The 56,877-nt window shown below is 38.5% G+C and overlaps 2 protein-coding genes and 1 non-coding gene across 3 annotated transcripts; 2 read left to right on the top strand and 1 right to left on the bottom strand.

The window, feature by feature from the left end:
• Positions 1-4,004: 4,004 nt before the first annotated feature.
• On the top strand, positions 4,005-4,078 carry TRNAN-GUU. Its single transcript has one exon. It is a non-coding gene; the product is annotated as a tRNA-Asn (tRNA).
• Positions 4,079-6,581: 2,503 nt separating this feature from the next.
• On the bottom strand, positions 6,582-10,907 carry LOC121791765 (protein cornichon homolog 4-like). Its single transcript, XM_042189610.1, has 4 exons — positions 10,606-10,907; positions 9,637-9,818; positions 7,072-7,194; positions 6,582-6,984 (listed from the first exon to the last, which is right to left on the bottom strand). The coding sequence occupies exons 1-4, from the start codon at positions 10,675-10,677 to the stop codon at positions 6,942-6,944; spliced, it is 420 nt and encodes a 139-aa protein (XP_042045544.1). The 5' UTR covers positions 10,678-10,907; the 3' UTR covers positions 6,582-6,941.
• Positions 10,908-17,822: 6,915 nt separating this feature from the next.
• On the top strand, positions 17,823-21,833 carry LOC121791764 (methylsterol monooxygenase 1-1-like). The gene is made up of 5 exons (XM_042189609.1): positions 17,823-18,212; positions 18,454-18,776; positions 21,003-21,150; positions 21,237-21,269; positions 21,501-21,833. The coding sequence occupies exons 1-5, from the start codon at positions 17,883-17,885 to the stop codon at positions 21,579-21,581; spliced, it is 915 nt and encodes a 304-aa protein (XP_042045543.1). The 5' UTR covers positions 17,823-17,882; the 3' UTR covers positions 21,582-21,833.
• Positions 21,834-56,877: the final 35,044 nt, after the last annotated feature.

Here is a 56,877-nt window from a genome sequence, read left to right as displayed (position 1 = left end):
AAACTAATATATATAAGTGAGACTCATATTCACTAATTATTCAACTCACTTTTATTTACATTTCTTTAAAACCGTGTCATAACTAAATAGGACTCATGTTCTAGAACGGGGAGAGTATCTAGAATGACTCAAACAAGAATATGATTCGTCACATGGGACGAGAGAGTAGTAGATTATAAGTAAATCAACACATTCTTGAAGTATTAAATTTATGGTTTAAGATTCCAATATAAAACACAAATAATGAGGGACTCATTAAATATGTAATAATTAGTTCGAAAAAAAAAACAAGTTGCAATATTGGGAGGGGGGATGTTCAAAGATAGAAAGCTAATAATAATTCACTTCCCTTTAGGATTTTGCATTCCACTTGTAAATGTCCCCATTTAAAAAGCAACTGTATTCTTTCTAGATATCCCCACGGTTCGTAAATCAGCGGGTTCCGGTTTCGAGAAATGTGGAACCGGAATCGAACCGTGAGGCCATTTCACGGTTCCGGGTTCGAACCAGCGGTTTTTTACGGTTTTTCACTGTTCCGAACCATCGATTTTCGCGGTTTCCGGCTAGATTTCACGGTTTTCCGACGGTTTTTCACGGTTCCGTTCGCGGCACGGTTTCGGTTCGTAAAATTGGAACCGGAAACCGAAAACCTTGGGCATGCTCTAATTCTTTCTCTCTTTTTTTTGCTTGTATTTCCAATTTTTAGGAGTAGTATTTTTCAAAAAGTATCCCCCAACTATTATTTTTTTTTGGAAAAAAAAATTATTATCTTCTGCTCAAAGAAAAAAGGAGTTATTTATGAAGATTAGAATGTGATTATGTCGAAAGTTTTATTAAAATATTTAATTCTATGAAATCACATTGTTTATTGGATGATGTGGTTTTTTTGGACTTGTAGTAACTACAGTTAAACCTATAAATGACACCTCATTTACCATCGCACTATATATGTTGCTATGGGACAAAATCATACTTGTCCAAAAATTGAGAATCTTTGGACACAAAAGATGATTAACTCTTATGTATTTTATACCTTATCTACTACACATGACTTGTTTCCACCATATCTAATTTGATATTTTAGACTTCTTATGGTATTCCTTTTTTTTTTGCGAAAAGTTTTCAACTTTCAAAAAACATCAATACATGCCAGTGATTGTTGATTATTTGCACTATAAACTTATATATCTACATTATTTTTCTTTTTCTTTCTCTTTCACTTTATCAGTTGTTACTGAGAACAAGTGATCGAGTATAAAATATGCTAAAAGGTACCAACTAGATATCTTCTGCTTATTTAATTGTTCATTATTGATAGGATAAGGAATAGATGTTGAGGGGTCGGATCTAGATAATGGAATGTAAATCAAGTTTAACAAAGATAAAAAAAAACAATTTGGAGAAGATATGATCGATAAACATTCTCGGGAATTTATCAAGAATAATATTAGGTTGAAGAAGAATATATATATACCACCTTCTGCGGAATCTTTGAGGTTCTTTAAACTAAATATCATATGGAAAACAAGGAATATACAGAGGAACCACGTGGAGATTATATATAGTTCTTTCATGAAAAAGTTATCCCTTGAACTGTGTTTAGATGAATTTATGCGAAATATTTAAAAATACTATATCATAGTGCTATAAATATACCTAGTATGTTAATTAAACAAGGACGTAAATATAATAGTACTTTTTAAGTGTTTTACTTTATTCTGAGATTCAAGGCGTGAGTTTTGAAAATGAAGTAAGAGGTGAATTTAATTTAAGAAAGCATCATGTGCTACCACCAGCCAAAATTAGCTAATTAATAAAGGACATTTATAACTCGCACCCCAATTCATACCACACATCTACCAGTCTACCACGTTATTTTCCCTAGATTATTGTATCAGACTATAACTCCTTCAACTCCACACATCTTCTATTACCTTAACACCAATAATATCAATGTTAATTGTTTTAATGTCATCCACTTACAAATTAAATACAATAAAAAATAAAATTACTCTATTAAAAAATCATAAAATATAATGTGATTCATAGAGTTTGAAAATTACCAATACCAAAAGTACATGATTAAAGTTCCTAAAATTAGTACACTAATTGCTACACCCAAAAAAAAGTACATAACCCTGAACCCACACTTGAGGGTGGGAAAACTATTGAAATACCGCTCTTATCTATGCTAAAAATTACTGCAATTTTCGATACGATATGATATCTTATGGCTTGATTTCGGTACAGTAAGCGTATATATTTTCACATATTGCGGTATATCAAACATATGGTATATACTGAAATTATGGTAGATACAGAATATGATGTATCATCATACTGATATGAATAAATACCTGAAGTCCAATATATACAACATATTCGATATATACCAGATCATATATATTTATATTATAATTATAGGGTGGTAAGGGTTAAATAAATCCAATTTTATATCAAAAGATAACTAGCTAAAACACAACAGTCATTATTAGACACCACAGAGGTCATTATTATCTAGTTTTTAGGTTATTTTAGAAATGATATATGGGCTAAAATGATCTAAAATAACCTATGCATTTTTCAAATCCGGATAATTTAAAATGGCCTAAAAACTAGTAACTAACAATGACTTTCTGTTACCTACCGATTATAGCTATGCGGCTTGGATATAAGAATGATTTTGATATGCTCAATTCCTTATAATTGTATTATTAATATATTTGTTAAAGAATTCATAATTTTAGTATAATTATATATTATCATTATGGGTAATGATCAATTGCTAATTAATTATTAATTTCAAATTAAGACCAAATCTTAGTCATTCGATTATGAGATCTAGTAGTTGAAATCACGTGAATTATATTTTAAATTAAAAAAATATTAAATAAATTTAAAGGGTATTAATATCAATTGTTATATATGTTAGTTAAAATTAATCTTTTTCTCTCTCCTCAAAATCATCTTAAAATTTGAATTTATGTAACTTCTTGATTTAAATTATTTTTTCATAAGAAATATATCAAATTAAAGGTAATTCATAAGGATTCTAACGAGATCTCAATTGCATATGTTCCGACGATGATCGGATGATGAAATTTATAATTTTTATTTCAATTTTAGTATATGTTGATAACAGATTTTATATCAATAAATACATCAAACAATCTCAATATAATGCATGTACAATATCAATAAAATTGTGTTGATATTTTCTGGCACTTGTGTTGAAATTCTCATGTCACTGTGTTGATATTTTTACTATACTATGTTGATATTAAAAAACTGTTAAATTTATTATATTATAACAGATTGACTATTTTACCATTTTATTGATATTTTATCTACTATTTATTGAAATTCGTGATCTTTAATCTTATCCACTCATTTAAAGATTTAATGGTGTAGAATTGGTCTTAGTTGTGAATTAGATACTATATGCAGTTAACATGACCCCGTTATGAACATAAGTATAATAGTATTATGCTATGTCGTATCATGTGACGAATATATTACCAAAATATGATAAAATATACCACAGTAACGATATGGCAATGGTAGACATACTTAGAGAACTCCCAAACAATGAGTCCCGTAGAAAATTACCCACATCTAACTAATTGTGTTCCAAAAATTATTTATAATATAAAATTATTTGGATAGGAAATAAAGATGGAATTTATTTATTCAAAGAGTATTACTCTAACTTGTAAATGTTTGTCACATATATAACTAATAAGTTCACAAAATAAAATCGAATCCGAATCGACCTTAAACTGGCATTTAAAAATTTGGAATAGATCCACAGGCCCTATCTAGAAATAGATTATGCTACTCATGTCTAAGAGAGTGATAATCTAATCAAAAGCATGGCAATCAATAGTTTGCTAATATACATGCTATACTATTTCTTTTAAAAAGAAGAAATGACATGCTGAATATATACAAATCGATTAAGATTGGACTAAGATATTATAATTAAAAACAAAAAATATCAATAAGCTGGAATAGCTCAGTTGGTTAGAGCGTGTGGCTGTTAACCACAAGGTCGGAGGTTCAAGCCCTCCTTCTAGCGACATGTAATCATATTTTAATAAAATAGTTAAAAACTTTGTACCCCTACACTTTTGAGTTGTGTTCAAAATATTTCTAAAACTCACTTAGTTAACTATTATTTAGAGCAATAACATCCATGCTCTTGGCCTGGACACACATTTATTTATTTTTTACTCACTGCTCTTACGCAAGAGCACAACACTCACATCCATATTCTTCCGCAAGAGTATGCTCAAGAATCCCACCATTCTATTATTCAATTTAAATAAAAACATTTCCACAATATTAAAATGCATTTAAAATACCCGATATACTATTACAAATTACAAAAAATTAGATAATTAAAATCCTAAATATTAAAAATCACATAATTAAAATCCTAAAAAAATTACATAATTAAATCCTACAAATTAAAAATTACATAATTAAATCCTAAAAAGAAGACTAGCCCGATGGCGGTATCCCCAATTCAGCTCGGAGAGCTCATATCATTGCGTGATGTGAGTCAAGTTGCTCAGGAGTCATCCGAGACATATCGGCCATAGTGATTTGACCCAAAAGGACCCACAATGAGTTGGTGGGGCGGAGGCGGCACAAAGTGAGCGAGAGGTCGCGGTCCGGCTTGGGTCGCGGCGCGACGGCGGTTGATCGTCGCCTGTTTCCTTCCTTGCGGCCGGCGTTGGGAACTGCTAGGGCCTGCGTCGGGGCTACCCAAGTGAGCTCCGGAAAGCTGGCTAGCCACCTCATCCTCGCCGGCCTCGGATAGGGATACCGACCTCGACCGTTTGCTGGAGGAGGATGTGACGTCTCCCTTATACTTCGGATGAGTACGCACCTCCTGCCAAGCGTCGAGATACTTGAATGGTTTGTAACAAATTGAATGGTAGGTCGACATGGCGGCAGTGATGATGGCATTGCGCTGTTCCTGGAGGTAATATCCCTGGAACTTTTGGATTTATTCGTTGGCTCTTTCGATGGCATTGCGCACCATACTCTCATTGTGCTCGATGGTGTCACCCGGTCGGTTGGCATTGTACCGCCGAGAGACGCGCCACCAAAACCTTTCCTCGGTTTGGTTCGTGTCGGTTTCCGTATCTTCGGAAATTTCCAAGTAGGCTTTGATTAACTTCTGTATCTCCCTCGGAGTGTACGAGGTGCAGACGTTGGTGTCACCTCCGGTACTGCCACGAGTACGAACACGGAAACTGCGAGGACGAGGAGGAGCGCCGGAACCGACTCCGGTGGCGTCGGGGCGCTCCCTCCCGTGCCAGTTTCGGGAGCCCACCCATACCCCTCGGCATCTGGCTCGTCCATCGGGTAAGGCCGGTAGCCGCCCGGAATATGCGAACCTTGGGTTTGAGGAGGGGGTGAGAAATCCGTATCCGGATTAGGGAATGGCGATGAGCCGAACCATTCGTGGTTCCATCCGCGGGAGTCGGAGGGGTGATCGTCGGAGCCGGACATTTTTTGCGAGAATGAAAGATTGGGAATTTAGATGAGAATTGATGAGAGAATTTAGAGAGAATTGATGAGAGAAGTATTTTGTGTGGTGTAGTGTAAAAAAATTGTGTGGAAATGGAGGTATTTATAGATAAAAATGTGAATTTTTGGATAAAAATAATTAAAAATAAATTAAAAGTGAAGAAAAAACGGATATATTTTATTTGGAAATGGGAAAATATTTTTTTTTAAATCGATTTTTAAAATATATTTCTAATTTTTTTTTAGCCGTTGACCAATCACTCTCGGCCACGTTAGCCTGCTCAGCGGCACGGCGGTGCTCGATGCATCGAGCAGGGCCGAGCCGCTGGCAAGAGCACAGAGGCACGGCGGCCCGCCGTGCCATCGAGCACCGATGTGGTTGCTCTTTTAATCACTTTTTTTGTCATACGAAAATCTACTACTTATATTTTTACTTCAGGTAATGTAGTTAATTAGAGCTAAAATTTACAAAATGCGTAAATATGTATCTCACATTTTCTTCCTACAAAAATGTACTGTTTATATTTTTCTTTCTAGTAATGTATAGTCTACTAGAGCTATAATTTACACAATTATTAAATACTTATTATATCTCATTTTCCTCCTACAAAAATCTACTGCTTTTGTTTTCGTGATAGTTCTTCATTTTTCATCCGATTATTTTTAACTACTAATATATTACACAATGATATTATAATTACCTTTTTATAAATAGTGTGATTTTCTTTCATAGCTTGCAATAATGTGTAACATTGAGATTTAAATTATTTAATTGTTTACCTTTTCATAATGTAGTTTTAGAAATATACTCCTAAATAATAAGAAATGAAAATTTAATAGAATGGCATATGACTTAGGCTCTACTGTGGATGACCTAAGTGACTCAAATCCCAAATAAAAGCAGGGGCGGACGAAATAATCTTCGACAGGGGCTGAGATTTGTAAATTTTATTTTAATATACATTTTTGAGTAATTTAGATAATTTGTAGGGACTTTTACACTATAACTTACACTAAACTTGACTAAATTCCAAAAAAAATTAATGAAAAAAGTTTTAAAAAATATTTCATTGAGGGTTTAAGCCCCTCCCCTTACACTTTGGGTCCGCCCATGAATAAAGGTGCCCAATTCTGAAATAAAGGGACGCACAAGTTGGGCACAGCACATGAGAAATAAGTATACATTTGAACTATAATACATCTTCAAAATTAAATCAAATTAGAGAAGCCAATGATCGAAACTGAAAAGAGTTATAAATATTGCTCGAATTATAAAATACAAGCAAATAAGTATAACAACTCGAAGGCGCTTTCATTCAATCCATCCAAACAGAATGTTGCAGGAGCAGCCGAGTGCCGGTGCCGGTGCCAGTGCTGTTTAATAAGTACAAACAGAAACACTAAAACGAATGCTCGTCGTCTTCCAGTGCATTGTAAATCATCCTGCATCATATACAAATTTGGTTTAAGAAGTTAATCTTTTAATATCGGACAATACTGGGGGAGGAGACAGTTGCAGAGTTCAGTTACCAGAACAAACACATGAAGAGAAGAAGTATGATATAACCAAGCTTGAAAAGTCTCTCCTTCTTTTCCCAGCTTAACAAGTTGAAGATTTCAGTTACATCTACAAGATGCTGTCTTCGATGGTACCTGATTAAACATTTTCATAAACAAACAAACTCTCATGGACCAATATGAAATGATGCACCAGAGGAAAAAAGGTGCAAGAATTATTTTTGATAATAAAAACTCCATATAATCAATAAATATGGGCAAAGTACTATGAAAACTAAAATGAAGACAATACTCACTAGGAGAACATTAATCTCCCAAATCAACCACCAATGTTGTACTCACGCCTAGGGATGTCAATGTAACCCGGAACCCGCGGGCCGGCCCGAATAACCCGATAAAAATACAGGGTTAGGGTTGTAATTTCGCAGCCCGAATTTAAAATCGGGTCATTCGGGCTGACCCGTTCGGGTTATCGGGTTAGGCGGGCTGACCCGTTCGGGTTACGGGTCGGCCCGTCGAGTTGAAGGCTTCTGCACGTCGAGCAGTTTTTGTAACGGTCATAACTTTCTCTACAAAGCTCCGATTGAGGCGTGCAATATCCACGCGAAGCTCTTTCGAAGACGAAGAGAATGATATGCATTAGAGGCTTATCAGACTTCAAATCGCGAGAAACATTGACTCAAACAAGGTTGCTGCACATCCACATATTTTGTGTACATTTTCTAATTCATTTTCTATCATTTCTCAACAAACATGTAAACATACCAAAATATAGAAATATAATCAAAATCATCCAAGACAACCCTCTAAAACCATACAAAATCCAAAGACGTCAACCGACTATATAAAATCACGAAAAAAATCACTATGTGGTTCATGGATTTATAAATATTCGTATATCAAAGCTTTCTTTTAGTATATTTCCAATATAATAGTGCAAAGTGTTTTGACGCTCTTCGTCATTGAATTATGCGTACTTTGATGATTCTTAAAACAAAGATAAATTATTATTTGACTTATTTACAGCGGGAATAAATTAAATTTGACCAATCATAATTCAAGAAAACTTAGAGTTACTCCAATTAGCTAGCATCTTGATAATTCACTCTTTAACAATTCAAAATATTTTTGTTACATCTGCGATGCACCTCTCACGTTATGAAAATTTTATTCAATTTTCTACGAATTGATTTATGTTTGAATTTTGAAACAAAGTGTTGATTTATGTTTTAAATACATAAACATACTATTGATAGATATTTTGTAAATAATTATGTAATGAATAAGTTATTTAAATTTAAATAATTTAATCTTTTTTAAAAATATTAAAGAAAATTAAAAATACGTATTTCATTGTTGAATGATTAATTAAAAATATGTATATAATTAAAGAAAATTTAAAATACGTATTATTTTTTTGAAAATATTAAAAGAATTAAAAATACGCATTGGCCCGAATAACCCGGTGGGTTAGCCCGAAACCCGAAGGGTTAGGGTCGAACTTTTATAACCCGAAAAAATCATAACCCGAATAGCCTGTACCCGAATGGCCCGACAGCCCGAACGGGTTGGCCCTGGCCCGAACGGGTTGGCCCGATTGACATCCCTACTCACGTTGACATCCCTACTCACGCCATACCCTCCTCCAGCTTCCTTCCCGAAAACGAGAAAACATAAAATAATTAATTCTATGGACCTCGATAGATGAACATGTTCAGTTTCAGTTTAGGGTCTTGGTCACATAAAAAGCAACTCTACGAGTTCAAGTTACGTTGTTAATGACGAACAACAAGGACACAGTTAGTTGGTAGATATTATCACGACTCACGGCTATGCTCTACTGTTTTCTCCAATCAACCAAGACAAAAAGTTTTCTCCAATCAACCAAGACAAAATCCTTCACTATCACTCTAATTTAATTTAACCTCTGAAAAATATACAAACATGTTAGAGAAAATAAGAGCATGTAAACCTTATAAGTTCTTCAAACCTACTAAGATGGGACCATATGGCACCCCAGTGTGTCAACTGCATTTTCATTTCTGCAGCTGCCCCCCCTGCATCAACTAGGTACACCTTCACAACCACAAGGTAATGCCAGATTTCAAGCTTAAGGTATATGTGACATGCATTTTTATCATATGTATCTTATGAGCTAATAATAGCGTTGAGGATCCTTTAGGAGATATGCTTGGATAGTCGTGAGGGGTTAGGATAGGATAGTTGTTCTTGTGAGATCAGATGCGTAAAACAAAGCTTCTAAAGTGAGTTGCTCCAAATTATGCTTTTCAATTCCATTTGAGGAATAATATTAATATATTATCACCTTTTTTCTGTTTTTCTAATCTCTTGTTCACAACTTTCCAAATGATTGGAGCCTTAAAAACAACCAGGAAGGAGATAGAAATTGCAGCCATTGCCAATAAAATATTACAGATTTTCCTTTTATGAGTTTATAGAGGTAGAGTAAATATTAAAGGAAGTTGAAAGAATTCATGTCTCATAGAAAATCAAAATATTGATGCTGATCACTTAATTTTGCAATTTCAGAATGAAGCAGAAGCATAAGAACCTTACAGTCTCACGTTGTAGTACAGGTATGGGACACAGAGAAGTGACATAAACCAATGTCCGGTGACAAGGAAGAGGAAGCAGAGAACTCCTTGTGTGATGAACTCCGGTAAAACTACTTGGTTTATTCGAGATGCAGAATCATACGGATTGATATAATCAAATTCTAAATCCGCCAAACACATAAGCTGCATTAAATGTGGAATAGGGTTAAAGAATACCATGCAGTTTACAAATTAAGACAGTGCACAAACTTCAGAAAGAAGCCCTAGAACAACACACTCTATAATATTAAAAGATAAACAATAGATGATAAATTATCCCCAGTGAAGCTACAGTACAAGATCAAAGCTGTGCTCATTCTCTTCAGTTTCTCAAACTGTATGTAGTGGTACCTATTGGTTGCAATTAATATTTGTCGTTGTTGTGATGTTTCTGGATTCAGAATTGGGCATCAAGCCTTGGTCATTCAAACATACAAATATGAGCAATACCACCAGCTACAATCAAAAGAGAAAGACTCATCTGCAAGATCATAAATTAACCAGCTTGTACCAAATCTGACGAATAAGTAAGCTATACTATGCATTCTTCAGAATCAAGACCTTCATAAGTACCTTAGTCGTAACTAGTTAACTAACACAGACGAAATTAAGACCTTTTTTACAAAATACTACTACTACTAATTAAGGATAACTAAGCAGGTTGTGTAAAACTCAATTTTTGTAGGGTTAAATAGTCCAAATAGGCTTAACATGAAGTCCCCCAGTCCTAATTCCTCAGCACAGAAAGCTCTCAAATTTGAACAGAAATTGTCAAATTTCAAATAAAATTAACACTCCAATCCTAGATTGCTGAACAAAATGACCAAGCAAATATCCCCAAAATCAAAGAAAGCACGATCTCGTTAACAGCACATTGGAGAAAAATCCAAAAATATGTAAATAGATAAATAAGGTATTGATGGATGATAACCTGGAATACGATCATAACGAGGAGAGCAATAAGTATGAAGAAGAAGAGCAACCATGCCAACACCTCTTTCATATCCTCTTCTTTTTATCTCTTCCTTAACTGCTCTGTTCTGTTTCCCTAAAATTAAACGCAAGGGTTTGGAAATAGAAAGGAGTCGAGCGCCAGGTGCGCAGTGCACCGTGGAGCTTTCACAAGAGACGAATCTCCGCCGGCGAAATAAATGACCGAATTCGAAACCCTATCGGCGGAGGAAAAACGACAAAGTCAACCAAGTAGAATTTTACTTTTGCCTTTTAAGTACTACCTCTGATAATATTTCATTTTATTATAGATTTATAATTAGGGACGGATATATACTTCATCGAAATTACCATACCTTAGAGCATTCACAATAGTACCTAGCGCACCGCCTAGCCGAGCCCCGGCGCTAGGCGGTGCGCTCGGCGAACCGCTGTAACCGCCGAGCCGGTTCCTGGAAAAAAAATCGCCTAGCGCTAGGCGATCCGCTCGGCGCCATTGCAGGCTCCGGATCGCCGAGCGCATCGCCCAACGGATTTTTTATTTTTTAATTTTCGAAACACTATTTGTACCCGTTTTGCACTTCATTTTCATTTGCACCACTTGTTTTAACGAGTTTTCTATCTACCTTAATTTCTGTACAAGAGCAACAACGCCAAATGAGTAACGCGGGTGGTAGTGGGGGATGCTGAGGAGTACGAAAGTCGAATGGCCGAAGCGTTGGAGGCCTATACGACCCGCGAGATAAACCAATGGATGCAAAGAGCCTTGCAGCCGGCGGTACCTCGACCTCGCCCAGTTGTCCACCGCCGATAAGTGATTGATCGTGATCACGTAGCTGCACATCAATGCCTATACGAAGATTACTTCGCAGAGGAGCCGTGGTTCAACGCCAACCTTTTCAGTCGACGTTTTAGGATGAGCAGGGCCCTGTTTATGCGTATTGTTAACGCTTTGGAGCATCGATATCTGTATTTTCGCTTCAGGCACGATGCGGCTGGTAGACCCGGCCACACACCTATTCAAAAGTGCACTGCGGCAATCCGGCAGTTGGCCTACGGAGGCGCGGCAGACATGTGGGACGAGTACATCCACATCGGTGAGACGACTGCCCTGGAATGTATGAAGTTTTTCTGTCAGGGCGTGATTGAAATATTCAGTGATCAGTACCTTTGAAGCCCTACCCCTGAAGACTGACAGGATCTGATGCAGATGCACGGGGAGAAGCATGGGTTCCCGGGAATGTTAGGCAGCATAGATTGTATGCATTGGGAGTGGAAGAACTATCCCGCTTCCTGGAAGGGGTTCTACACGACCGGCTACAAGGGAAAGAATCCCACGATGATCCTCGAGGCCGTAGCTGATTACCGGCTGTGGATTTGGCATGCATATTTTGGGGTAGCCGGTTCGAACAACGACCTCAACGTCCTCAACTCGTCGCCCCTTTTCAACGAGCAGTGCCAGGGCGTCGGTCCGGCCATCAGTTTTGTCGCTAACGGCAACCGGCATGATATGGGCTACTACTTGGCGGATGGGATATACCCTAGGTGGCCCGTCTTTGTGAATACGATCAATGCGCATCAGATGAGATGAAGGCCTACTTTGCGGCACGACGGGAGTCAGCGCGCAAGGACGTGGAGCGGGCATTTGGTGTGCTTCAGTCTCGATGGGCGACAGTTAGGGGTCCAACGCGTTTGTGGCATATTGACTGCATTGCTGATATATGTACACATGTATTATCATGCACAACATGATTGTCGGAGACGAAGGTGTACAACTGACTAGTTGGGCCAACGACGATAATGAAGTCGGTCCAAGCCACGGCGTGGCCCCCCCAACGTACGGAGTGGGGTACCTCACGATGAAGCCGGCCTCCTCCAAGCACGTGCCGATATACGCCAAACGGATGCTCATATTCGACTCCAAAAGGATTTAATTGAAGAGTTATGGGTGCGGAGAACTGCACGGAGTTAGTTTTTTTTTTAATTATGTAATTTTTTAAATGTACTTTTTTAAAATTTAAATAAAATTATTGCAGTTTCCCGTATCTGTGGCGTAAATTTAATTCCGTATTTTGTGTGATTGTTAATTATTTGTTTTATATAATTTTGAGTGATGTGGCTAGGCTATTGCTGGGCTATTTGCTTGTCTTGATGATGTGGCAGGAGGATTTTTAGTGCTGATGATGTGACAAGAGGAGTTTGTGGCTAGGCTATGGCTGGGCGAAAACTATTGTGGATGCTCTTAGTATCTTACTGAAAATTTGATATGAGAAAAAAAAATATACCTTTACCTTGCCAATCTTTATAGGTACACCGACTTTTCGGTATGGCGAATTTCAATACTTATATCGTACCTCATTTCCGATGTGTTGTACCGAAATTCGGTATATCAAATATTCAAGATCAATAAGAAAATAATATTAGAATATTATATATAGATTTTATAATTTGAAAAATATACTGCCTCCGTCCCAAAGAAGATGATCCCTTCCTTGGGCGGTATGAGATTTTATGGAGCTTTATTTGTTGTATTAAGAGGAGAGAGTAAAGTAAGAAAGAAGGAATAAAGTAGAGATAAATGGTTTCCAATTTTAGTAATGGTCATTTTGGATGAGAAAAACCAAAAAAGAAAGTAAGTCATCTTCAATGCAACAAATGTAGTATAAAATATATTTTATATATAATTATATTTATATTTCATATTAGATTATATAATATTAAATATATTTTACATATTTTTATAATTATAAAGCATATATTTACCTTACCAAACTATGTGTTATATCGCATACCGAATTTTCGGAATTGCGAATATCAATGCTGATATCGTACCTCATTTCCGATATGTTGTACCGAAATTCGGTATACCAGATTTTTAAGATCAATGACAAAATAATATTTAAGTTTTAGAATATTATTTATAGATTCTATATTTTAAAAATATATTAAACATATTTTATCTATAATTATATTCATATTTCATGTTATATTATATAATTAAAAATATATTAGATATATTTCGCCTATAATTATGTTTATATTTTACGATATATACTGAATTTCGTTATGCCGCGGTATACCGTTGTATTTGAAAATTCATACTATTACATTAACGAAGCATCATATGGTATTAAAAATAACAGTATACCAAAAATTTGGTATTTTCAATACGATAAGGTCGACATTTCGATATTTCGGTATTTTCCCCCACCTCTATTTATAATTCAGAGACATGCAGTACAATTTTTATCTTTATGTACTAGTTATTCACTTTTACACTTTTTACCACTAAAACTCAATAAATACGTCAAAATAGCAAGTATAGATTATAGACTATAACACTGAATAGTTATACAATTCATACTCATAACGCGTTAAATCTAGTTATTAAAATATAACTTTCACATTTATCCCCCAAACTTTATTCTTTGATTGTTCTCAATTAACGCAAAACAAAAAACTAAAAGAAACACGTACACAAAGGTCATGCATTATCATTGCCTCAAGAAATAAGAATGGATTAAAGTACTTCATGACAAATTTTATCAAGTAAAATCAAACAATGCACTTTCTTTATTAGCTCGTTCATCACTTTGAAATCATGCATCTAACAGATGTATACGTATGTATGATCAAGTTCTCTCACTGATAAAGTATATGGATAAATGTATATGATTATATCATAAACTATTCAGTATTCATATGTGGTTATTCAGTCTTCATAGTTCGCCCATATCCCATCATATATCAATTTATAGTCCTTCACGTCAACATTTTATAGTCCTACTCCTATTCATTCACCTGCAATGGGGCTGACGATAGTCCGCCCTATATTTTTTAACAACTAATCCATTCGTCCTATAAAAATAAGTGCACTATCTATTTTCTTACGTCCGACAAAAATATGTGCATTCCATTTTTGGAAAGTCATCCCAATTTATTACCCCTATACATAAATTTATTTACAACTTATACCGACATTAAACACTACTAATAATGTAGGTCTCATTATCCACTAAACTACTTTAACTATCTTTCTCATTCTCTCTTTTACTTTACCAATTTTGTCTTAATTCTCGTGTCATATCAATTGCGCATATTTTTATGGTGTATTTATTTCTAATTTTTATGTATTCGAACAAGGGCAAGATGTTGGGGGAAGAATAAAAGGAGAGGACTATAGCCCGCACTTTCAATTTTTTAGTCTTACCCATTCACATGCAATGAGACGGACTATAGCCCGCACTTTCATTTTCTTTCAAAGTATTATCAATGCCATAAATATTTTTGTTTTGTCGAGATGCCTACTTGGCTATACCAAAATGAATGAATGAATTGAACTAGAAATCCTATTCGAGTTGTATGCACAAAAGAATGGACCACGTATCATCGAGAGGGTTGGTCGGTCAAAGTGTCATGGAAGGTGACCACCTTCCCATCACTAAAGGAATGTACAGATATGACAGATTGATAGAACACTCTTAGACTGTAGTCGAACTTTAAGCTCACAGAAAACTTAGTAAGCTCAGGCCTTTTAGGATAAAACCCCTGAGTGTTACTGTGATGGCATGACAATAAATCTTTTATGTAATGTGTATCTTTTGGCAAAGTGTTCACTGAGTATTCTCGTACTGAGCCCTGCATATATTTCTAAATGTGCAGGTTGAGTCGTGGATGAAGTGGTGTTGAGTGAGATTGGTGATTTCCGTATCTTTGTAGGACTCTGAAAGGCATATATCTCTATACATATTGTTGTGTTTAAACCTTCTTCCGCTGTGCATTTTATATGTGTCTTCGATAGACTTTAAAAAAAAAATTAACTCCTATATAAGGGAGGAAATTACAAATAAACTCCTATACTATACATAGGAGGAAATTACAACTGATGTCAAGAGGGCTCGAACTCGGCACCTCATGCAATAATGTCTAAGCTCATTGCCGCTAGGACAAAAGCTCTGGACTGTGTCTTCGATAGACATTTTTTTAAATTAACTCCTATATAAGGGATAAAATTACAAATAAACTCCTATACTATAGATAGGAGGAAATTACAACTGATGTCAAGAGGGCTCGAACTCGGCACCTCTTGCAATAATGTCTAAGCTCCTTGCCGCTAGGACAAAGGCTCTGGACTTTGTCTTCGATAGACTTATTGATATGGACTATGCTAGGAGCTTGAAGTACCAGTTGATGTACTCCTTTTCGAGTTTGTATGACCATGTAAATCCCTTGTGAATCCTAATATCTTTTGTAATAAAATAGATGTTTGGTTGATGATTAGTTTCCCTTTTATTCTCATGCATAGCCATGACTTCCAAACTTTGTTATCCTTTGCAAAGTGCGGTTGTGACAACTCGGCTCCACCGAAGTGGGTGTTCGGATCAAAGTTGAACTCCACCGAACTCGTTGTATCGAACGGCCGGAAATCGTTAGGTTCATGACTCGGCCACCGGGCACCTCCACCGCTGAACATCGGTATTCGGTTGGGGCTGTTCGGGTTTGGGAAATCTCTGGGATTCATCTTCGAATTGCTAGTGAGAGAAAAAATTATATGAGGGAAGAGAATGGAGTAAAATGTGTGAGAAAGAAGGTAAAAAATAGGATATATAGAGAGAGTAAAAAAAAATCAGATAAGCATCGTCTGCCCTTAAGTTCGCGGATAGAGGTGTCAAGTGGGCCGGGCCCGGTGATATTTAGGCCCAGTCCGGCCCAGGCCCATGTCTGGGATGGTCCGAGCCGGGCCAGGCCAGGGTTTTGGTTTACATTAATAGGCCCAACCCGAGCCCAATTAGCAAGTGGGCCGGTTCCGGGCTGGGCCAAGTTTACATACTACTACTGTTTTATATATTCTGCCAATGCAGTTTTATATATTTCTAAGGAACAAATATATTATAACTCGTATATTATAGTGATTCAGTATTGGAAGAGTTATATTTTTGGTTTTATTTATTTCCTAGTTAATATAATTAGTAGATGGAAAAATATTAGAAGTAATTGTTTTTCCTTCTACAAATTAGGTTTTCTTGTTTTGCTTATTTTTCTTTTTAGTTATTTTCCTTCTAGTTTTATTTTCCATAAGTTTATGATTTCCCTTTGTCTATATAAAGGTTTCATTGTTGAACTTAAAAGACAGACTTTTGATTATTAATTTTACATTGAGTTTTATACTCCGAAGTTCTCAATAAGTTTGAGTTCTTTATCTACCAGTTCGGTCATTCTCATACGTTCATTTTGTATGTATAAATATAACTCTTCCAATACTGCATAATATGGTGTTGATATGTATAATGTATATACATCCAATTTATGTAACAATAATCCCACAAAGTTAGGAATCAAGATCTACTTATCTAACATGATTTTTATATACATATACGCATAAAAAGTTTAAATAATTAATTACTATAATTGTGGAACTATTTTTGATATAGATAAGCTAATTAACAATTAATATCTATGATTATGCAAATCACTATTAATTCAAAAATCCACTATTTTTTAAAGAGATATACAACTAACAATTAATCTCTATGATTAGGCAAATCATAGGCTCCACTATTTTTTATAGAAAAAAATTAGTTAACAACTAATCACTATAATTATGGAAATCAAATTTGAATGTATCATATTTGTTGAAAACTTGAAATAGCCAAGATATCATTAAACCTTAATTTTTAACCTAATTTACACAATTAAAATTCGTTTTATACTATTTAAACCTAATTTATAAGAAATTAAAACATTAAATTAATATATTTTTTTTAAATAATAATAAAAATAATAATATTATTTCTTAATGGGTTACCCGTATCCGACCCGCATCCGACCTGAACCCAACCCGAAATTATCGAGTTCTTAATGGGTCAACCCGATAAGGACACGGATCCAATAAGACTTGACCCCAACCCAATAATTTCGTGCGGATTCGTGTCGGATTATCGTGTCGTGTCGAAAATTGCCAGCCCTACATTTCACTACTGGGTCGGGCTGTGCCGGGCTGGCCCGGCCCACTTAGCATCTCTATTCGCAAACTAAGTTAAGGGCGTGGCTATGGTCCGCGGCATCGTCCTCCCAGTTGTAGTTAAAACAAAAAAACTCTAATTTTATTTTGTTTATTTATTTTTAGATAATTTTAAATAAAAATAATTAAATAAACAAAATGACATTGTGAATATCGCTCCTTCACTGTTCACTCCTTGTCCTTGGGCATGATATAACATACACCAACTGAATTCCGCCAGTTTTTCGTCGTCACCAATGTTGCCTTACGCCACCATCCACGACGCCGAGGCTGCACTGGGCAGATCCCTCTCAACCGCAGAGACCCTCTGGTTTAATTACTCGGCCACCAAGTCCGACTACATCCTCTACTGCCACAACATCATCTTCCTCCTCCTCATCTTTTCTCTCTTCCCTTTCTACTACCTCTTCCTCGAATACTTCTTCACCAATTCCGTCGCCCCTTTCAAAATCCAGCCCAAAGTCAAGCTCTCCTTCTCCGACACTCTCCGCTGCTACAAATCAGTCATGCGCATGTTCTTCCTCGTTGTTGGCCCGCTCCAACTTATCTCCTATCCCTCCATTCTGGTAATTTTACCTTTTCCTCAATTCGATGCCTAAAATTGTCACCTTGCGCAATGAGTGTTGCGTTCAGTGTTATTTTCATATGAATTGTTAGTGTTGAACAACATATGATGTGATCTTTAATTAAAGGTGGAATCTTTACATTCACGAATGAAGATATGTTTGTCTACTGCATTACAAGTGTTAGCCTGGAATCATGCTTGGTTTCTGCTGGATCATATTTCTGATTGTTATTTGAATGAAGATAATAGGAATAAGAACCGGATTGCCACTGCCTTCATTGTGGGAAATTGCATTACAATTGGGGGTTTATTTCCTTGTGGAGGACTACACAAACTATTGGGTCCATAGGTTTCTGCATTGCAAGTGGGGGTATGAAAAAATCCACAAGGTGCATCATGAATACACTGCTCCGATTGGATTTGCTGCGCCATACGCTCACTGGGCTGAGATTTTGATCCTCGGGATCCCGTCTTTTCTGGGGCCCGCAATGGTCCCCGGGCATATGATCACATTCTGGTTATGGATGGCTTTGAGGCAGATTGAGGCTATTGAGATTCACAGTGGGTAAGGCACTTTGCATGCCTAAATCTCATGCTTTCATTTGATGCAATTTAGTGACAAGTCTCCAGCTCTTGATGGATTCAAGTGTCATTCTATCTGCATCGCTTTTCATAATTTGACCCAATGATGGCTCAACAGTGATATTCATTCAATTCCTTTTACTGTTTGCTCTTGATGTTTTTATTGATCTGCTGGAAAGTAAATGCATTGGCGCCATTAGGTCAATAATAGTGGACATACTTTTGTGCACGAGGAGAAAGATTAGAAGTCCCCTCTCAGTCTCTCTCTCTCCTATTGGTGTGCCTCTTAATTTATTCTGTATGCTGATCTCTTTTCACCTTGGTTCTTTTAAAGGGATCTTTTTCATATCTAATTTAGTATTTGTGTGGCTCAAAACCGTAGTGAATTCAGAGTAGCTATATCATTGGATGCGTTATCTTTTATAATGTGTTACGCGTGCTTTGGATAAAAAGACAGGTTATCACCCTCTGAATTTTCTAAGTTTGATGGTAATATGTCAAGTGTGACATGTGAGCTTCTTATATCTTCCATTTTCCTTATAGACCCTGTCTCTTTTGGTATTACTCTTTTGTTTTCAGATCTATTTGACTGAATTTGCATCAGCATAACTTTCTTGTTTTACACTATAGACTTATATACTAATTGTGATTAAGGTATAATGTGGCTATGGTTTCCTTGTCTGCAATGACTGGCCATATCAATCATGTCTATAGATAATAATTGATTTTCACTTCCCCTTAGGACTTTCTGCATGTATTAGCATCATTGTAAATTAGACGAAGGTCTAGCCAGTTAATTCAATTGTAGAGGTGAAGCAGTTTCAATTAAATTTCTTGAATGAAGTGGTTGTGTCCAAACGGAAAAAAGAATGAAAAGATGTGGTGGGCTTATGACATGAGTGTTGGCTTGGTAAGAAAAATGGCTAATTGAATCCAATAATAAGTTTAGTTTTTCAATGCTAGAGTAAGGGAAAATTTTCTGTAGAAGTAAGGAAATGAGTTGGTCCAAGAATATTTACTAGTTAAATCAACTCGAGATTCTGCATTAAGTTGTTCGTCTGCAAGAGTCATTTTTTACATTCCCCTCGTTCTTTTATTGTATACACATCATAGTTCATACTGAACAGGGAAAACGTTGTCTTGCCATCTTGATTTAAGATTAAGTTGTTTAATTTTTATAATTTACTTATCCTATCGAAGAGTGTTCTAAATGCATGTAGCGATACAAAAATGGTGATGGATGCAGGGAACCATTTATGAGAGGGTGATGTAAAAAGACGTCAATCTTTGTGTTCTATGCTGATATATTTATCTTTTTGGTTCTCTTGTTCATTTTTTTGTTCATAAAAACTGTGAACGAAATTTATCTCAAAATGATTGTTAAACTTGGTGTACCATGCTAGAGATTCTCTTTTTTCTGGGTTCAGAGTTATGTTTAGGCTCAGATTAAGCACCACAGACATTTTACTTTGCGTGAAATGAGAACTAGAGGTCAAGATCAACTGTTAGTGTTAAAAAGTTTAGTGTCTTTGTTACCTAAACTTAAGTTATCTTGTGTGCCGTGCATGACCCATGATTTTGTTTAAACCTTTTTCTTTTCAAACTGAGATTTTGTTTTGTATACATTTCTCTACTTACCTGTATTAGTTTGAGAAAGTATATCTTGTCGAGGTATTTTCCATAACCTGAATGGATAATAGTGTTGCTGAGTACTTATACATGATATTTAACGTTTTTTGAATCAAGTAATTTTGAGAACATATGTTTGTGTTGGAACAGAGAGAGGTTTATGTTTTAGAGTGCGTATCAACTTAGTGTTCTGCGATTGATTATCTTAGAGTGTGCCTCAGAGCTACTCCGAGGGTGATTCTTAAATGATATTCTAGTATAAAGATCTCCCATTTCTTGAAATCTTGTTTTGGTTCAAAATCGCAGTGAAAAAGAATCGCCTTTCTGTGGAAATATATTATTTTTATTGTCAAATAAACTTTGAGAAAATGTGACGTTCTGAAAAGTTGGTTGGGAGTTTATGGTGAAGATGTGGCATTAATTTTTACGACAAAGATATGATGCCAATAAAACGGAACTCTCAAAATGCTGTCACAGTTGTTAACCAATCTGATATTCTTTTTGCAATTTAAACTTTTCTTTATCATCTCTTTGATTTTCCATCTGCTTGTGAAGACAAAGTTGAAATTGGTTGCTGCAGGCATGACTTCCCTTGGAGTCCGACGAAGTATATTCCATTTTACGGTGGCCCAGATTACCATGATTACCATCACTACGTTGGTGGACAGAGCCAAAGTAACTTTGCATCAGTATTCACCTACTGCGATTATATCTATGCCACTGATAAGGTGATTATATCTTCCATTACAATTGTATAGTATTAGTGGATTCAAATTATTCCATTCTTATTATTTCTCCACCCCAAATTTTACAGGGATACCGCTACCAAAAGAAAGTTCTTCTGCAGGTATGTATGTAATCACGATTAATATGTAGCAACGTATGCCTAACTTATCTGCCATCTCTCTCTCGCTAAGCAGAAACATGCTCAAATTTGACAACTGGGAATAAAGTTTCTTTGCTTAGATGATATTTTACTTGAAAAGGCTTTCACCAAATGATGCCATTTCAAAACCAATTGATTTTCTTCTCAACTGAAGTTTGCATACTTGACAATATAAACTGCCATCTTTTCCAGCAACGCGAGGGGCTTAAAACCAAGAACGGGGAGACTGGACTTTTGCACGACCATATTGCACAAACCCATAAAGAGGAATAGCTTCTGGACAAATTATTTTGGTCCAACTGCATATCTAAGTCTCCTTCTTTGCATCCACATCTTGTCGTTCTTATCGTTCAAAACGGCTTTGCTTGGTGCTCAGCCGGTAGGTTTCCGAGCTTTTATCCTTGTGTAGTTTAGGTAGACACAGCGTTATGGTTTGTAGCAATGTTATCTATCTCGTATGGCGGCTTATGGCGGTTCGCCTAAAAACCGCCACAGGGATATGGCGTATTAGTATGGCGGATATGACGGTCAATAATTAAATAAATAAAATAATACTTATATATCTATATATAATTCACAAATTAGAAAATAATTAAAATATAACATTTAAAACACTTTAAACAACTAATAAAGTATAAAATACAACTCTAACCTCCATGTTTCTTGCATAATGCCCCATTCCTAAATACAGTACACATGCAATGTTGTCAAAAGTCGGATATGGCGGTGCTATGGCAGCGACATGGTGCTATGGCGTTTCCACCACTGAACGCCATGCCATAGCGCCATGGCGCCGCCATATCCGCTATTTGATAACATTGGTTCGTGGTTTGTACTTTGCTATCTATGTAATTTTGGTATAAATTGCTTGCTTGTTTTTTTATATACTCTTTTGTAGAGTATTAATTAGTTTTGTGGAAGGAGGCTTTGGATTTATCTTGTTTTAGTATGCTAATTATAGAGGATACATAGTTTCAAATTTTTATGTACGCATATATTAATCAATAATCAGGGTTGAATCAGCTAGTTTGATACTTTATTGTAGGTTTTGATTCTTTTGATTAAAGGTCTATATAATCGAGATAAACAGAAACGTAAAGAGACAAATAATTACGTGGTTCACCAATCGTTACGTTGGCTACGTCCGCAGGCGGAAATGGATAACAGATTGTATTAAGATGGTTTTCAGATCACAGAATTATGCGTCCTACTTCTATATACATAGGCACACAGACGACGGGCTAGGCCCAATACAAAATTAAGGCCTAAAACAGAAACATATCATAGCTTCGGGCTGGGGGCACTCCGCTCGGCTAGCGGCAAACTATACTGATTCAAGGCATACTAACAATATATTTATATTTATATGCACACTATAGATGTATACGTAGTGTTAGAAAAATAACTAAATTCTAAAGCATAATCAAATAACGAAATACCCAGGTCATATGTAGATACTACTAATTAGATTGTTCTAATTACGTGTTAAAATTTAAATACTTTTTATCACTACCATAGGAGTATATACAATTATACATATTCATATGAGATTTTGATCATTATTATTTCCATTACTGTGGATTCCTTTAGAACTGCCCTTTCAATAAGATATGCATTAAGCAATGCTAGTTCAAATTACAGAAATCAGATCACCATAGATGTTAATATATTCTAACATTTGAATGCATCTAAATAAATGAAGGATTAATCCATAACATTTCTATTTATCTAAGTTAATTAATACTCAATTGTAAATGCCACCTTCGATAATATACTTCATTTGTTCCATTGAAAAAGAAATGTTTCCTAAAATAGAAACAACAACGTCTCTAGTTTTTGGTTTCTCTTACTTTATTATCTCTTCACTCACAAAACAATACTATAAAAAATTCCGTGCCAAAATCTAAATGTTTCATATTTATTGGGTTGTAGTAGGGAGTATATAAGCTAATCTCCATTCCCTAGTGCACAAGACAGCTAAACTAAGTACTACACTCTCATATCATATTAAACTCGTATTAAAGCTTTAATGACATAGTTAATGTCACGTCTGAATTTTTTTGGAATAATTACGTTCTCTCTTGAATAAAATTATTGTCGCTAAATACCATTATGGAGTATTCAATTATTGCAAGGATGAGTTACATCAATCTTTTAAGTTTTAACTGTTGAAGTAAAGATTTCATACAATACTAAACTTAATGCTAAAACAATTAAACAAATACTGTGAATTCATAACTTAATTTAACGAAATTTACGGTAACCTTGATTTTATACAATAAAGAACGTAGTTTTATAGGGAAAAAAATTACTCCCTCCATTCAAAAAAGACAAAGTTGTAAATGTCACGGTTTTTAATGCATAAAATAAGAGAGATGAAGGAAAAATGTGGTGGAAGTAGTGTTAGTGGATTGTGGGGTACACATTTAGAATGATGTGTGTGGTTAGTATTGATTTAAAACTTTCTATTTTTAGAAGACATATTGACGTCTAACATCATAAAACTTTCAAAAAGTTGAGTTTTTCCCATGAACTTTGAAATTGACAAATAATATCACGAACTTTACCACGAGTTTGTTATTTCCCACCAACGAAAAATTTCCGGCAAATAATATCATGATACGGATTTTTTTTCGTAATTTCTCGACAACAACTAGGAGATCATCAAGTTTTTCAATCTATAAGGATAGCTTTTCTTGAAGCACACCCTCCAAATTGTTATTCAATCTATTAATATAGCTGAAATTTTTTCATTGGTGGAAAATAACAAACTCGAGGTAGAGTTCGTGATATTATTTGTCAATTTCAAAGTTTGTGGGAAAAACCCAACTTTTTGAAAGTTCTATGATATTAGGTGTCAATATCCCTTTTAGAATTAGTCAAATTTTGGTAGACGGTCAAAATGGTAAAACTTGTCTATTTTTTTGTAGACAGACGCTACTTGACACACTTTTTTTTCGCGGTCATTTTAAAAATTAATAATACAAATAGTTAAAGTAGAAAAATAAATAAAATAAGAGAGAGAATAATTTAGAGAAATCTTCTCTATATTATTCAAGGTCAGCACAACTGATAATCCTGTTATTGTTCTCACTAAGGCAATACCAAAGGACAAGTTCGAGCTTTGCAGAGGTATGATGAATCTGTGCAAAGTATCAGTGTGTTGATTGAGGTGGAGATTTGTTGTTTGTATGACCAATCGCACAAGATAGCTGAAAGGGAGTAGACTCCCTCCGTCTTACTTTAGGAGTCTCATTTGAGTTTGACACGGATTTTAAGAAATATAAAGGCAAGTTAGTGAAAAACGATAGCGAAATGTGAGTCCTATTTTTAATGGTTTTGGAATTCAAGGTTTCAATTCCACATCCTAATTTCATGTATTAAACGGGGCTTTAAAGATTTCAGCATGCATTCCATTAGATTTCCATGCTATACTTTATATTGATCCTAACCTAAGCATAGGCTCGAACAAACTGATCATTGTTCCGTTGTACCAAATTTTCTTTTAATTTATATATTTCCCCTTACTCCAGCCATTATAAGAGTTAGAAGTTTTTGTAAAAAGAAAATGCAAATAAATAGTAAAGTGTTATCTAATGGAAGTCTAAGCAGTAAAGTATTATCTGATGAAAGTTAGATGCACGAAAATCAAATTACTTGAATGTGAATTTATAGAATGTAAATCCAAATTAATGAATTTGTCTAATTGGATTAGACTGTTAGAATGGAAAGATTTCTTAATATCAATCACGATGATTTGGAAATCAATTTAGAAGATTATAGAAGATTGATAGCATAATTGTAGGAGAATAGAAACCTTCCTTGTATATCAATGTATCAACCTCTATAAGAGGATTATTGTACAATGAATAAAATACACAGTAAAAAGTATCATCTTCTATGTCCCTAATTCTTCTAGTATCGGTTAACATGGTACCAGAGCAGGATGTTTTCCTGTGACTCAGAGAAATCTCATCATCGTCTATACCTTTCCCGACCAATTGTAACCAAAAACTTACCTTTCCCGACCAATTGTAACCAAAACCTGTGAAAAATCAGTAAAAGGATGTCAGAATCCAATGAACACAAAGAGATTGTTACCGACAGAACAGAGACAGAGCAGTTTGCAAGGATGTTTGCAAACTTCATGCGCAGCAGTTTTGCCATGACGAACACAGCAGATGCCAACCCGGAACCGAACCCACCACAGGAGATCGTGGTGGACACCAAGCCGTTGGATATCGGCTACAAACTGACCAGCGAGAATTACTCGTTGTGGGTCGTATTGATGGAGAGAGCCGTCAGTGGCAGGGGAATGATCTCCCACCTCACCGGGCATCCCGCTCCTCCGTCGAAGACTGATCCAGCCTTTGCACGGTGGCAACAGGCGGACCATTGCGTCTTCACGTGGTTGGTTCAAAATATGGAACCAAAGATAGTAACCCGAATCTCCAAACACGCAACAACCAGGGAAGTGTGGAAGAGTCTAGCCGTGACATACTCCAGCGGCGGGGACAGAATACAAGTCTACGATCTCCGCCGCCGAGCAAGCACTCTGAAACAGAAAGGAGAAACGTTAGAGGAGATCTGGACTCAATTACAAGAGATATGGCTAGCAATCGATCAGAAATCACCAAATCCGATGAAGTATCAGGAGGATGTCGAGATCTACGACAATTGTACACAAGAAGATAGAGTGTATCAATTACTCACTGCCCTAGATGACAAGTATGAAAATACTAAGAGGGAAATACTCAAGATGGAACCGTTTCCCTCTTTGGATGAAGCATACTCCGAGATAAGGAGGGAGGATGCAAGGATGAGGGTCCTTCAACCTGCCTACAGCGAGGAGAAGAGCACCCCGCAGGGAGTAGGTGCCGGACTCGCCGTGCGAAGTAGGACACCCCAATCTCAAAGAAACGGTGGCGGTGGCGGCGGTAATGGCTGGAACCGACGGACGGACGAAGATAGATCTAAAATGGTGTGTACGGTATGTGGTCGGAAGAAGCACACCAAGGAGAACTGCTTCGAAGTGGTGGGTTTCCCAGAGTGGTGGGAAACCAAATACGGCCGACCACCGCCCCATAACTCGAGCAGAGGAGGACAACCGACGCAGGGGAGAGGCAGCGGTCGCGCGGCGGTATCAGTGGCTGGAGACGGAGCGCCCGCCGCCATCGGGGGCAACACCGAGGCCGCACCAACCCGAGGCAACAGCGGCGACCGGCGACAGCCTGAAGAGATGAACGGAGGAATTGCAAGTGCCAATTTGGCAAATCGGGCGAATGAGGAATCGGCGCCGAAAGGAGGTAACAAATTAGGGCTTGATGCATGTTTGCAATCAAGCCCCTCAAGTTTTCAAGTACCATATATTGAACCCCACTGTTTACCTCCAGATCCCTCAACTTTACAAGTCTTGCAAATTGACCCCAATATTTTCGAAAATAGAAGTAACACCCCTATTTGTCAAAAAGGAGATGATGTCAATTTATTTCATGTAAGAATCGTTTTGAAATACTCGGAAAATTGTCAACTGCTTGTGCAGTATCTACTTGTGAGGAAAAAAATGACAGGTGGATCTTTGATTGTGGGGCGACGGATACAATGACCTATGATGCCTCCGACATCACTGAACCCACAAAACCGGGGAAGGCATACGTTCAGACAGCCAGTGGAGAGGTGTCGAATGTTGAGGGAGCCGGGACAGTAAACATATCATCAACATTAAAATTGTCAAATTGTCTCTATGTCCCGTCCCTATCACACAAGCTATTGTCGATTAGCCATGTCACCCGAGAACTTAATTGCTCCTTACTAATGCAGCCCAATTTTTGTCTACTGCAGGATATCAGGACGAAGGAGATTATTGGACGTGGCACTGAGAAGGACGGGTTGTACTACGTCGACGAGATAGCTCAAAAAGGAACCGCGTTGCTGACTCACGGGTCTGCAAATCGAGAAGCTTGGTTGTGGCATCGTCGTCTAGGTCATCCTTCTGCAAGTTATTTAAATTTGTTATTTCCCAATTTTTCCAAGAATTTACATTGTGAAACCTGTATTTTGGCCAAAAGCCGTAGACAATCCTATCAGTTAAGTAACACACGGGTTGAGACTTTGTTTTCTCTAGTTCATTCTGATATATGGGGACCCGCACCTGTAGTGGGGGGACAAGGTTTTCGATATTTCTTGATTTTTGTGGACGATTGCACTCGTATGTTATGGGTTTATTTTATGAAGCATAAGTCTGAAGTCGTGTCTCATTTTATACACTTTTGTAAACTTGTGAAAAATCAGTACCAAAAAAATATCCAAACTCTTCGGTCTGACAATGGGGGGGAATTTGTCAACTCGAGTATGAAAACCTTTTGTAGGGATAATGGGATTCTTCATCAAACCACCTGTCCTCACACACCAGAACAGAACGGTGTAGCAGAAAGGAAAAACCGTATCCTCCTCGAAATGACTAGAGCAATGCTCCTTGAATCCCAAACACCGAAACACTTTTGGCCTGAAGCTTTAGCCACCGCAGCCTACCTAATAAACCGTCTGCCTACCCGAACCTTGGGATTTAAAACCCCTCTGGAAATCCTCTCGACACAGGCTAAAATTCCACAACCTTTGACCCTTAGACCTAGAATCTTTGGAAGCTCCGTTTTTGTCCATATTCCGAAACACGAACGTACCAAACTCTCACCGTGCGCTGTAAAATGTGTTTTCGTGGGGTATGGGGTAAGTCAAAAGGGGTACCGATGTTATGACCCCAAAACCAAACGAATCCATGTCACAATGAATTGTAATTTCTTGGAGTCGGAATATTTTTTCCACCACCTTAGTGGTCAGGGGGAGAGTGACAGGATAGAGGGGGAGAGCAGAAATAGTGACCCACTAAGGTGGTTGCCATTACCAAGCTACCTCACCGCGGACCCACCCGAGAAGGTTGTCGGGACCACCGAGCAGGTCTCAGTAGAACAATCCAGCCAACTCAGTGTCGACGAACAAGATCCTCCCCTGATATCCAATGTAAGTATTCTTCCCATCTCTGATGCTGCTAACTCTGATAACTCGTCCGGAACTAGTAATGAGACAGGGGGAGATGAGTCGCAAGAAATCTCCAACAACATCTCCAGTGCTGAGGAGGTTACCGTTGATGAAGATACCGGACGGTACATATTGCCACCACGGGCGAACAGAGGAGTCCCACCAAAAAGGTACTCCCCAGAGAAAATTGGCAGGAACGCACGCTATGCTATAGCAAATAGTGCCACCAGTCACTTGTCGGAGATGGCACGAGCATTTGAAGCTGCACTGTGTGAGGAGGAAGAGATACCTTATTCAGCAGAGGAAGCTATGCGACACAAACACTGGAGAGCAGCCATGCAGAAAGAAATGGATGCCCTAGCTCGAAATCAGACGTGGGATAAGAGCAAGCTACCAGAGGGAGTAAGACCAATTGGTTGCAGATGGGTGTTCACAATTAAAAGGAAACCAGACGGGTCCATCGAAAGGTACAAAGCACGGCTGGTAGCAAAGGGGTACACTCAGACATATGGGGTGGACTACGCAGAGACCTTTTCACCAGTCGCCAAGATGAACACAATTAGAGTCCTTCTATCGATTGCAGCTAATCAAGACTGGCCCCTCTACCAGTTCGACGTCACGAACGCCTTTCTGCATGGAGAATTGAAGAAGAGGGTATATATGGAGGCACCGCCGGGGTTTACACAAGGATTCAAAAAGGGAGAAGTCTGCCACCTGAAGAAGACCTTGTATGGACTGAAACAATCACCAAGGGTATGGTTTGGAAGATTCACTGATGCTATGATTTCGTATGGTTTCCACCAGAGTCACTCGGACCATACGCTGTTCATCAAAAGACAAGAAGGGAAGGTAACCTGTTTAATCATTTACGTAGATGATATGATTATTACAGGTAATGATGCAGAGGAAATCAAGAAGTTAAGAGATAGTTTGTTTGAGGAATTCGAGATGAAAGATTTGGGCGACCTCAAATACTTCTTAGGGATCGAGGTGTTGAGATCCAAAAGGGGGATTTTCTTGAGGCAGAAGAAATATATTCTCGACATCCTGGCTGAAACAGGGCTATTAGATTGCAAACCTCCTGACACGCCAATCGGAGTAAATCATGGGCTGAGGGTCGTAGAAGGTGCTGAACGGGCAGATCGTGATAGGTATCAGCGTTTAGTTGGGAAGCTCATCTATCTCTCCCATACTAGGCCAGATATCGCTTACGCAGTCGGAGTTGTGAGTCAGTTCATGCACTCGCCGCAAACTGACCATATGGAAGCCGCGTTGAGAATTGTGAAGTACTTGAAAGGAACCGTTGGACATGGAGTATTGTTCAAAAAGGAAGGACATCTAGAGATAAGTGGGTACACAGATGCAGACTGGGCTGGCAACCCAGTAGATAGACGATCCACCTCCGGCTACTTCACCTTCGTTGGAGGAAATCTGGTAACATGGAGAAGCAAGAAACAGAAGGTAGTAGCACTATCTAGTGCGGAGGCGGAGTTCCGAGGGATCAAGAGTGGGTTGACAGAATTACTGTGGCTAAGAAGGTTGATGACAGAGATTGGCTTTCAACCTCAGAGAAGCCAACTGTATTGTGACAATAAGGCAGCAATAAGCATTGCTGAGAATCCTGTGCAGCACGACAGAACCAAACACGTGGAAGTCGACAGACACTTCATCAAGGAGAAAATTGAGAAAGGAGTCGTGGAATTTCCATTTGTAAGATCAGAAGATCAGTTGGCGGACATTCTCACCAAAGCAGTCAGTTCTAGGAGTTTTGAAGACGCGTTGGGCAAGCTAAGTATTGGTGACCCCACTACTAAGCTTGAGGGGGAGTGTTAGAATGGAAAGATTTCTTAATATCAATCACGATGATTTGGAAATCAATTTAGAAGATTATAGAAGATTGATAGCATAATTGTAGGAGAATAGAAACCTTCCTTGTATATCAATGTATCAACCTCTATAAGAGGATTATTGTACAATGAATAAAATACACAGTAAAAAGTATCATCTTCTATGTCCCTAATTCTTCTAGTATCGGTTAACAACCATTTATTTACTAGAATCAGAAGTAAACCTATATGTGTGATATTTACTCTTTCCCTCTTTAAATTGCATATTATTAAATTACCATTAGTTCAACCCACAATCACGACATTCACTTCAAAAGGCCTTATCAATCTTTTTTGTATTCTTCTCATACACCAATATATTCTTGTCAAAGCAACGAGTTTGACCATTAGTTCAACCCACAATCACGACATTCACTTCAAAAGGCCTTATCAATCTTTTTTGTATTCTTCTCATACACCAATATATTCTTGTCAAAGCAACGAGTTTTTAAAAGGGGCATTGACACCTAATATTATAAAATTTTTTAAAAAAATTGTATTTTCTCATAAAATCTGGATTTCATATATAATAGTACGAACTTAAAGATTACTCAAATTTCACACTAGCAAAAATTCCAACTATATTGAAATGATGTGGATGTTGAATTGGCAAAACTAAATCTAGTTGGCAATCGTTTTTTAAATAGTTTTTGAAAGAAAAAAGAAATCGCACAGGAATAAAATATGGGTTTAGAATGAACAATACAAAAAGGCTTCATTTTTTTAATATATGAGTCCATTTTTCATTAGATAAAACAACGTTGTTTTATTTAAATGCGTACGAATTCCTCGATTTTCCGACAAGCTCCGGCAATCCACGTATGCAGTATTTTGCCACCTCAACTAACAAGGGTGAAATTTCAACAACACTTAAAATTTAAGATATTATATGCCAAATTCAAAGTTCGTGAAAAAAAATATTTTTCTTTAAAATTTCGTGATATTAGGCGTCTAATACCCTTTTTAAAAATACAATCTCTTCAATTTAAAAAGTACTATATTCACTGTTTTTATAATAGTTTATTCAAACAAAAGCGGTTCACTAGTCTTGCAAAACGACTCGCATTGGAGAAAAAGAAACATTTTTCCTGTATAAATATAATTATGGTGAATATATGGTGTATAATAATGTCTTTAACCTCAAGTTAAAGAGTAGAATGTGATACCAAATTGTGGCCCATCACAATATAATTAGAACATTTCTCTTTACGTAGTAATTGAGCGCTAGCACTTAGGCCATGTTTAATTGCCAGGATTATGTCTGGGAAAGTAATCTTATTCCTTAAATTTTAAATTACTGTGTTTGTTTCCGTTTCTAATCAAAATGGGAAAGTAATCAAAATCCTGAAACAAGGACAACTTTCCAGGATTCTGAATCCTACATTTTCTTAGGTATTCTTTTTCACAGTTTTAGGATTCTTACATATTTAATGCAATATAGTACAATAATAATAATAATAATAATAATAATAATAATAATAATAATAATAATTATTATTATTATTATTATTATTATTATTATTATTATCATCATCATCATCATCATCATCATCATCATCATCGTTATTATTTATTACAATGTCCTGAAACAAGGACAACTTTCCAGGATTCTGAATCCTACCTTTTCTTAGGTATTCTTTTTCCCAGTTTTAGGATTCTTACATATTTAATGCAATATAGTACAATTATTATTATTATTATTATTATTATTATTATTATTATTATTATTATTATTATTATTATTATTATTATTATTATTATTATTATTATTATTATTATTATTATTATTATTATTATTATTATTATTATTATTATTATTAATATCATCATCATCATCATCATCATCATCATCATCATCATCATCATCATCATCGTTATTATTTATTACAATGTTTTAAAAATAATTTAAAAGTATAAACCATACTTAATTTCAGGATAATAAATAACTATAATTCAAAATATCATAATTATAACTATATTATTAATATTTATTTTTATTTTATTATTATCATAATAATAATAATATTTTATTAAATAATTAAATATAATTCTAATTATATAATAATATAATAATTAATAATTTATAAATTAGTAATTAGCAATAAAACTGTAGTGAAATTTTAAATTATAAAATTTATTCAATCAAAAATTAAGTAAATATAATGATAATAATAATAATAATAATAATCTTATTTATTACTATATTATTATATATTATGATGTATAATCCATATTTAAACTATCCATCGTAATAATAAATAAAATAATATAATTATTATCATTTGTAATTAATAATTTATTAAATAATATGTATTATTATTTTTTATAAATAAAAAATTATAAGTATATTTTTAGTTTAGTGTTTAAATCAAATATATACTTTCAAATCTTGATATTTTCTAAACACGAGAAAATAAAGTTATTAGAAATCATATTCCAGAGATTCATTTTCCCAGGAATCATTTTCCTTGCCAACTTTACTTTCCCGCCAACCAAACATGACCTTAATGCAAAGAACTTAGCCTACACATGATTGCAATAATTCGTATTGTTAGGGATCGACCAGCCGAAAGCTAAGATTGAATGGCCTAAGTACACTCAAAATTGTGAGGAGATCAACCCTCACTAACTGATCAGTTACAAGAAATGAAGATCTAAGCAACTACTTGATTAGATCTATCCTGAAACATCAATACATTATTAGTAACTTCAAGGAAACATTAATGCCTAAAAGATAGACAGAAAAAGAACAAAGTGAAAGAGGATCCGAAAAACAGTAGGCTCAAGTTGCACTAGGTACAACTGCACAAGTCTATTAACACCGAGCCCACAATATCCCCAAATCACAGCTTGATTTGCCACAAGAGTGAAGATGCAACAAGCAGACCGCAATCCACCAACACTGTATCTCGAAAACCCTAGATCCAATAGCCTTACTGAAGAATCACTCAAGATCTCACACCACACACTCAAGATCTCTCATCGCACAAACTCTAGCCAACACCAGAAACCTCACACGGTCAAGAATCACAGACCAGAAACCAGTGGTTTCCAACACACCTCACTCACACACACCAGTGTTTACACACACATGAGGAAGAGGGAGGAAGAAGATCTCAAGCCGGAGCACAGAGAAACACTCAAGGGAACAAACCTTAGCATTGCAGAGAGAAAAGCTGCGGAGAGAAAGGGAGTAAAGAACTTAGTGAGAAAGAGACTAGGGTTAGAGTCTAATAAAAGACTCACCCAAAACCAAACACCCGGGCCAAACACTCAAAGAACTGGGCCACTGGATATTGTGCCCAGTTACAAATAAATTGGCAGCTAGGCTTCTCCAGATAAAGGCCTATAATATTACAATCTCCATCTTGGGCCTTATCAGAAACTACGAGGGGTAGACACTGTGCCATTCATCATTGCCTAACAAAGTTTACTGGTTTTGAAAAACTTTAGTAAGCATCAACTTCCAAAGGGAAGAAAACATTTACAGTTTATAAGAAAGAACGGCATATAAACAGTAATATATCCTCAATGAAGTATACCTGACCATTTACCTATCCTGAATCAATATGGAGCGTTCTGATACATGAGAGCATCTTCTCAACTGACAAGCACTTAGTTCCCATGTCTGCTGGATTGTGGTTAGTATGAATTTTCTCCAGCAACACTTCACCTTTCTCCACAATGTCCCTAATAAAATGGAATCTCTCATCAATGTGCTTTGTCCTGTCATGGAAGACATGATTTTTGCACACTTGGATAGCTGACTAACTATCTAAGTAAACAACAATTGGGTGTTTGAGGAATTTCAATTCACTCACAACTCCCTTTAACCAAAGTGCCTCTTTCATTGCTTCTGTAATAGCAATGTACTCAGATTCAGTAGTAGAGAGAGCCACAGTATGCTGTAACTGTGACTTCCAGCTAATACAGGATCCACCCAGAGTAAACACATAAGAGGTGGTTGACTTCCTCTTATCCTTGTCATTAGCATAATTTGAATCTACAAAACCACACAAGTCAGTAGAATCTGTACACTTAGAATAATGTAAACCATAATGTGAAGTATGATTCAGATATCTAAGTAACCATTTGAGTGCTTCCTAATGAGTTTGTCATGTATTGGACATATAACTTGACAGGCAAGACACTGAGTATGCTATGTCAGGTCTGGTACTCACCATAAGGTACATGACTGACCCTATTGCATTAGAGTATGGAATACTCTTCATCTTTTGAACTTCATCTTCAGTTTTAGGACATTGATCCTTACTGAGGATGAAATGGGCAGCCAAAGGGACTATGGAAGGCTTTGCATTTACCATATTGAATTTGGAGAGGATCTTTTTTTTACATAGGACTGTTGGTGCAGAGTCAGCTCTGACTTCTTGTCTCTGACAATGTCAATGCCCAAGATCCTTTGAGCATCTCCTAGATCCTTCATGTCAAAGTTAGTACAAAGCATATTTTGCACATATTTAACAGCCTCTGGACTAGGACTCATTATCAGCATATCATCAACATATAAACGAAGGAACACAAACACAGAATTCAGATTTTTGAAATACAAACATTGATCAAAGGCACTTCTGGAAAAGCCAAGAGATTGCATGCATTGATCAAATTTGATATTCCATCTCCTTGGAGACTGCTTCAAGACATATAAAGCCTTGTTTAATAAACAGACATGGTTAGGAAATTTGGGATTCACAAACCCCTTAGGCTGTCTCATATAAATGGGCTTGTCAAGATCACCATGTAAAAAAAACAGTTTTAACATCCATTTGCTTAAGTTCCCAGTTAAAATAAGCACATAGAGTAAGCATCGTGCGAATTGTAGTAAATTTTACCACTGGGGAGAAAATTTCAGTGTAATCTACCCTCTCTTGTTGAGTGAAGCCTTTGGCCACAAGCCTGGCCTTGTATCTGGGACCATCTACCTCCTGCTTCAGCTTGTAGAGCCACATACACTCAACAATAGAGCAATCTTTAGGTTCAGGGACTAAAATCCAAGTCTTATTCAATATTAGTGAGTTCATTTCATCCTCCATGGCTATCCGCCATTTTGGATAAAACATGGATTTCACGGCCTGCTTGTAGGACTGGGGTTCATCCCCATCAGATTCATGAACATCGAATGCTAGTGCTAGTATACTGTTCATGTCACCAAACCTTTTAGGTTTGACATGTGGTATTCTTACTCTATCCTTGAATAAAAGGTAGTCCCTGAGATCATTGTTAGTGGGAAGAACCTCCTTTGCAGTAGTATTTTCAGGGACATTATCAATAACATGAGCATTATCAACAACATTATCAGGAATATTAACAGGCACATTAGCAGGTATAGCATCAACATCAGAATCAGATTCAGACTCATCTGGGACAGAGTCAAAGATAACAGGGCCCTCCACCTCACTTGGGGCACCCTCCACCTTACTAGAGGTTTCATTTGACCCAGGCTTTACAGGTTTTGAAAGACAAGGAAACTCAGATTCATTGAAAATAACATCCCTGCTGACAGTAACTTTAAAACCAGGTTCATCCCTTAACCAAACTCTATACCCCTTCACACCATCAGGGTAGCCTAAGAAAACACATTTTCTAGATCTGGGTTCTAGTTTATCAGTCTTTTGGTGTATGAAGGTACTACACCCAAAAACTCTAAGGTGTTAAGGCTAACAGGTTTTCTTTCAAAAACAGATTCAGGGCATTTCCCCTTCAAATGGACAGAGGGGGATCTATTTATAAGATATGCAGCAGTGTGTAAGGCTTCACCCCAATTTTTTTTTGACAAACCACTCAGAGAATGAAGACATCTAACCATATCAAGTAAAGTTCTGTTGATCCTCTCTGCAACACCATTTTGCTGTGGTGTATAGGGGACAGTTTTTAATCTTCTTTCATGTTTGATTTTCTACAAAGCACATCCAATTTTTAAAATTTTCAAACACATCACTTGTGCTTTAAAAGGAAAACCCAGACATTTCTTGAAAAGTCATCAACCACAAATATGAAATAAGAGCACCCCCCATGAGAAGGAACAGAAGAAGAAAAGTCATCAACCACAGATAGGAAATAAGAGCACCCCCCATGAGAAGGAACACAAGAAGGCCCCCACACATCAGCATGCAGGTACTCAAGCACATCTTTACTAATTGATACATGCATAGAAGTAAGAAAAGAAACTTTGTGCTGCTTTCCTAATACACAAGTATCACAGAAGGGCAAAGGCATGCTAACATAATTATCACATAGATGTCCATTTTTATGCAAAATATGCATGCCTTTTTCACTCATATGTCCTAATCTATTATGCCACAAAACAGTGCTATTTTCCTTCACAACATGTGCAACAGAAATATCACATAAGGGCCTAGCAGTACACACACACAAGTTATGTTTCTTGTCTGTCTTAAACATACACAAAGAACCCTTAAAGATTTTTATTATACCATTACCCCATTTGCCTTCCAAGCCTTCTGACTCAAGAGAGGCACATGATAGGAGATTATAGCACAAGCTGGGCACATACTTCACATTCTTCAGAGTATAAACTGTACCAGAGTTGAACTTAAGGCATATTTGACCTATGCCTTCAATCCTGCACTTCTTATTGTCAGCCATTGACACAAAACTATTAGTAACATGTGTAAAGTCAGTAAGTAACTCTTTGAAAGGTGAAATATGATAAGTACAACCAGAGTCCACTAGCCACTATTTCTTACTGAACTCATTTAGCAAGGATGCATTAACTGACAGAATGTCATAATGCATGAAACAGGTACTCATCATCAGTTTTTGCCAGATTGGCAATCATCTCAGTGTTTTTAGTAGCATTGACACCATTCTTCTTATTCTTCTTCAGGGGACATTCCTTGTTGTAGTGCCCAAACTCATTGCACTTGAAACACCTCCTGGACTTCTTAAAGTCCAGAGATGATGAGGATCTGGATTTGCTCATGTGATTCTTTTTGTACCCTTTATCATTGGACTTCTTGTCCTTCTGTTTGGTTGTAGATCTACCCCTAACCTGTAAGGCCTTATCAAGAGCAGCTTTAGTGTCATATTTTTCTTTCAATTCCAGTTCCTTGGACTTCAAAGAACTAAGAGCATCCGCATCGGTGCTCGATAAGGAGGACGGCGTCCGTGCCGCTGGCGCGGCACCCCCTGTCCGCCGTTGTGCTCTTGCCGATGGCACGGCGTTGCTCGATGCATCGAGCACGTCCGTGCCGCTGAGCAGGGCGACGTGGCGCGTTTCTATTCGCCAACGGCTAAGCCGTTGGATTTTCTATTTTTTTTTAAAAAAGTCAAAAATAATACCAAAAATTTTTAAAAAATATTTTCGGATTCCCAAAAATATAGCCGTTTTATTACCGTTTTTTGAATTTTTTAAAAAATTTTATTCTCAAAATCATCTATAAATACACACATTCATCATCCATTTTTCACATCAAATTATCTCTCATTCATATTTTTTCATACAACTCGTCTACATCTTCCTCTCTCGCTCAAACCTTCTCTAAATTCAAAATGAATTTCAACGATATCATTGCGGAAGCGGAGCGCGAAGAACAAGAATACTATGAATAATATCGTGCCGCCTATGAAGTCTATGTCGCCGCCGCTACCCCTGCCCCTCCTCCTCGACCAACTAGATCAAATCATTGCTACATCTCTCGTGACCGGGAGGGAGCCCACGAAAGGCTCGTTGCTGACTATTTTTCGACCAGCCGCGGTTTCTGGAAGATTACTTCTGGCGCCGTTTTTCGCATGTCAAAACGGTTGTTTATGCGTATTGTCAACAAATTGTCCACCCGTGTTGAATACTTTCAATCACGTAGAGACGCAACCGATCTGCAAAGTCTCTCGACATTGCAGAAGTGTACTTGTGCCCTCCGACAACTTGCTACTGGGCAAACGGCTAACCTCTTCGACGAGTATTTGCATGTGGGTGAGTCAACTGGAATCTTATGCCTTAAAAATTTTTGCGACGGCGTTCGTTCTGCTTTCGGTGAGAAATTTCTTCGGGCACCCACCACCGAAGATTGTCAACGGTTGCTTCATCTTCACGAAACAGTCCACCGTTTTCCCGGTATGCTTGGCAGCATTGACTGCATGCATTGGAAGTAGAAGAATTACCCGAATGCTTTGAGGGGGCAACACTTAAGCGGCCACAAAGGCGGTGGCCCAACGCTTATCCTTGAAGAGGTCGCCGACTACCGCTTATGGATTTGGCATGCATATTTCGGTGTTGTCGGATCTAACAACGACTTGAACGTGCTCTATTCTTCACCACTCTTCAATGATGTTTTGAATGGTGTAGCACCGGTGATCGACTTCACCGTCAATGGAAATTCAAACCACATGGGTTACTATCTCGCCGATGGTATCTACCCAAGGTGGTTGACTTTCGTGAAGACGCTCAGCAATCCGCAAAACCCGATACTGGTTCTTTATTCACAGCGTAAAGAGTCTGCTCGGAAAGACGTCGAAAGAGCTTTCGGGGTCCTTCAAGGCCGATTCAACATTGTGAAGGCCCCGTCTCGGGTGTGGTACGGTAAGAATATTGCCAACATCATGTATTATCTTGCACAACATGATTGTAGATGACGAAGGACCGATGACGGCTAACTTTTACGATGAGGATGAAGCCAGAAGCTCAACCGCGAGGTCTTCCACACGCCGAGGTGTGCATACGACGGTGCGCGAGAAGATCAAAACAAGACACACAATGCGTGATGCCAGAACCCACATTGAGCTACAAGAAGACCTAATCAAACACATTTGAGTGAAATTCGGCCACGAGTAGTATGATTTTTTAATTTTATGAATTTAATTATGTAATTTTTAATTTTTTAGTAATTTGTAATAGTATTCGGGGTATTTTAATGCGTTTTAATATTGTTGAAATGTTTTTTATTTAAATTGAATAATAGAATGGTGGGACCCTTGAGCATGTCCTTGCGGAAGAGTATGAATGTGAGTGTTGTGCTCTTGCCAAAGAGCAGAGAGTAAAAAATGAATAAAAGTGGATCCGGGCCCACTTCCGTGCTCTTTGGCAATAGCATGGATGGGGATGCTCTAACAATCAAGTCCAGGGAGGCTGTGTCCCTCCCATACTTGATTGCTTGCCTTGACATCACTGTAGGAATCTAGTATTGAATTCATAAGAGCTATGCTTGCATACTCATCAATATTTTTATCTCCAGATCTCTTGATATCCAAAACAAGCTTTAAAAAACAGTCACTATTTTCATCAATATCCTTGGACAAATCCAATTTGAATTTGAAAAGTTTTTCAAGCATATACATGAAATTAGACATAAAGGTCTCAGTATACAACTCATCAAGTTTATCCCACAGAGACTTAGCAGAATCTACAACACCAACTTTCCTAATCACAGAGTCACTCAATCTCAAGAATATAGTAGAACATGCAAGTTCATTCATTCAGCTTTCCTAGCATCATCATTAGAATTAGAGTATTTGCCATCAATGGCCTTGAAAACTTTTTGTTGAACCAAAACACATTTCAGCTTCTATTTCCATACACTGAAATCATTCTTTCCATTGAAAGGAATGAGTCCAAAATGGAGGTTGGCCATTTTTCACAGATAAAAAACAAAGAAGAAACCAACCACCACAGTTTACACAAAACAACCACACAGAAAACACAGAGGCAACAACAGACACTTGGAAATAGGAGTTGTAGTGAAAATAACCAAGAAAAAAGTGCAAGGTCACTCAGGAACACAAGAACAAAGGTCCAGAAAAAGACTAACACCACAGAACATTCAATCAGTGGATTTCCCAATTCACAATCGCTTGATTAATCAAGGGCGCAGGGGGTCACACTGAGGACCCTCAGCTCTGTAGCAACATAAGTTCATATAGACTTCCTACTGAACTGTGACACAAACACCTCTGGTTATTCTCTCCAAGAACACCAAAAACAAGAAGCAGGTCAGAGAGACAAAGAAAGAACCCAGCACGGAAGAGAACCACAGACCCAAACACAAAGCTAAGAAAGGAGCTGAGCAAGAACACAATACCAGAGAAAGAGACCTAGGAGCAGATCTCTTGTCCAACTTTTACCAGAGAAACCACTGTAGGAGTCAAGTCCTTGAAGGAATGTAACCAAAAGCCTCGACTGATCCTAACGTGGCTCTGATACCACTGTTAGGGATCGACCAGCCGAAAGCTAAGGTTGAATGACCTAAGTACACTCAAAATTGTGAGGAGATCAACCCTCACTAACAGATCAGTTACAAGAAATGAAGATCTAAGTAACTACTTGATTAGATCTGTCCTGAAACATCAATACACGATTAGTAACTTCAAGGAAACATTAATGCCTAAAATATAGACAGAAAAAGAACAAAGTGAAAGAGGATCTGAAAAACAGTAGGCTCAAGTTGCACTAGGTACAACTGCACAGGTCTATTAACACCGAACCCACAATATCCCCAAATCACAGCTTGATTTGCCACAAGAGTGAAGATAAAACAAGCAGACCGCAATCCACCAACACTGTATCTCGGAAACCCTAGATCCAGTAGCCTTACTGAAGAATCACTCAAGATCTCACACCACACACTCAAGATCTCTCATCGCACAAACTCTAGCCAACACCAGAAACCTCACACGGTCAAGAATCACAGACCAGAAACCAGAGGTTTCCAACACACCTCACTCACACGCACCAGTGTTTACACACACAGGAGGAAGAGGGAGGAAGAACACTACAAAAAATTAGCAGTTTACCGACGGAAGGTAATCCCGCATGATTACCGACGGAATTGCCGTGGGACTTGTACGTCGGTAATATTTTTTTCACTTTTTATGAGTATTTTTTGTTATACGATGAATAAATATTGTAAATAATCAATTCATCTTTTTTTTAATTGTTAAGAGCACCCACAACCGTGCTCTTGCCAGCGAGCACGGTTGTGGACCCGGCCCCACTTTTTCTGCTTGCTCTTCGGCAAGAGCACAACACCCACAGCTGTGTGAAAGTACCGCTCTAGAGTGTGTCGTGTAAGTGTACGCGTGCTAAAGTTCTGGGTCGAGCAATGAATCCGCTAGACACTAGGTCTAGGAACTCAAGGTGACGCTAAAAACTCTAACGACGGACACATAAACTCTTTTGCGTTCAAAGATCCCTCAACCCTTTATACTATAGAGTAGTATAGAGAAGCAATGGGTCGATCCCACGAAGATGGACTCGCAAGAAAGCATCTAGAGGTTTTGGTCAGAAAGCGGCTGCTGCCACGCAAAATGGGGTTGAGGTATAACTACTAATAGACCTAGGCACAGAATCAAATACTAGATCTAGGAACTGTAAACTTCGTGCAAGCATTGATCATTCGTAGAACTACGTAAATTTAAACTCGCTTCCTAGACAAACCAAACAATCACCAATTATAGCTAAACAGAACACATACCAAAGTGGGGTCCAACTTCCAGAAATATCAAATACGGAAGTAAAGCTGCAACTAACAAACTAAGAATTTAACTAACAATGACATGCATAACTTCAACTCTATCAAACACGAAGATGAAGAAAACAGAGCACATACCAAGATTCAAACAAAATGTAAAAATTTGGATGACGAAAACTTGCAACCAACCGAAAATAAAACAGATCTACATCTACGAGACGAAATGAAATGAAAGCACGAAAACTAGGCATAAATCCTGATCACTCTGTTTCAGATCCAAACGTCGGATGCTTAATCCACTCCGGATCCAAGCAATCCGAACCCAACAACAGCCAATCTCAGCTCCATAACTTCTGATTCAATAGATCTACTCCGATCAACACCAGAAATCAACGATTCTATTCTAAATAACAACCAACATGTAAACCAAACATCCAATTCAGTAACCAACAAGCTCAAAGTAAACAATATCCATAACCAAAACTCAAAAGCAGCTCAAATACGGAAAACAGAAGTTGCATAAACCACGCCAGTTTCAGTCGAAAACAGAGCCGAGCTTCGAACGGCGAAGCTCGGTGAAATCCATAAAATAACTAAAATAAACGGGAAATTGTTTCTTCGCCCTCTGCAAGGACGGTGTTACTCCAACGACTAACTAGTAAACAGTGACCCAGAACTACCCTACAATTTCCCCATGAAAACCCAAAAGTGTGTAGAAGTGAAGTAAGCTGCAAGCTAAAAATGTTACTGAGGTCCTCACCGAGAGGATCCCTCCAGATTGCATGCTTCCTTCCTTATATAGGCGCGGTAGGATCGCAAAAATCTCCCTTCTGCCCTTCAGCTTCACGATCCCTCCGTCTAGCTGTTTCCTCCGAATTTGCTCACTTATTCACCATAATTGCATGGTCCTTGGAATCCACCTTCTTTGTTCCTCGATCCGGTGAATTCTTCTACACACCTGGCTTAAAACATGTGTTAGACCTTATAATTGTATGAATTTACCCCCCTAGACCTATGCATGAAATTAGTCTTATCACTGTGCTCTTCCACAGCTGTGTTCAAGGTGCTTACAGGGAGTCTGCAGCCAAGAAAGCTTATCCAAACTGTGGGGATATATACCATTGGTACCATATGAACAATCTGACAGAACTTTTCAAGTCAGTGCCTAATTCCTTATTCTTTGCTTGTCCTCAAGCATGAAAGACAAGAAAAAAGAAATAAGGCGAATTTCAGTGCACAGTTCCCATGAACGACTCTACAAACAAGACACGAACAAACACCAACTACTAGACCTAGACATACTACAGACTCAAAACGAAACACTTAAAGAAAAACACATAAGCATGAACTAGTTTCAACTTTTAGGCGATCGTCCCCACAAGCTTAAGTTCTATCCGATTGACTACAGTCTTCAAATCCTCCTCCTCCCTTCTTCAACCTAAACGGCCTGTCAGTTTGTCAAGAGAGCCTGTCGATTTCCCAGATGTTAGGTTCGCTCGATCACTCATTCCTCACCAGGGATGTTAGGACCGATTCACTCTTAAGTCAACGACACACCACTGATGCTTCGGGTTATGAGAGTTTCTCCTTTCTACAGTCCCCCTTCCTTTTAATTCCTGGGTCAGGTTACTTATTGCTTCCTGCCCTTAGGGTTCCTTCTTTTTTTATATTTTATATTCCCCCTTTCTTATATATTCCTTTTTACCCTGGACTTCGTCCAGCTTATACCTCCTTTCGTCCAGCTTATACCTCCAATTTTTTTTTAAATTTATTTCCCCCCTGGTCTTCGTCCAGCTTATACCTCCTTTTCCTGGACTTCGTCCAGCTTATACCTCCAGGACCCTCTTTTTTTTTGTTTTCCTTCAGACTCTTCTCCCTAAGCATTCAGTGGTGACCCCCCCTTTACATGTTAGCTCAAAGTGTATAGGCTTATAACTCTGTAACATCCCAAATTTTATGACATTTATTTAAGATACGTCGATTGGAAATTTCATTTATGAAATTTAAATTGTTGCTACGTGATTGAGTTTGATTATGTGGAATAAATCGTCATGGGGAAATTGGAATGAAGTGCTAGTTATATTTAATGTGGGAAATCAATTTAAATAAAGATCATGCATCTTGTTCTAGCCAAATAAAGTGGCTATTGTTGGCCCCTCCAATTATTGGAAATTTTCTTGGATTTAATTAATTGTTTTGGGATATTCATCCAAATTAAATCCAAATCAAATTATCCCTAAATTGTTCTACATGAAACTCGAACTCTAACCTATTATTTTTGTGAGTTTCGGATATCCTCTACTTGAATTAAGAGGATGAATTAGTTTCTATGATAAAATTGGTACCTTGTTGATTCCTTCATTTATTTTAAATCCAATTAAATCTTGCCACATTTTATTCCCTCACCCCAATTAAATTAAGAGTTGCATTATTTCCTTGTGGCTAATTAAGCCAATTTTCGGCCCCCCTATTTGTAGAGGAGAATTTATTGTTTTCCATTTTGTGAGACCCTTTATTCAATACCAAATTAATACCTAAGCCAGATTAACTGGGGATGTGAATATTTTCCTTCTATTGTGTCTCCATCCCACACTTTTTTTAGCTTAATTTCCTTGGGGGAAATCTATTTTATTGCTGCCTATTTTATGAGAGTCTTTTCCTATAAAGAAATTACCAAATTTAAATCCTATTGTATTTAATTGAGGATTTAAATAATTTCCTTGTGCACACCATCAAGATTTTCGCCCCTTCCCTCATTATTTCCTACTTGGAGATTTAATTTATTTTATTCCCTTGTTTATGGAATATTCATTGACTTATTTCCTAAATTGTGAATCTATTGCTCTCCAAGTAAATACCAAATAAATTCCTTATTGAATTTATTAACCTAATTTTTGAAATTTTGCCTTCTTTTTAATTGTGGATTATATTTATTGGCCTCTATTTTATTCCCCCACAATTAATTAATTAATTAATTTATGGGATTAAACCTAGGACTATATAATCACCTAAACTAAACCCTAGCCCCCATTCTCGCTCATAATTTTCGTGCCTCACCTCTCCTCCCTCTCTTCATCCTCTCCAAAATTTCTTCCATCATTGTTCTTGCATCCATTGAAGTTTGATTTTCAAGAGTTCCTGACGAATCGCATCAATCTTTGCTTCTACCGTTTGGTTTTCGATTCAAGAAGGTATAACTAAATATTTTCCTCATCTTCTCCATTGAAACCTTGTTCTTGATTATTTCATCCATATAGTGAGTGTAGGAATCATAGATCGCAAAACTAATCGGTGGGAATTTGTGTTTGTATGAGAAAAACTGTGAATATGCGATTGTGAATGAATATGTGTAAAGTTTGAATGATTCATTGGTGAATGATGTGTGGTTATATGAGAACATGATTGTGAGAACCTTTTGAAGCATGTTTGGTGTGGGAAGCATTAAAAATTGTGTTTGGTTGAATGAGGAAGAAACCCTAATTTTGAAATTTTGAGACCTGAAAACTGTGATGTTCGGACAGTGGATTCCGACGTGAGTTTGACTGACCAAAGGATCTTATTTTAGTTCGAATTTTTACCTGAATAAACTTCAATGTGTTTTCTGTGTGGTGTGTAAATTTCAGCCCCTTTTGACAAAAGATGAATTTTTAATAAAGTTTTGAACTCAACTGCGCAATTCTGCCAGAAACTTGTATTTTCGCTCAGACAGTTTCGTTTTCTATTTGACCGACCAAATGGCCGCATTTTGATGTGAATTTTGAACTGGATTAAATTCGAAGTGTCTTCTGTGTTTTGTGAAAATTTCAGCCTCATTGGGCATCGGATTAATATTTGGTGAATTTTTCAAATGAACTGCGCAGTGCTGCCAGAATTTTTATGTTCCGACCAGAGAGTTGCATTAATGTTTAGACTGACCAATCAACATGATTTGAGTGAGAAATTTAACTGGATGAACTTGAATGTGTCTACTATGTTGTGACCAAATCTTAGCTTCATATGAGGTCGGATGCATTTTTGGTGATTTTTACAATCAAACCGCGCAGTTCTGCCAGATTTGTTGTTATGTAGAAATATCACTTGTTGCCAAGTTTTAATGAATTATATGATGAATGTATGATTTGGGAAGGTATCCTGTGACGCGATTATGTGTGACACGTTGAGAAATATTATGGCATGTTGTTCCTTAGGTTGATGAATGTTGGGATGGGTAAATTAAGGGAATGATAAAAGGAACGATAGGACATGCATGGTAATGTGAATTTATGGAAGGCTGATTTGTGTTGTGACGATTGGCAAGGGTTATTGTGTGTACGTGAGCACAAGGAACGAGGGTTGCCTTAAGTGGATATTGAATTGATTAAACCAACGAGGTGGGCTTTCCTTACAAATCTTTTTATTTTCCGAAAATATGATGTGGTGTTATAAGGGTGGTTTAACTTGTTATGTCATGCCATGGATTGTTTTGATTGAGATTGTGTGCCTGATGCCTAGTTCGTCTGAGTTTACTCCGTTAGGCTATATGGCTGTGTTGTGAAACGAATTCGGGTCTGAGTAGGGCCGCAAACCCTATCAGGCTGTGTACACTGGTGAGATCGAGAGCCGTCCTTGCTAGTCGTCTGGTCTCATGGGCGAATAGTGTGGCCACACTTTTGTCGTACTGTGGATTGATGATTGTGATTGATGGATTGTTGAGAAAATGGGGATATTATTTGACTGGCCAGTCTATGAAACGTTTTTGTGTTCTCGATGATATTTCTTTACTATGTATAAAACTCGAGATCACGGGTATGGATGACATAACTGTATAAATGTTTTCGGCATGAGCCCATTGAGTACAACAAGTACTCAGCCCTGCGTATGTTTTTCCCTATGTGCAGGTTGAGCGGGACGTTGCGGTGGATGTTGAGTTGGCCTAGGAACTTTGGATGCGTTGTGTCTTCATACATAGACGTCATCCTAAACTCTCTTTAAACCTTATTTCCGCTGTTATATTTTTGAACTATGCCTCAAGACTTTATTCTGTTTCGTACTGTGTTTGAGCATGTTTGATTGTGTTAGGCGTTAATCTGATGTTTACCCTGTTACTCTGAAATGGTTTTTCGTGAACTAAACCAAATGTTTTCTTTTGGAAGGTAATTGGATTTTACTATTTATTTTCTCCGCTGCTTCTTTTGAAAAATCCTTTGTCATAAGTCGTTGCTAATTAATACTCCCTCCGTCCCATGCTACTCGCACTTTTCATTTTAGGCCGTAAATTTAGGATTGATTTTTTTGTGTAATTAAAAAAGAATTTTAGGTATAATGAGACATCACTTAATAAAAGAGCTCTTAACTTAAACTAACATATTAATTAAATGCATTAATTCTAACTTAAATTATAAATAGTGGAAGGACTTTGTGACGAGCCGAAAAGCAAACGTGCGAGTAGCACGGGACGGAGGGAGTAATAAATTTATAACATTAAGTTTCTTTAAACTAAAAATTTGTTGTCTAAACTTTTAATGAACTAAAATATTATTCCTTTAAGCTATATAAGCTTTCATACACTGTTATCCTTGTAAGTTGTCGTTTTTGTCGTCCCTTGGTCACGATCGCCGCGTCGTAGTACCCCTAGTATGGGCGGTCGTGACAAACTCACTGTTATAGAGGGGCTTCACAAGCTGGTTATCTAAGGCGTTTTCTATCGTTCTTACTTCATTCAGACCGCATTCAGTTTATTAAGGTAGAAAGGCCTCAAAGTTGACATGCATCATATCTTCAATCGCTTTTACTAAGGGAATCTTACCTTATTATATCACTAGCTCATGCGACAGATAAAAACATTAAACCTAGACTAGACCTAGAGACTCCTAATCACAAAAACAAATACTGCACTCACTCCCTCCCCCTCCCACTTCACTCCAGCTTGTCCCCAAGCTATCCCAGTGAAGGGAGAAAACAGGGAAGTAAAACCCAGTACAAAACACTCAACAATAAACCAAACAAGACATGCACAAACAACACAAACTTCTAACACTTAGATCGAACATCGGGCTAAGTGGGAGAAATGCAACAGACAAAAGCCAAAACATGCATAAAAGAACGACCTCTTCTCACACTTAGACCAAACATTGGGCTAAGTGTGTGAAGGCACAACACATATATACAAAATAAAACATGCTGGCAAAGAACATATATAAACTGAAAAGAAAGAAGAAAATGAAACAAAAACCAAAAAGTAAAAGTTACTTGTTCATTGGGGATTTACTTCGGAGTCTGGCCCCCGCGGGAGCCAGACTGGGGCGGTACGTACGATCGGGTCACTTTCGCTTTCTTTCTCGCCGGCGAATCCGGCTTCTCTTTCACATCCTCACTCGGTTGCTTGGTCAGTTGCTTCTTCACTGTCAAGGTCTTCGATGCCTACGGGGTTAACGGGGGTTTGGACGCGGACGGGGGATGCTGGGGAGTCAAACTTCCTTGCCCTAGCTGGGTGGAGACTTTGCTGGGTCCAGTAGGCAGTTTCGCCTGGGGCTCGGAGAAGTTCTCCTTTATCTACTTCGTCATCTTCATCATTAACTCGACAGCCTCCATCATCCGATCGCTGTGGGCTAACGACTTCTTCACCAAATCAGTCACACTGCCCCGTAGGGCCACCATCTCTTCCATGACCATCTTGATTTCTGACCTCATCCATCCTACCTCCGTTCTCATCTCCTCAACTTCAATCTTTGCTGCAGACTCGACAACTTCCGATTCACGCTTGACTAGGGGTTCCGCTACACCGACTTCGTAGAAACAAACCTCCTTCCCGTGCATGTACAACAACCCCTTGTTGAAAAAGTAGTCAACGTTGAAGATTTCAGGGGGCTCACAGAAAACTACCTCAGGGGCCGACTTGGCAATCTTCATAATCGTGTTCCGCTGAAGATAGGCCCCCAAAAGGTGACACGTGTACATGTGTCGGGAAGGATTGGCGGTCATTTGATAGCATGCCTGAGCTAACCAGTAGCCTAAGTGCTCTCGTACTCCCTTGGCCATGCACCAAGTGAAGTATAAATCCGCCGTTGTCAAGCCGGAGTTGGCAGTTCCCATTAGGTTGTAACTGATGAAGGTCTGAGCAAATCGGAGTATGCGATTTTCTATATGAAAACCCCTTCGAAACACTGGTCTTGAACTGTCCCACCTTCGGGTGGGTGATGAACTCCCAGGCCGATTGTGGTTTGAATCCGGGCGTGAACTTCGGCGCTCCAACCACTCGATCATTCCACAGTCCCTCATCATCCTCCGTGCGTGTGAACAGCCCCATTCGGAGAGACCATTCATGGATACTCATTTCGTGCTCTTTGGTGAATAAGCGGAAGGTGATGGAATCGGCATCCAAGTCAGTTGTCGGTTTCAGACGAAATGTAGAGAAGAATTCTCGCACCAACGCCGTTGGAACCTCTGCTGAGCTATGCTTCAACAACCAATCAAACCCGATGGCATCAATGTACTGCCGGAATTCTTCATCGGAATCTATCTCCTTCAGCGCCTCGGGATCATATCGTTTTCTAGCGAGTTTACCCGAACCACTCCGTTCTTTATAGGTCGCCGCTCGCTTAGGGTCATCAAACTTCCTCATGGCATCAAGCAAACCTTTCGTAATGCACACTTCTGCAGGCTCGAAATTTAGTTCCTCTTCTGGCTCCTCTTCAGCTTCACTGGATCTAGCAGGGCTAACCGACTCTCTAGCATATGGTACCTTCGCTGGGGGAGGGAGAGAGACTTCAATAGCTTGACCCCCAGAGGGCCTCTTCGTCTTCTTGACCAAGGAAGGGGCTGCCTGTTTGCCCTTCCGTTTCCTTTCCTGCGCCAAGCGGCGCTCCTCCCCATCACTCTCTGCCTCGCTAGGTCGAGGAGAGTTAGCCTGCTCCGTGTCCATGGGTGCTAGACCCAGTTGTTCTCCTTCAGTAGGTGGGACGGGATCACCTATCACGTCCATCAGACTCCGACGAGCCTGCCTCTTCTTTTCCCGTTCGTTTCTCGGTGAATCTGCCCCTTCCGTCAGATCCACTATCAGATTTACCCTCTCCTTAGCGGGTTCCTGTATGTCTTCAGTAATGGGAGCCTCTGCCTCCCCAGACAAACTAGGGGTTGTCCCCTCGATATAAATAGGGGTTTCCCCCTCGGTCACCTTCTTCTCAGAAACATCAGGGGTCGCCCCCTCCAACTCACCAATAGGGGTTTCCCCCTCAATAGTAACAACCGTATAAGAAATAACATGGGTTTCCCTCTCAGCAACACCAACAGTAAAAACAGAGGTTTCTCCCTCAACAATTCCCAAAACAGAAACAGGGGTTTCCCCCTCTAAAACTTCACCAGAAATAACGGGGGTCTCACCCTCAGACAACCAAGCAGCAGAAACAGGGGTTTCCCTCTCAAGATCACCGACAGCAGAAACAACTGGGGTTTCCCCCCCAACATCCGCCATCTGTCCCATCTCCGCAACCAGATCTGTCCCTTGTTCCTGCTCTCCACCTACCGCTACTTCTTTTTCCAGTTCGCCAGTAAACGGATTGGCTTCTGCATGTACGGTAGACAGTAGGGAAACCGTATCCTCAGGGACTTGAGGTGGTAGTGGTGCGGTGGTTGTGATGGACGTCGACGCGGAAGGTGTGGGCTTCCCCATCATTGACGTGAACAGGGCGAAGGCCTTCATCGCCTCCTCCGGCCCGCCAAACTTCTGCATCAACTCTGCCATGAACGTCGCCGCGTTGGAATCGGCGGATCCGGCGGGGTTTCCAGCATTTGATGTGTTTTCCATGGCCTGAATCTGAAAATTTCACAAAGATCTTGGAAGAATTTTTTGGTTAGGGTTAGAAATCGGTGGAATTGCAATGGAGAGAATTTGGGGTTTTTAGTAAGAGAGAAAATTCAGTTTTTGGAAATAAAGAATAAGGAGGGAAAATAGATATTTTAGGTAGGAATGGGAACGGTTGCAGGCATGATGTAAGCATCCGTACCCCTATCCATAAAGTGATTTTTGAATTTCGAAACCATTTCTCTTCCCTCCTAAACTAACATTTCTCTGCCCCATGTAAACGCTTCCCCCTCGCAATACCACACTTAGAAAAAAACAAAAAATTGAAACACCAGGTTCCTAGGTCAAGGATTCACAGGTGACAAAGAAATTTCCCTAAAGAAACCTGGCATTCCAAAAATATTTTTGGAAGATTAGAATTTTTTCTTTGTTTGGGTTTTTTTAATTTTCTTTTAAATTTCTTTGTTTGGATTTTTTTCATTTTCTTTTAAAAAGACGATTAAACTATTTACACATTCGATATAGCACTCTCGAGATTCCCTGGTTCAGTGAATAGATAAATTCAAACATCCCAATTTACCTGACCCAGGAATTCATCGAGAGCACTGCTTGCTAAACTGATTAGGCGATAATGGAGAGTGCGTGTAGTGGCATTTCCTCCACTACACACAACTCAGAGTTATCCCTAAAAACCTTCACCCGATGACCATTAACAAGAAAAGGTGTAGAGTTTAAACCACTTCCCTGGATCTCCACAACTCCGTTTTCTTGAAGGCTCACGACAGTGTAAGGTCCAACCCATTTGGACTTCAGTTTCCCGGGCATCAGCTTGAGCCTGGACTGGAAAATGAGTACTTTCTGACCCACTTGCAATTCCTTGACCAGGAGATTCTTGTCATGCCAAAGCTTAGTCTTCTCCTTATACCATATCGCTGACTCATAAGACTCAAGCCTTAATTCCTCCAATTCCTGAAGCTGCAGTTTCCTCTCTTTTTCACAAGCCCGAGGGTTCATGTTAATTTCCTTGACCGCCCAATATGCTTTATGCTCCACACCCACAGGCAGATGGCACATCTTGTCGAACACCAGCCTGTAAGGTGACATCCCAATGGGCGTTTTGTATGCTGTCCTGTAAGCCCATAATGCATCGTCAAGCCTCTTACTCCAGTCCTTCCTTGACGGATTAACCGTCTTTTCCAGTATTGCCTTGATCTCCTATTTGATATTTCATCCTGCCCATTGGATTGAGGGTGATAAGGTGTAGACAATCTGTGATGGACTCCGTATTTCTTCATCAGAGCTTCAATGGTACGGTTCCGGAAGTGAGTCCCTTGATCAGAAATAATAGCCCTAGGAACACCGTACCTGTTAAAAATGTTAGGCCTAAGAAATTTTGCCACCTCACCGGCTTCACAAGAGGTGGTGGCCTTGGCCTCTATCCATTTCGACACATAATCTACCGCCACAAGGACATACGTGTTCCCATATGAAGATGGAAATGGACCCATGAAGTCCATACCCCAAACGTCGAAGATCTCACATACGATCACTGGGACTTGCGGCATTTCATCCCTCTTACAAATTCCCCCTGTCTGCTGGCATCTCTCACAGCTCTGACAAAACTCAAAAGCATCCTTTTGCAGCGTAGGCCAGTAAAAACCGCTTTCTAACACCTTTCTTGCAGTCTTTCTAGGTCCAAAATGACCTCCACAAGCCAAAGCATGGCAATGATTCAGCACATCCCTCTGTTCCCATTCTGGAATACACCTCCTAATCACCTGGTCAGCTCCCATTTTCCATAGATACGGGTCGTCCCAAAAATAGTACTTGGTTTCGCTTTTCAGTTTCATCTTCTGGACCCAGGTGATTTCTCGAGAACTGGGCACTTCTCTAGTGACCAAGTAATTTGCTAGGTCTACGAACCAAGGCTCGGCGTTCAGTTGACACTTTCCTTTTCAGAATCTTCTGGACCTGTTAACACCATTACCATTTCCCAACAGATGGGTCTAGGAAATGTTCCTATACAGTACAGATGCTCCTCCGGGAATGCATCAGGTATAACTTCATCCGTCTCTCCTTGGAAAATCCTGCTCAAGTGATCAGCCACTTTGTTTTCTGTCCCCTTTTTGTCTCGAACTTCCCAATCAAATTCTTGCAAAAGTAACACCCAACGGATTAATCTTGGCTTAGATTCTTTCTTTGCCAACAAGTACTTGATAGCCGCGTGGTCAGTGAAGACTATCACCCTCGACCCCAGCAAGTACGGGCGAAATTTCTCAAATGAGTATACCACCGCCAGCATTTCTTTTTCCATTCTGTCATAGTTCTTCTGGGCTTGATTGAGTGTTTTCGATGCGTAAAAAATCACATAGCTCTTACCATCAATTCTTTGACCTAGTACTGCCCCCACTGCGTAATCACTTGCGTCACACATTTTTCAAACGGTAAACTCCAGTCAGGCGCTCTGATAATAGGGGCAGAGACTAGTTTATCCTTCAGTAGCTGAAAAGCTTCCTTGCACCTCTCGTCGAAAATGAAATCCATTTCGTTATGCAACAAATGTGTAAGCGGCTGGGCAATCTTTGCAAAATCCTTAATGAATCTTCTATAGAAACCCGCATGCCCTAGTAATCCTCTGACTTCTTTCTGATTCGTAGGGTAAGGCAATTTTGAGATCACATCAACCTTCGCTTGGTCTACCTGTATTCCCCTCTCGGACACTACATGCCCTAGGACAATTCCTTCAGGGACCATAAAGTGGCATTTCTCGAAATTTAAAGCCAAATGCTTTTCCTGGCACCTCCTCAATACTATATCCAAACTTGCTAGACAGGAGTCAAAAGAATTCCCATGCACAGTGAAATCATCCATGAAAATTTCGATACAATCCTCCAATAAATCCGAGAAGATACTCATCATACACCGTTGAAAAGTGCCTGGCGCATTGCATACACCGAACGGCATTCTTCTGTAGGCATACGTACCAAAAGGACACGTGAATGTAGCCTTCTCTTGATCTTCAGGATCTACGTAGATCTGGAAGTATCCACTGTACCCGTCAAGGAAACAGAAATATTGTTTCCCTGCCAAACGCTCCAGCATCTGATCAATAAAAGGTAAGGGGAAATGATCCTTCCTTGTCGCTTCATTCAACTTTCTATAATCGATTCACATCCTCCACCCAGTAACTAGTCGAGTGGGTACCAGCTCGTTCTTGTCATTCTTGATCACCTGTATTCCTGACTTTTTAGGCACCATATGGACCGGGTTGACCCATTCACTATCAGGTATGGAGTAGATGATTCCCAGCGATAGCAGCTTCAAAACCTCCTTCAAAACTTCCTCTCTAATGTTCAGATTTAGCTTGCGTTGTGGATCTCTACATGCCTCGCACCTTCCTCTAGCCTAATGTGGTGCATGCAAAGATCAGGACGGATTTCTACCAGATCGTAGAGAGTCCATCTTATGGATTTCTTGTTTCTTCTTATCGCATTCAGCAATTCCTCCTCCTGTTCCTTGGTCAAGTTGTTATTGATGATAGCGGGAAAAGTCTCACTTTTTTCTAGATAAGCATACTTGAGGCCTGATGGGAGCACCTTCAGTTCTTTCTTCAGGGTGCTTGTCTCGTGGGGCAAGGGATTTTTTTCTGTTCCATCAGACATCATTTCTTTCCCTGACCTAGAAGAACCTTCCACGCTCGCAACATGAGTTGTCTTCCTTGACCCAACTACTCTTGGATTCGTGCAGAATTCCAAGATCGCTTTAGCTAGCTCCTCATCTGATAATTCACTTGTGTTCATTGATTCACACCATCCAGCCACTTCTCTGTCGAAAGAGTAACTCATCTCTGAATTTTCAATCTGCTCATGTATCAATTCTGTCTCAAGGTATTCCTGGACTAAAGGGTTAATAACATCGATAGCATGAAAATTTTCAACATCTAGGGGTTTCTTCATTACCTCATCTATACTAAAGGTATATTTTTCCCCATTATAGTCCAGGCATATGGTCCCATCAAAAACATCAATTATGGTCTTAGCGGTTGTAACACCCCGTAAAAAAAGAGGGGGAAAAAAAAATCAATTATTCCTTAATTCAAATTTTAAATAAAGATTCTGTAGAGATTTTCCTCCTCCGTAATCTATAAATAAAATACCAAACAAATCTAAATAAATCCAAATAAAAAAAGGGAGGAATTCGAATTTCCACTCCTTCCCCACGTTGAAACCGCCCCTCTCTCCATACTCCTAAATCACTACTCCCACGTCTAAACCAAATCTTCTCATCTCTATAATATACGTTTCACCAACCAGTTTTGTTCAATTCTCTGCAACGAGAGGTTGCTGATTTTGAGAAGTCCGATATCAGTGCAGTGATGGATCCTCCACATTACATACAAGAGAGCTTTGCCTTGCCTGCGTGACGTGATGAGATGAAGGAGGCAGCGGCGTCGGGCGACGGAGGAGCTACCGACCAGCAACTCATAACTGCTCGAGCAGCATCCAACCGGCGAGACGGCGGCGCGGAGTGCTGTGCTGACAGCGGCGGCTGTTCGCGATAGAGACAAACAGTGGCAAGCGACAGATTCGGAAACGACTACAGCTGCTGCTCGAACGGGTCGATTGGTGCAGCCGACGGTGAGCAATACCGAATAGCGAGGCAGCGACGGAGCAGCGGCGTCTGACAGTGGAAAACCTGCTTACGAACAGCGGCGGTTTGAAGAAGCAGCAGCGACGGAGAGACAGAGACGTTGAATTGGAGTTTTGAGACAGAGAGAGAACACGTAATGAGCTTTGGTAGAAAGAAGTGGGGGAGACAGAGACGTTGCTGTACAATATTTGGAGGAGGAGAGATGTGGTTTTGGGCTGCCCCATTTTAAGTTTTGGGCCAAGGAATAATATAAAGGTCGGACCATTTGTTATTTAATTAAGAAGTTAGCTATTTTTATTTTTAAATTGCTTGATTCGAGAATTCTAACTTTTGGGTTGGGATTAATACGAGAAGGATGAGAGCAATGTTATAAAGTCACATAGAATTCGGATCGAACGGGTTATCTCTGCGAGCAAAGTAAGATCGAAGAGGAGAACTCAAATTCAGAAAATTAAATGATCGAGGTGGGCTTTCTAACTAAGTATTTTGTGGGCTTTCTAACTAAGTATTTTGTGGGCTTTCTAACTAAGTATTTTGTGGGCTTTCGAACTAAAGTATTTTCAAGAGCTTTCGATTTAATATATTGGTTTGAGCATCTTTTATGTGACGAAATGTTTGTGATTGCGATTATTACATGATTATGTGATTTATGTGCTTAAAGTGAAAGGGATTGTCATGTGTTGCGCTGTATAGCTTTTTGAGTGGTTGTGAATTGCTTGACTTGTTGATATGATGTGAGATGATGCTCGACCTATGCAGAAAAATGATTTATGTTTCAAATACGTTTTTGAGGAAAATAAAGTTTGCAAAGGGAATATCTGCCATGTTTTTGTTTTGAGAAATGCATATCTGTTTGTTTAGCAAGGGAATTGCCCTACTAGACCTATTGAAATCGAATTCGGGTCTGACTAGGGAGTGAGTCCCTACTCAGGCTAGTGTACACCAATGGGATCGTGAGCCGTCTTTTGGGTCGGCCGTCTAGTGATCGAGTTTGCGGCCACAAATCTCGTTTCACAGTATGTTGTTGATGTTGACGAGGTGAGGTTGATTGATGTGATGAGATGATTTGATGTTGATGTTGATGATTATTTAGTGGGAGTGAGTCCTTACTATGAGTTAATCGAATTCGGGTCTTGCAAGGGTGCGTCCCTACTCGGACTAGTGTACACGATGAGAACCGTGAGTCATCGAATGGGTTGGCCGGTTTTCGTGCTCGTGGAAAGTGGCCCTTACACGGCACCCTAAAAGAACAGATATGGCAGTTTCTTAAATAATAAGGAGAAATGGTTGGTTTGAAATGATGAGGAAAAAGGATTTGAGGATGAGTTGAAAGTTTGTGTTTGAAATATTTTTAGTGTCTCGGCCTTTTCAAGTTAAAACCCCGAGGTCACTCAATGGTGGCATGATATACACAACTGTTATAAAATTGTTTTGGCATTTGTTCACTGAGTACATCAAGTACTCAGCCCTGCATGTATTTTCCCTATGTGCAGGTTGAGCGGTGACGAGCGCGGTGGGTGTTGAGCACAAAAGTGAGGAATGTTTACCAAATGTCAAGAATATGTTGTGTCTTCATACATAGCATTATTCTACTCTCGAAATGCTTCCGCTAAATATTGTTTCTTTTGAGTTGTTGATTGTTGAGAACTCTGATTTTATTCGAGCTATTCCCATTTGTTTCGGGCTATGGTCGAGTTCTGTTATTTTCCCCTTTCTTCCCCGCTTCTTTAATCCTCCCTAGTCGAATAAACCGTTTTCTATCCTTAGGAAATGCGGGC

The sequence above is a fragment of the Salvia splendens genome, unplaced genomic scaffold (genome assembly GCF_004379255.2).
Source record: "Salvia splendens isolate huo1 unplaced genomic scaffold, SspV2 ctg902, whole genome shotgun sequence".
Classification (NCBI taxonomy): Eukaryota; Viridiplantae; Streptophyta; class Magnoliopsida; order Lamiales; family Lamiaceae; genus Salvia; species Salvia splendens.
Note: the sequence above shows the minus strand (reverse complement) of the source record. Positions and strands in the feature narration are given on the sequence as shown.

Excerpts from the sequence above, each read along its gene's own strand:
- LOC121791765 (XM_042189610.1), bottom strand. The coding sequence starts at position 10,677 with ATGAAAGAGGTGTTGGCATGGTTGCTCTTCTTCTTCATACTTATTGCT. Across the intron at positions 9,819-10,605 it reads TCGTTATGATCGTATTCCAG|CTTATGTGTTTGGCGGATTT; the intron begins GTTATCATCCAT and ends CATTTAATGCAG. Across the intron at positions 7,195-9,636 it reads CTGTACTACAACGTGAGACT|GTACCATCGAAGACAGCATC; the intron begins GTAAGGTTCTTA and ends ATGTTTAATCAG.
- LOC121791764 (XM_042189609.1), top strand. The coding sequence starts at position 17,883 with ATGTTGCCTTACGCCACCATCCACGACGCCGAGGCTGCACTGGGCAGA. Across the intron at positions 18,777-21,002 it reads GCTATTGAGATTCACAGTGG|GCATGACTTCCCTTGGAGTC; the intron begins GTAAGGCACTTT and ends TGGTTGCTGCAG. Across the intron at positions 21,151-21,236 it reads ATATCTATGCCACTGATAAG|GGATACCGCTACCAAAAGAA; the intron begins GTGATTATATCT and ends CAAATTTTACAG.